General features: G+C 44.5%; 3 protein-coding genes and 1 long non-coding RNA gene across 4 annotated transcripts; 2 read left to right on the top strand and 2 right to left on the bottom strand.

Moving 5' to 3' along the window:
• Positions 1-18,044: 18,044 nt before the first annotated feature.
• LOC123413032 (glycine-rich cell wall structural protein 2-like) lies at positions 18,045-18,945 on the bottom strand. The gene has a single exon (XM_045105980.1). It carries the CDS (start codon positions 18,925-18,927, stop codon positions 18,325-18,327), a length of 603 nt encoding a protein of 200 aa, XP_044961915.1. The 5' UTR covers positions 18,928-18,945; the 3' UTR covers positions 18,045-18,324.
• A 9,295-nt stretch (positions 18,946-28,240) lies between these two features.
• LOC123412642 lies at positions 28,241-35,034 on the top strand. The gene is made up of 4 exons (XM_045105591.1): positions 28,241-28,465; positions 29,636-29,927; positions 30,193-30,312; positions 30,386-35,034. Exons 2-4 carry the CDS (start codon positions 29,643-29,645, stop codon positions 34,910-34,912), a joined length of 4,932 nt encoding a protein of 1,643 aa, XP_044961526.1. The 5' UTR covers positions 28,241-28,465; positions 29,636-29,642; the 3' UTR covers positions 34,913-35,034.
• A 580-nt stretch (positions 35,035-35,614) lies between these two features.
• Positions 35,615-36,012, top strand: LOC123412643. The gene is made up of 2 exons (XR_006613558.1): positions 35,615-35,765; positions 35,796-36,012. It is a non-coding gene; the product is annotated as an uncharacterized LOC123412643 (long non-coding RNA).
• An 8,753-nt stretch (positions 36,013-44,765) lies between these two features.
• Positions 44,766-47,771, bottom strand: LOC123410156 (vesicle-associated membrane protein 711-like). The gene is made up of 4 exons (XM_045103051.1): positions 47,403-47,771; positions 46,254-46,444; positions 45,796-45,959; positions 44,766-45,091 (listed from the first exon to the last, which is right to left on the bottom strand). Exons 1-4 carry the CDS (start codon positions 47,620-47,622, stop codon positions 45,001-45,003), a joined length of 666 nt encoding a protein of 221 aa, XP_044958986.1. The 5' UTR covers positions 47,623-47,771; the 3' UTR covers positions 44,766-45,000.
• Positions 47,772-72,089: the final 24,318 nt, after the last annotated feature.

A 72,089-nucleotide genomic window follows, 5' to 3' on the forward strand; every position in this document is an offset into this window, starting at 1 on the left:
GAGAAGGTCCTTTGAATTTAGAGATTACCAAAAGTCTGAGCTTAGATGACATTACCACCACTTTAATTAATGGTAGTAATCTTTGATTTTGACAATTGTAGTATTTCCGAAGTTATCACCTTTTTGAAAGAATGGCTAAAGACCCCCACACTAGTACACTTAATATTGCCTTCACCGAGCATATTACCAATTCTCTTATCAAAGCTAGGGAGGAGAAGCTCAAGCTAGAGACTTCTATCCCTAGGAAACTACAAGATGGTTGGGATCCTATGGTCAAAATTAAATTGAGTAATATCTCTTGCTTTGCTTTATGTGATGTTAGAGCTAGTGCTTCTGTTATACCCAAAAGAATGTATGATATGCTTGATTGGAAACCTTATGATCCATGTTCTTTTGGTGTTTGTCTTGTTGATTCTTCCATAAAGAAACCTTTAGGGAGAATTGATGATGTGCTTATTGTCATTGATAATTACGTGCCCGTTGAGTTTCTTATTATGGAGATTGGGTGTGATCTCTGATGTCCAATTATTTTGGGACGTCCTTTTCTCTGCACCATTGGTGCTATCATTGACATGAAAGAAGGGACCATTAGATTACAATTTCCCCTTAAAAAGGGAATGGAACACTTCCCTAGAAAGAAGATTAAGTTACCTTATGAGTCCGTTACTCGGGCAAGCTATTCTTATGGAGTTGATAACACTTGATCTTTTTGCACTATGCCTAGCTCAAAGACATAAAAGAAAGCGCTTGTTGGGAGCAAACCCAATTTTTGTACTTTCCATTTTAGTGGTCTTGGTGTGTGTTACTACTGTAGCAGCATCATTGTATCTCTATTTTTAAGCTTTGTGCCAAGTTTTAGCCTCCGATTGCAAGAAAGTCAAAAATTGTGACATGCTGTCCAGAAACAGATTCTGCCTACCTAACGGAAAAAATCACAAAAAATCACCAGATCATCTTTTTGATCTGAACTTTTTTGACAGCATGCTCTATATAATTTCCTTGCTGGCATATGTTATGAGTTTTTTATTTGAGTTTCAGAAGTACCCCGAAAAAATTTATTTCCTACCTGTTGTTCTGTTTTTCACAGATTCTGCCATGTTTTGCGTTTTCATCATTTTGCAAATCTTAAGCTTTCTTTTACTTTGCAAAAACCTTTTTGCAATCATGATAAACAGTAGATTTTCATGAAAATCATTATTTCCAGTAGGTAATGAATTATTTTATTAAGGGTACTAACCACTCTAATGAGCTTATGATGAGTTTCGTATGAAGGGAGTTTTCAAGTATGCGATGGGAGATGATGAAATAAGATATAGGTGTGTCAAGTGCTCAAGCTTTGGGATGCCCCCATGCACCCCCAAGAAATATTCATGGAGACTCAAGAGTCTAAGCTTGGGGATGCCCCCGTGCATCCCCTTCTCTATCAACAATCATCAGTTCTTCCATCTCCATGCTATATTATACGCTATGCTATATTATCACTTCATATGTTATATGCTATGCTTGGAGTGTCCCGCTCGTTACTCTTTAGTTTGTTCTAGTTTTGCTTGCTATTCATAACAAGTCGGAACCTAGCCTACCTTGTTTGGGAGAAAAACACGCTCCATTCCACTCTAGAACACAACATAGGTTTTCATGCTTATTCTTTTTGTGTGTTCTTTATCTTTCCATAGCTACTGTCATGCTTAGCTCTTATTTTTCATGCTTATATTTTTAAGAGATTTTATTTAGGTTGCTTTTGGAACTCTCTTGAGTTATCATGCTTATCTTGTTTAGAGAGTTGGCTTGTTGCACTGAGTTGTGTGTATTGCATGAGTAGGTAATTGAGGTTGCTATTTAAGTATAGTAGTAACTTGCAATAGTTTTGAGGTATTGATTTGAGTAATGTTTGGACTATTTGTGCCAAGATCTTAAGAATATTAGTGATAGGTGTCGTATTTTGGGAAATCCGTGTGTTTCTCAAAAACTAAAAAATAGTTGAGAACTCTAGCTAGTAAATTGATTGCTAACCTCTGGAGGGGTTGGAATATATAGAGTACCCTCACGTTACCATGGGTCGAGGATGCGCAAGGATAACTAAAACCCCCAAACACTCCTCCTCGGGGTACTTTTCTCTTTGCGAATTTCCTAACTAGATAGAGAGTTACCGATAATAAGTTTATGAGTTCTTCGGACTAATGTGAGTATTCGATTGTTGGCACTTCCACCATCCATATTTTGCTAGCCTCTTCGGTACCGTGCATTGCCCTTTCTCTTCTTGAGAGTTGGTGCAAACTTCTCCGGTGCATCCAAAGCCATGACATGATACGCTTTGTCATACATAAGCCTCATTATATCTTTCCTCAAAACAGCCACCATACCTACCTATTAAGGCATTTCCATAGCCTTTCCGAGATACATTGCCATGCAACATCCACCATATCATGACTTGATCTTCATGTCATACATGATTTTGCTTGATCGTAGAGTTGCATGATAGTTGGGCCTTGCCCTTATTAGTGCTACATAACGCGCTAGTATCATTGCATATCCTGCTGCACTGGCATAGGCATACATTTGCATACATCATGATAGTTTTCACTTTTCTTTATGTTGAGTACATATTATAAAGTGTGATGATCTTCTTTTTATTATTGTAAAACATAGGGTGTTGCCCTTAAGTGAGGAAAAGATCCCAAAGAGGACAAAACAAAAGATCCCAAAGAAGACAAATGAGAGATAAATAGAAAGAGCCAAATAGGCCACACAAAAAAAGGAAAAATAAAATAAAAAAGAAATAAAAAGAGAGAAGGGGGCAACACTACTCTTCCTTTTGAAATATCCACACTTGTACTCCATTGTTATATTTGTACTACATAGAGATTATCTTTCATGCATAACTATGTGGGGACCCTTACACTATAGAACTTGGTTTGCATATTGCAATGATGGCCCTCCTCAAATGGGCTCTAGGTCTTCATGAGAAAACAAGTTGTATGCACCCCTACTAGTTCCATTGGAGAGCTTACCTTAGCTCATATGTGCATCCGTTACATGGCAATCCTGCTACTTCAAAAAGATCCCCGACAACGGCGCCAGAAATACTTCTGATTGTTTTGCTGTGTATCCCTTGCAACGGCGCCAGGAAGTAGTTGGGTCGACGGCACCAAGAATCCTTCAGCAGCGGCTACACCTTAAGGGACTTCCTAGGCAAGTATGCAAAGGATTCCCCCCGTGGACTTGGAGCCTTGCGTTGGTGTTCCCTCGAAGCGGAAAGGGTGATGTAGCATAGCGACGTTAAGTATTTCCCTCAGTTTGAGAACCAAGGTATCAATTCGGTGGAAGAGTATCTCAAGATCCTGCACAAACACAAAAGCTTGCACCCAACGCTATGAAGGGGTTGTCAATCCCTTATAGATTGTTTGCCAAGTGAGAACTGAAAGCAACAAAGTAACAAAGCGAAGTAAAAGCGGAGATGTAAACGATGGATGTGAATAGATCCGGGGGTCGTAGTGTTTACTAGTGGCTTCTCTCATGAAAGTAAGTAGACGGTGGGTGAACAAATTACTGTCGAGCAATTGACAGAACTGTGCAGAGTCGTGACGATATCTATGCAATGATTATTTCTATAGGCATCACCTCCGAAACAAGTAGACCGATACTTTTTGCATCTACTACTATTACTCCACACGTCGACCGCTATCCAGCATGCATCTGGTGTATTAAGTCCATAAGAACAGAGTAACACCTTAAGCAAGATGACATGATGTAGAGGGATAATCTCAAACCAATGATAAAAACCCCATCTTTTTGCCCTTGATGGCAACTGCTTGATGTGTGCCTTGATGCCCCTACTGTCACTGGGAAAGGTCACCACATAGCAGAACCCAAAACCAAGCACTTCTCCCATTTCAAGAATCATAGATCTAGTTGGCCAAACAAAACCCAAGACTCGGGGAGATTTACAAGGATATCAAATCATGCATATAAGAAATCAGCAAAGACTCAAATATATATCATAGATAATCTGATCACAAGTCCACAATTCATCGGATCTCGACAAACACACCGCCAAAGAAGATTACATCGGATAGATCTCCATGAAGATCATGGAGAACTTTGTATTGAAGATCCAAGAGAGAGAGAAGAAGCCATCTAGCTACTAACTATGGACCCGTAGGTCTGAAGTGAACTACTCACGAGTCATTGGAGGGGCGATGATGATGAAGAAGACGCCCTCCAACTCCAAAGTCCCCTCCGGCAGGGTGCCGGGAAGGGTCTCCAGATGAGATCTCGCGGAAACGGAAGCTTGCGGCGGCGGAAAAGTATTTTCGAGGCTCCCCTGATTTTTTGCGAACTATTTGGGAATATATAGGCGCAAGACCTAGGTCAGGGGGCGGCCAGGGAGGCCACAAGCCTGCCCACCGCCGCCTCCCCCTTGGTGGCGGAGTAGGGGCTTGTGGGCTCCCTGGAGCCCACCTGGCTTGGCCCAAAAGCCCCCTGGACTTCTTCCATTCGGGAAAAATCATTTCGGGGTTTTTCTTCCGTTTGGACTCCGTTCCAAAATCAGATATGAAAAGAGTCAAAAACACGGAAAAAACAGGAACTGGCACTTGGCACTGTAGTCCCAAAAAGATATAAAAAGGTACATAAAACATACAAATAAGGTAAGATAACAGCGTGAAACCATCAAAAATTATAGATACGTTTGACACGTATCAAGCATCCCCAAGCTTAACTCCTGCTCGTCCTCGAGTAGGGAAGTGATAAGAATGAATTTTTGATGTTTTCATGCTACCTAGCATAGGTGTCCTTTGTAATTCCTCTTATGTGACGTGAATGTTCAGATCCATTAGATTCAAAACAATAGTTTTCTATTGACGTGGAAACAATAATAATTCAAGCAAACTAGCAAAGTAATCATGGACTTTCAAAATAACAAGGCCAAAAGAAAGTTATCCCTACAAAAGCATATAGTCTGGCTATGCTCTATCATCATTTCACAACGAATTTAAATTATGCACAACCCCGGTATTGGCCAAGTAATTGTTTCACACCTTTACTTTCTCAAACATTTTCAACTCTCACGCAATACATGAGCGTGAACCATGGTTATAGCACTATAGATGGTGTGGAATATGGTGGAGGTTGCAAGACAAAAAGGAGAAGATAGTCACATTAACTAGGCATATCAATGAGCTGTGGAGATGCTCATCAATAGATATCAATGTGAATGAGTAGGGATTGCCATACAAATGATGCACTAGAGCTACAAGTATGTGAAAGCTCTTAAAGAAAACTAGCGGGTGTGCATCCAACTTGCTTGCTCACAAAGACCTAAGGCAATTTTGAGGAAGCCTATCATTGGAATATACAAGCCAAGTTACATAATGAGAATTTCCCACTAGCTATATGGTGGCGACAAAACGAGAGACTCTCAATCATGAAGATCATGGTGCTCAAAATGCACAAGTGTGGAAAAAGTGGTAGCATTGTCCCTTCTCTCTTTTTCTCTCAATTTTTTTTTTATTTTGGTGGGATCTTTGGCTTCTTTTTTTTATGGGCTTCTTTGGCCTCTTTTTTTATGGGCTTCTTTGGCCTCTTTTATTTCCTCACATGGGACAATGCTCCAATAATGATGATCATCACTCTTTCAACTCAAAACTTAGAGCAACTATGACTATATGGAATGCCTTCGGTAGTGTACCGTGGCAATGATCTAGCATGGCATAGACATCAATGGAAACATCATGCTAGCTATCTTACGATTGTGCAAAGGCAATGTAGACGTGGTGGCACATACATGGTGGTAGTTGCATGGCAATATATCTCGGAATGACTTTGAAAAAGCCATAGTAGGTAGGTATGGTGGTTGTTTTGAGGAAGGCTAATGGTGTGTTTTGTGCACCAGCGAAAGTTGCGCAGCACTAAGAAGATAGTGATGGTGGAAGGTGAAAGTGCATCTAAACCATGGACTCAACATTAGTCATGAAGAACTCATATACTTGTTGCAAAAGTTTTATTAGTAATCGAAACAAAGCATTCAACGCATACTCCTAGGGGAAGGGTTGGTAGCTATAAACCATCGCGCGATCCCGACCGCCACGCAAAGGATGACAATCAATAGACTAACCATGCTCAGATTTCATCACATAGCGGTTCACCATATGTGCATGCTACGGGAATCACTAACTTCAACACAAGTATTTATAGATCCACAACACCTTACTAGCATGACTTCAATATTACCATAATCACAACTCAAAACTAATTGAGATGAATCAAACTTCTCTAACTATTCAATGCACATGAAGGTGGAAATTTTCATATCCCTTTGGATAACTACCCCTTTTGAGACTACTTTCAAAGCATAGATCAACTACCAAGCCACGCACCGCTGTGCTCTAAAAGATATAAGTGAAGCACATAGAGCAAAAGTATCTAGCTCAAAAGATATAAGTGAAGCACATGTGAGCTGAATTGTCTACCAAAAGATATAAGTGAAGCTCGACAAAATCACGGTGTGTGCATGTATCTCTCTCTAGGTGTGCAGCAAGGATTATTGTGAAACAAAAAAAATAAAAGACTCCTACGATACAAGATGCTCCAAGCAAAAACACATAACATGTGGTGAATAAAAATATAGCCCCAAGTAACGTTACCGATGGATTGAAGACGAGAGAGGGGATGCCTTCCCGGGGCATCCCCAAGCTTAGGCTTTTATGGCATCCTTGAATCTCTTGGGGTGCCTTGGGCATCCCCAAGCTTGAGCTCTTGCCACTCTTTATCTTTTTGTCCATAAGAACTTCACCCAAAACTTGAAAACTTCACAACACGAAACTGAAACTGAAACTCGTGATTACATTAATACAAGAAAGCAAACCACCACTTCCTTAGGTACTGTAGCAAACTTAAATTCTACTTGTGATGATGTTGGGTTACTGTACTTTCAATCTTACATGGCTAATACCCCCTGATAATATCCATAGTTTCATCAAAATAAGCAACCAACACAACAAAAACAGAATCTGTTAACAGCAGACCAGTCTGTAGAAATCTGTATGTTTCGTATACCTCTGCTACTTCACAAACTCTGAAAAATTACGACAGTCTGAAGAATTTGTGTAGAAATCAGCAGCAAAAAGAATCAACTCAAAAGCTCTTACAGAAACAAAATGAAAATTCTTTTCGTGAGCAGGAAGTTTATGTCTTTTCCAGCATGACCAAACGATCATCCCCAAGACTAATCATAACGGTTTTGCTTGGCACAAACACAAAAATAAACACAAAAAACACAATCATAACAGAATTATTAAAGTGTGGGAAACACAAAACAGAAAGAAAAAGGATAGATTTGTTGGGTTGTCTCCGAAAAAGCGCTATTGTTTAACGCCCTTAGCTAGGCATTCAATGATGCTCTCACAAAAGACAAGAATTGAAGCACAACGAGAGCATCCTAAGGCATGTGAAAATCACATCTAAGTCTAACATACTTCCTATGCATAGGAATTTTATAGGAAAACAAACTGTCAAGACAACCAATAGCTGCCATATGCAAGGAAGAAGAAAGAGACAATAGCAATCTCAACATAACGAGAGGTAATTTGGTAACATGAAAGTTTCTACCACAATATTTTCCTCTCTCATAGCAATTACATGTGGGATCATATTCGAATTCAACAATGTAACTATCACATAGGATATTCTTTTCATGATCCACAGGCATGCAAAATTGACGCTCTTCAAAAATAGTGGGATTATCATCAAATAAAGTCATGACTTCTCCAATCCCACTTTCAGTGTTGTTGCAAATATCATATTCATCATGTGGTTTGAACAAATTTTCAAGATCATAAGAAAGATCATCACCCCAATCATGATTATTGCAACAAGTAGAGGACATAGCAAAACTAGCATCCCCAAGCTTAGGGTTTTGCATACTTTTAGCATGATTGTCACTAATAGGATTTATAGTGAAATCATTGCAATCATGCTTTTCATCCAAGGAGCCCTCGTGAATCACTTCATGAATTTCTTCCTCACAATTTTCAGATTCACGTATCTTACGCAAAACTCCAAAGAAATAGTCAATTGCCCTCAACTCACTAGCAATTTTTTCCACACAAGTGGGTCTCTTAAAGAAATTAGCTAGTGGATGATGATCCATATCAATGGATTTTTAGCGAGAAAAGATGCAAGCTAAAAGAAGGCACATGGTAACACAAGCAAACAGAAAGCGAGCGGAAGAAGGGCGAACGGAAAAAGGCAAATGAAAACAGCAAATGTGAAGTGGGGGAGAGGAAAACGAGAGGCAACTAGCAACAAAAGTAAATGCAAGAGAAGAGTTTGTGAGACCTACTTGGATAGATCTTGATTTCTCCTCCCCGGCAACGGCGCCAGAAATTCTTCTGCTACTTCAAAAAGATCCCCGGCAACGGCGCCAGAAATACTTCTGATTGTTTTGCTGTGTATCCCTTGCAACGGCGCCAGGAAGTAGTTGTGTCGACGGCACTAGGAATCCTTCAGCAACGGTACGCCTTAAGGGACTTCCTAGGAAAGTATGCAAAGGATTCCCCCCGTGGCCTTGGAGCCTTGCGTTGGTGTTCCCTCGAAGCGGAAAGGGTGATGTAGCACAGCGACGATAAGTATTTCCCTTAGTTTGAGAATCAAGGTATCAATCCGGCGGAAGAGTATCTCAAGATCCTGCACAAACACAAAAGCTTGCACCCAACGCTATGAAGGGTTGTCAATCCCTTATAGATTGTTTCCCAAGTGAGAACTAAAAGCAACAAAGTAACAAAGCGAAGTAAAAGCGGAGATGTAAACGATGGATGTGAATAGACCCGGGGGGCGTAGTGTTTACCGTGGCTTCTCTCATGAAAACAAGTAGACGGTGGGTGAACAAATTACTGTCGAGCAATTGACAGAACTGTGCAGAGTCGTGACGATATCTATGCAATGATTATTTCTATAGGCATCACGTCCGAAACAAGTAGACCGATACTTTCTGCATCTGCTACTATTACTCCACACGTCGACCGCTATCGAGCTTGCATCTGGTGTATTAAGTCCATAAGAACAGAGTAACGCCTTAAGCAAGATGACATGATGTAGAGGGATAATATCAAACCAATGATAAAAAAAAACCCATCTTTTTACCCTTGATGGCAACTGCTTGATGTGTGCCTTGCTGCCCCTACTATCACTGGGAAAGGTCACCACATGGCAGAACCCAAAACCAAGCACTTCTCCCATTGCAAGAATCATAGATCTAGTTGGCCAAACAAAACCCAAGACTCGGAGAGACTTACAAGGATATCAAATCATGCATATAAGAAATCAGCAAAGACTCAAATATATATCATAGATAATCTGATCACAAGTCCACAATTCATCGGATCTCGACAAACACACCGCCAAAGAAGATTACATCGGATAGATCTCCATGAAGATCATGGAGAACTTTGTATTGAAGATCCAAGAGAGAGAAGAAGTCATCTAGCTACTAACTACGGACCCGTAGGTCTGAAGTGAACTACTCACGAGTCATTGGAGGGGCAATGATGATGATGAAGAAGCCCTCCAGCTCCAAAGTCCCCTCCGGCAGGGTGCCGGGAAGGGTCTCCAGATGAGATCTCGCGGAAACGGAAGCTTGCGGCGACGGAAAAGTATTTTCGAGGCTCCCCTGATTTTTTGCGGAATATTTGGGAATATATATGCGCAAGACCTAGGTCAGGGGGCGGCCAGGGAGGCCACAAGCCTGCCCACCGCCGCCTCCCCCCTGGTGGCAGAGTGGGGGCTTGTGGGCTCGCTGGAGCCCACCTGGCTTGGCCCAAAAGCCCCCTGGACTTCTTCCGTTCCGGAAAAAATCATTTCGGGGTTTTTCTTCCGTTTGGACTCCGTTCCAAAATCAGATCTGAAAAGAGTTAAAAACACGGAAAAAACAGGAACTGGCACTTGGCACTGAATTAATAAGTTAGTCCCAAAAAGATATAAAAAGGTACATAAACATACAAAGAAGGTAAGATAACAGCGTGAAACCATCAAAAATTATAGATACGTTTGAGACGTATCAAATCCCTACTCCTCACATCATATCTATCATTTGGCTTTCTCTCGCCTATGGTTGTCCTCATTGATGTGAGCCTTCCACACCTTTTTGTCTTCCTTCCCCATCATTATTCTATTTGCAATCCTAAGTGCCAACATATCTTTCTTATGCTCATCCATTGCATGAGTGCTCAAAGTCGAAAGGGAGAGGACCATTTTGACTTGTGCCTGACTAGTGGTCTAGGGATGAGTCAAAATAAGATTCCGAAGGAGACCAAGTGTGAGGTTTAGTAGATTAAGTTATCAACTAAAAAATATATTTTATGCTCAAAACCCATCTCCCACTTCTTCCACGCAAACACCATTTGGAGACATTCGAGTCACGGATAGTGAGAGCTCTTACACCTTTATGTTCTTACTTTGCTAAATTCAATACTACATATAGACTCTTGCTTGTTATTGTCTTGACTTGAATTGCATATCTTACTTGCTTTACTTTGAAGTTATTATATGTGTGTTAGCATGTCACCACAGAAATTATTGTGTTATCATTTATCTACTCGAGGACGAGCAGAAATTAAGCTTGGGGATGTTGATGCGTTCCAAAAGTATCTATAGCTTCTGCTTGTTCCATGATCTTTTGGGTGACATTGTTATATGTTTTGCTACACTTTTATAACTTTTACACATATTTTGACTAACCTACTAACTCAGTGCACCCAGTGCCAGTTTCTGTCTGCTGATGTCTATTTTGCAGGGGCTTTTACCCAATTTTCCGGAGTCCCAAAAATCACGAGAAAAATATATAAAAAGTCAGCATACTGAAATCTTCCAGATCATCGAAGATGGGCCACAGGGGGGCCAGGGGCCGCCCAGGCAACATGTGGGCGCAGCCCACCCCCAGGCCATGCCAAGAGGCCGCCTGGGTGAGACCCACGCCCTCTGGTGCCCTCCGTTCGCCTATATTTACCCCTTGACAAGGAAAACCCTATACGGGATCCAGAATCGCAAATTTCTCCATCGTTCTGCCGCCGCAGCGCTTCCAAGATCGGGAGCGTCAGGAGACCTCTTCCCGGCACCCTGCCGGAGGGAGGATTGACCTCCGGGAGCTTCTCCACCGCCATGGACGCTTCCTGGACGTGCCGTGAGTAGTCCTCCTTGGACCATGAGTCCATGACCATTAGCTATGTGATGTCTTCTCTCCAATCTTGTGCTTCAATGGTTAGTCCTTGTGAGTTGACCTACATGATCAAGGCATCTATGTAATTCTCTTTCTATTGTTATGCTCGGTTTGTTGGGATCCGATGGATTATGAGATTATGTTCAGATGGTTATGAGTTATATATTTGATTATCCTTTTATATTAGGTTCCTTAGTGATTCATGCATGTTCTCCGTTGCTATTTATTGATTTGGCCGAGTAGTAGATTGTAACTCCAAGAGGGAGCGTTATGCATGATTGTGGGTTTATGCCCTTGATGTCTAGCTTGAGTGATAGAAACATGAGACTAGGGGATGTGTTGTTGCCACCAAAGAGAAAACAACGGTGCTTATGACCATGGTTGCAAGGATTGTTTACCTTACACATAGTTCGTTAATGGAGTTGTCCGTTACTTTGAGTTTACACTTTGGGTGGGGCTCGCAACTTAATACCAGCGAGATGTTCTGGATAGATATCTCAAGGTGGATGATTAGTAAATAGATGCTGATGAATAAATAGTCTACTTGTCTTGGCGTACTACCCATTACTATTGAGCCTCTAACTATCAAGTAGCATAATTAGCATTGCGGTGCGTTCATAATTCTGTCAATTGCCCATCTGTAATTTGTTCACCCAAGCATAGTTGTTTATCGTCTTTTGGGAGAGAGACATCACTAGTGAACATCATGTGACTCCGGTCCATATCACCACCATTGCTTACACCTCCATCATTTACTGCTTTCATTTACTTTTCCGTTGCAATCACTATCACTTTTCCCGCTTGTGTTTTGATCCTTTGCAAACTACAAGGCCCGAGAGATTGACAACCTCTTTGTACTCGTTGGAAGCAAAGTTATTTGTGTGTGTGCAGGTCCACATCTTCTGCTAGCGCTAGGGTGGGAGACACCTACTTATTGATCCTCGGAGTCCTCCTAGTTCGATAAACCTTAAGTCTTCGTGTAAGGGAAAACTTGATGCTGACCACATATCAACCTTCCACTTGGGGTAACCAATGAGGAGCGAGAAGTATATACATCATCTCGTCATCACCCTCCCGGAGGGAAGTTTCCCCGACATAATAGCTCTGCCGGAGAGAAAAAGGGCCTCTACACAGGTTTCCACCTCGAGATGGCGACGCTTTGTCCCAAAAGTATCTTCTTGAAAAAAAAATCTAGGTCAATACACACCTTATAGGAGAAGTGGGGGGGCACGACACCTTCTTGGGCCCCACAAGCTAACAGGACACGCCCAAGGGGGTGGGTGCGCTCTGTTGGCTTGTGGATAATAGGTGGCCCCCTCTGGTAAATTTTTGTCCCAACAATTCAGATATATCCATAAAAAATTCGTGAAGTTTCGGGTCATTTGGAGTCCGTTGATTTTTCAGCCTTTTCTTGGTTTTCAGGTTCGGAATTCGAGTTTCCAGCAATTTTCCTCTTTGTGATGTACCTTGCAAATTCAGAGAGAAAAGGCATAAGAATTTATCATAATGAGGAATAATGGACAATAACAACATAAATATTAATAAGAATTCATGATGCAAAATGGACGTATCATACCCCATGGTTTGTATCGGAGAAAGTAGGACAAAACATGTATCAACCCCTATGCATAGATTTCCCCATTGTCATCATGGGAATCCTCAAGTTAAGTACCAAGACATGCATCAAGTGATCTCAAATCCAATATTCAATCCAACATAAGAAAATCTCAAAGGGAAAGGTTCAATTCATCACATCAAGATAGTGAGGGACAAAAACACCATGTGATCCAACTATATTAAGAAAGCCCGTGATACATCAAGATCATGACATCTCAAGAACAGGAGAGAGATATCAAACACATAGCTACTAGTACATACCCTCAGCCTTGAGGGTGAAATACTCCATCCTCGGCATGGACACCGCCGGAATGATGAAAATGGCCACACATGATGATTTCCCCCTCCGATAGGGTACTCAAAAGGCTCTAGATGGGGTTTCTTCGATACAGAGAGTTGCGGCGATGGAGAAAAAGTTCTAAGTTAACTTTCGGGGGTTTCTGGATATATAGGATTTTTAGCGTTGGAATCACGTCAACCGGAGCCACGTGGGCCCCACAAGCTAACAGGGCACGTCCAGGGGGTGGGCGCACCCTATTGGCTTGTGGCCCCAAGTGGCCCCCCTCTGGTGGTTCTTCGCTCCGGTATTTCTCATATTGTTCAGAAAAATCGTCAAAAAGTTTCAAGCGATTCCGAGAACTTCTATTTTCTCCATATAAACAACACCATGGTAATTCTGTTGAAAACAACGTTAGTCGAGGTTAGTTTTAAATAAATCATATAAAATGCATAAAAATCATATAAAAGTATTGTAAATATAGGTGAATATGTCATTAATACTTCATAAATTACTAATACGTTGGAGACGTATCAAAGAATCACGCAAACAATGGCCTATAGTTCCTACATACATAAGAGCAAATACTTTCACCAAACTCGGGCAAAAAGGTTGACAATCCCCATGTAGCCGTTAATTACAAGGATCAAATCAGATAGTAGTAGATAGATAAATTTCAAAGTAAAATAAAAGTAACTAAATTGCATCAAGGTATTTAGGGTTTTAGTAAATATGTTGAATAGACCCAGAGCCATAGTTTTCACTAGAGGCATCTCTCTCAAGAACATAGCATACGTTGGGTAGACAGTGTTGGGCAATTAATAGAAAAGCACATAATTATAATGTTATTCAGGACATGATCATGTATATAGGCATTACATCCGTGACATGTAGACCGACTACTGCATGCATCTACTACTATTACTCCACCAATCGACCGCTATCCAGCATGCATCTATGATATCATTGTTGATAAATGATTGAATTGTCAGATATATCGAAACGATAATATGCAAGAATGCTAGAAAGTAATAATTGTGTTTCAAAATAAAGAATGCTAAATTATGTCATTCCAAAATATTTAATCATGTAAATATGGCATAGCTCGGTCTTCCTAACATAAAGTAGAAATCATGAACACACTCTGGTGCCAAATCAAGCAATTTTATCATACTTTTTCTCGCTTCATCTTTTTCAACTTCAATCAATACATGAGCATGATCGATGAACTTAGCACTTTGGATGGCGAAGATAATGATGATTGGGGTTTATAAAAAGATAAAAATATAAAAAGTCTCACATCAACACAGATGATAGTTAAGCAATGAAGAGGCCTTATTATTGATGTCAAAAAAGAGAGGAGTAGGAATTGCCATGCAACAGATGCGATAGAACTATAAGTGTATGAAAACTCTTCTAATGCAACTAAGTGGGTGTGCATCCAACTTTCTTGCTCATGAAGACCTCGAGCATTTGAGGAAGCTCGTCGTAGATATATACAAGCCACATTATATAATATCAAAACACCATTATCATAATCATTAAGTATATGAAAACTCTCTATATGAAGAACATGGTGATACTTTGAAGCACAAGTGTGGAAAAAGGATAGTAGTAGTGCCCCCCTATCTATGTCTCTCCGTTTTTATTTACGTGTTCTTTTTTTGGCGGGCTCTTTTTGGCCTCTTTTTTATCCTCGCGGGTAGGGACACACCCTAATAATGCATCAAACCTTATTTAGTTACAACTCTGATATATCAACAATACGATGACTACACATGGATGCCTCTGCCGGTGTACCGGGGTGTGCAATGATCTATTATAGCATGTATAACAATGTTGAATGGTGGCTTTGACACAAAATATCGTACCAACTCTATATGATCATGCAAAGAAAAATGACAATGAATGCTCAAGTCATGTAATAAATAGTAAAAATGGAAGTTGCATGCAATATATTTCGGAAATGGCTATGAAAATGCGATGATAGGTAGGTATGGTGGATGTTTTGAGGAGGGATATAATAAGACTTATGTGTGAAACAGTGTATCATTTCACGGGGTTTGCGTGCACTAGCGACATTATCCCCACGTCTCAAGGTGAGAACGGGTAATGTATGGTACAAAAGAGGCCAGCAAAATATGAAAAGATGGCACTGCTTATAGTCCACAAATTCACACGAGTCATAAAAAACTTAAGTATTTATTGTGAAAGCCTAGTAGCCCCGAAGCAAAGTACTACTCACATGCTTCTAAGAGGGAGGTTGGGATGAGTTAATCATCGCGCGCCCCCGATTCGTACAACACAAGGGACATCAATCAAGGATACAATATTCTCCAACTTCCTCGACATGCCATGACCGACACTTTAATGATTATTACATTACAAACCTTAACTCGACATTTTCACTAAACCAAGATTCTTAAATAGTATAAGCCCTCATATTATAACCTCTCTATCATTTATCACATGCAACTTATTCAATGATCCACATGCTAGTATTTACTATACCACCCTAGCCCCAATTGTTGTAGGTTTATACTATTTACTCCCCAAGGATTTGCATTGGTGACCCCCTCACCTTAGTATGAGAAACCAAGACCTATTATTATAGAAGGGTGAGACACTAGACATAGTCGGCGCCTCCAAAAAATATAGGTTCCTCCGCCTTCCTCCCATCGGCGCCGTCGTCGGTCAACCTCGTCTCTAGCGGCCTTAGGGCCATGGAGGCGCGGTGGACCTTTGCCCTTGTCAGCGGGAGGGATCTTGCTTTGTGTTTAGGTGTTTTTGTGAGTTTGTTTAGGTTTTGTGTCCTGCTCATGAAGACAAGGTGATGGCGACTCTGTGAAGATGCAATATGCTTCTCCCAGTTTAGCCTTTGTCTCGATGATGCGTCTAGCATCGTCGGACGGCATGTGGAGATGTATCTCTGACGGATCTCATGGGATTCAATCGATGTTGGTCTTTGGTGGATCTACGTGGATCCAGTCTTTATTCTTCTTCGCTCGTTTGTCTAAAGGTTGGATCCTCATGACCTACATGTCTCTTCATCGACGTCGGTTGTTGATCTGGTGGTCATGTGAAGCCTTAACACGACGGCTTTTCGATTGTCTATTACAATAAGTTTTGTCCAAAGTTTTCTCAAGAAAATAGATGGGCGAAAAACACGGTTGAATATTCACACCGGTGGGGGGATGAACCTGGTTGGCCCGGAAACCAAGACAAGGTCCCTACCACTGAGCTAGCGTTAGTTCTCACCTCACTTTACGACCATCGGCGTGCTTTGAGACTACCCACAGTGGGAGTAACATATATGCCACCTAAGCAAGAAATATGATGTGGCACCTAATTAATGAGAAGAGAGAGAAATTGAGTAACTTAGATAGTTACTCATACTAGTAGTAACATAATGCATACCAAGACAGGATGAGTCTATAAGGTAATAAATGCAAGGCTCAATGTTACCACCTCTATGTTACTATCCACTATAAAGGTGGTAACATAGACTAGTAATATATGCATGCTACTGCTCTATGTTACTCTCCATTATGAGTAGCTTGAGTATAATCTTGTGTGCCTCCTTCCAACCAGATTTGCGGATCCACTGTTGTGTTGTAGGGTGTACCATGTGGCACCTTGGATGGCAGTGTCGTTGGCTCGGTTGGTGCGCAGTCTCTAGGCCGGCGTGTGCGTGTGTCATAAATGTATCAGGTCTCGATTGATTTTTCTTATCCACCAATCAATTTGTTCTTCTTAACGAAAAGGCAAAGCTTCCGCATGTTGCTCAAAAAAAAAATTAAACAACAGTCCATGCAAACCTGACGATGTTGTGCGGAATGCCGCCGTGGACATGGGCAACAAGTAACAATATCCGTGAAGGTAAACATCATACCATTTGAGTACAATCAACAGGGCCGGTCCTGAGATCTCGAGGGTCCTGGGCAAAGTTGAAACCCGGTGCCTCTAAATATAAGAAAAATGATACATTTCTAACTTTGTAAAGCTTTTTTTAACATAAAATTTGTGCAAGTTTGAAGAATTTTGCTTGTACAACTACAGACAACATATATAGTAGGAATCACAGTCATTTTTCTATATATATATCGTTTGGTACTAGTCCATTTGATCCATCGCTCCATTCGTTTGCGACATTAGCATTGGCCTCTTTTCTTTTCTAACTTTACCACAGTCCTAGTTAATCTATCAAAATGAACAAATCAATTCTTGCCTAAGACTTAATTATATGGCGTATTTGACTATGTTTTGTTATTGTGTTAATGATGTCCCCAAAACATTGAAAGTAATTCCACATTTCTAGAACTCATCAAACAATTTGTTCGGCAAAGAGGAAAAACTAAAATCCTATGGAACTTTGCTTGTATCTAGAATTTTACAATTGTATCTGTATACATGTATGCGGCAGATTTATGTAGTATGCGTTCTCATACCCAGCTCCGAGGATTGAAGGCAACGATTTCATCCAGTCCTGTTCCGGCTCGCCCGAGGGTGCTTTGGAGTTGGCGTACGCATGTACCCACATATTTCGATCACGCCGGGGTGATATTTGATCTGTGCAGCAACAACCGACGGAGAATCTGGGAGGCGACACCACACACAGGAGATAATGAAATCAACCTCGCAGTCATAGGAGGAAATCGTGTGCTACGCCTCAATACAGATCGTGAAGTCAACTGTCACTTTGGGCCAGGCCTATTACACAGCGCAGGCCCCTCGGTCGTCGCGGGATGTACGAGTATGCGTTCATGGGTGAGTGTATGCTCGTGTTTGTAAACAACTTGGATAGTACTGTGTAAAAACAGTGCATGCTGCGAGACTGAAAAATGAGTTCTTGTCTTCTCAGATACTCTCTCCATCCATATTCAAAAAACAACTTCTTTTAATACGAACCTAATGGCATTCTTGCGGTATATATCCCATAAAATATGTATTAGTCTGGTCTTAATAGGTGTGTATTTTTTGGATGAAGAAAGTACAATACATAGTTCTACCTTCACATAAGTGGCATGCGTACATTCTAGTCGCATTAATTGTATATATGTAACCACACTCAGCAAGGATAGATGGAGCATTATTCTGATTTAGGGAAAATGAGACGCACATTACGTCCCAAACTAATTAAGACAGTCACTCAACAACTAAAAAAAAAGACAAATCACCAGACTACGGGCTCCATATTTAGTTCGCTAATCTATGAAGAAATTTAAGGGAATTCACCGTTGCCAAAACCTGACCCATTCCCTCCACCATTACCATATCCACCACCTTCGCCATGACCTCCACCATCACCATTGCCGACACCCTTAGAATAGCCAGATGCCCCATAATAGCCTTCACTGTCCACCTTACTGGAGCCGCTCCCAAAGCCAGACCCATCGCCATGGCCACTAGATCCTTGGTCACCGTCTCCTCTTCCGGCACCCCCACCACCGCCGGCACCTCCAGCGTCAGTATGCCCACCGCCAATCCATGCTCTTCCGGCACCACGGCTAGTACTTGAGCTAGATCCTGACCCTGACCCAAAGCCATACCCACTGCCACCACTACCGCCGCCACCGCCGCCGCCACCGCCACCACCGGATCTAGCCCGGGTATGATCCGGTAACCCAGACGTACTAACGCTACTGCCAGCTGACCCATCGCCACCCCCAGACCCGGCCCCGGCACCGGTTCCGGTTCCACCGCCTGCTCCCCCTCCCTCACCTTGCCCCTCTGCACTAGACAATCTAGCTACCCGTGCAGCATTGGATAGTCCAACTACTAGCAGGGCAACGAAACCAAGAGCTACAAGTTTGATACCAGCCATTGTTGGTGTGTGTAAACTTGTAAAGTGGACCCTGAGATGAATATGGTACGTGGAAGTTTTGCATGGGTACTTATAATGCCGCGAGCCCAAGCAAGGGGCGCTATAGTTTTAGTTGATCAAGTTGACCGCAACTTCCATAAGATCCCATGCGCTGAACGATGAACTAGCTTGAGTTGACAATGCAGCGACGACCTCGGAGCTTGCGATAGAGCTGCGCATGCGTACGATATGTGCCAAGTAGTACATGGATACCTGAAATCTACTGCGTGTTGTGCTCAGCACTCAACGGTTTGACTCAAGTGGAGCTAGAAGTATTTCCATTGGTCGTCATGCATATTAGTTGAAGGCCTGTCCAACCTCGGTACATTTTCTTGATTAGATGAAAATTGGAGTTGAAGGCCTGTGTTTTAGTTGAGGCGTCCAGCTCAGATAAGGAGTATTATTCCTTTTCCTTGTACTCTTTTAGTCTACCCCTTCGGTAGCTGCCACCATTTCTTGTTTATTTTAAGTACAAGGTCGGTTGTAGTCACCTTAACTTTGTATTCATTTTTTTCCCGATAAATTATTTAATCAAAATAAAGCAGCAAAGGGACAAACACAATGTGCTCATATCCGGCTTCTACATAACTAGGATACACGCAGTCAACATCAATACCACACACAAGGAAACACATCGAGAAAAAGCAAAGTCATACAAGACTAAAACTATGCCTATGTGGAGGGAGAAAAAACAAATTAGAAGAGATCAAAATAGGGATTGACAAACTATAGCAACGAACATATCGACACCAACAATCTGTTGACATCATAAGAACAACGAACAACATTCACCAATAGCAACGGCTTGAGGAAGGGAATGATGCTCAAGCGTCGTCGTTGCTGGATCCAGCCACCGAAGGTCGGGTCCTAGGTTTTCACCCTCAAGATCAACTCAGAACAATGGCGTCAACAAGGTATGACACAAAAACATTGGTATAGCCGGGTATAACTAACTAGGGTCAGACTTACGGGTTTCATCCAGGAGTTTGACACCAGCAGCCTCCAACTCCTCCCCACTCCCTCCCCTCCCTCCCCCTCCTAACCCTAGCCGCCCCACTCCCTCCCCCTCCCTTCCTCGCCGCCGCGTGAGGCAGCCGCCGGGCAAACCCGAGGCGCCAAGGATCGTGGCGGCAGGGCCTTGGTTGCCCTGCCTCTGCGTGGGGAACTCCGGATCTGGAGCGGCGGCTTCATGGACGAGGCACGACAAGCTAGCAGCCGTGTGGGCGATGGATCTGGCGTCCGGGCCGCGCGGGCGGCGGGATCCAGTGGTCGTTGGCGGCCGGCGGCGTCTTCTGCGGTGGTCGGTGCGCGCGATCTGGCGCATCCCCTCCTCCCATGTTCAACGTGCGGGCTAGCCTGGTCGGGCCGCGCTTCCTTGGGTTGTCGGTTCTGTATAGGAGGCGCTGCTTGTGACGGGGATCTAGTTCAGGCGAAATCCCTGGCAGACCATGGCCGGCGTGTCGACGGTGACGCCTGAGGGCATCGTTCCCCTCCTTGGAAGCGTCGGTATGGACTGATCCCCTCACTTCCCCTTCCCCTAGGTCTCCCGGGCAAAAGCCCTAACTTTGTTGGGCGGCGGCGGCGCTCACGGCGTCGTTCCCTTCTTGAAGGCGCCGCTTTGGGAACCTTGGGGCTGGGTGGCGCTTGTGGGTGGTGGGCGACGGCGGTGCTGCGGCCCTATCCTAGCATGGATCTACGTCCGCTGCTTGGAGATGGACTCGCTTAGGTGGAGGTCGTCGTTTGGCGTCATGGTGGCGTCGATGGCGGAGGCACCTGCCAAGACTGGCACCGCAATCTGCTCTGAAGATGAACCAGTGGAAGATGATGGCGGCGACACATGTGAGTGTGTCAGACCAGTTTGTGCCCCTGACCCGGTATGTGGCTCGGTCGGGGCCTCCGGCTTTAGTTGTTAGGCTTAGGTGAGAGGTCTGGGTATTTGGCTAAGCTTGCACCCCTTCATCATATGGATAGGAGTAGTGGCAAATGTTGTCAAGATGGTGGATTTAGGCATATTGTTGTGCTACTTTGTAAGGTCTTCGAGAATAATCAATAAAATAGTCGCATGCATCTTCCAGGTGCAGAAACCGGGGATCATCCTCCTTTTCTTAAAAAAAACCACGAGTTTGAGACCGGCTACTCGAGAAGCACCACCAAATTAAAGTCATCATGTGTGGTCGACATCACTTTTTGCAATCCCAACAGCTATATGTGTATCACGGTCTTGACATGAGATTCCACACAAGTGAAGACCATGCACGTACAAGTAGGCAGTCGAGCCGCGACAATAGGTAGTCACACAGATGATGGAGATTGATGAGGGAAGAAGCTCACTGGCATCGCCAGAATCTCAATTAGGACGTTTCGGCAATCCCACATAGTCTGCATGCTTTGTCATCCTTGCATGTGGCGCAAAAACTAGTCCACAAAATGTACTCATTGTTGCCGCCAGATTCGAAGATCCAAGACCCTCTGTCCAGTCGCAATAATCGATGCGTAGTGTGGGACCATGGCACCACCGTGCGTCCAAGCAAAGAACCACTGTCTCACCATTAGTGATTGCCGAATCGGTTTGAAATGTCACCGCCGCCGTTGCACAACCCTGCACATCTTCTTGAAGCTACCTTTCATAGATTTACATCTCATAGTTGAAGGTTACAGGAGCGAAGACCTCCCCGCCGCCACCTTCATAGACCACTATGAGAGCTTAGCCCAGCCACTAGTCTCTAACATTGGCGAGGGGAGAGAGGACGGAAAGGTAGGACGTGACGACGGCTAGGAAGGGAGATCAATGTGGGGGTTGCGGCGTGTTTTCGGTTTCAGCCTCGATGGCGCATCAACTTTGTGTTCTTTTACCCGTCTTAATGAGTGAAAACAATGTTTTCATCTTTCACAAAAAATAACACAACTCTCTCAAGCACGGATTAAATCTAAGTTTATTTATTTGATAAGAAGAAATATAGCTATGACTTATGCTCACAATGAAATTATACTTAAAATACTGGAAATGTGTTGTGTTGGACTATTTACATTTTATTGGTTTGTGGTGGCTTTCTTTATATGTAAAACGGGCGAAAGACCTTTTGGGATAATACTCGGAATGTATTTGTTTATTGTAAGACCCTTTCCTGACGAAGGAGCAGACTGCTAGAGGTCCTTGTGAATACAAGAGGTAGGTAGGAACGCTAGCTCTACATTTCGTTTTGGGATCAATCTTTCTCTTGACGATCTCACTCACGAATCCATTCAATCGTGTCAACTGTGTGTGCTACTGTGCTCTCGGGCTTCATGACACGCAAACTTATATATTTCCTATTTGACGAGGTATGGGCTGGGACACAAGCCAAGGTGCACCCGCCGCTCCCCCGCGCACCTTTTTGGGCCAGTCCAAGTGCAGGGTAGGAAGCCCCCCTTTTTTCATTTGTTTTTTCTCTTAAAATTTTATTCTGTTCTTTTTCCTTGTTCAAAATTATTTGGCATAAAAAAGTTCAAGACAATCATAAAATGTTCATGCATTTGAAAAATGTCATGATTTTGAAAATGTCTAAGAAATCATAAAATATTCATGAATTCAAAAAATGATCGTGATCTTGGAATAAATGTTCACATGTTCAAAATATGTTAACCTATTCAAAAAAATCACAGTTTTGAAAAAACAAGTTTCAGGAAATTCTAGACCACGAGGAATCCCAAGCGAGCCATGTTGGGTTTGACGACGGCGATGCACATGGGGTCGCTCACCTTCCTAGAGGCGCCTGCCAGGCTTTTTCCTGCATCCCCTGTCCCTTTGCCTTCCGGGTGAAAACCTTAACTTTGTTGAGTGGCGACGACGTCATGGTATCATACGCGGGTGTAGGATCCTAAATATGTCTAGAAGGGGGGTGATTAGACTACTTGACCAAGTAAAAACTTAGTCTTTTCCGAAATTTAGTTGTGGGCAAGTTTTAGCAATTATAGCAAGTCAAGCACACCCTACACATGCAAGTCTAAGAGTATAGCAGCGGAAAGTAAAGACATGCACATGTAAATAGAGGGTAGGGATAGGAATATCAAACGCAAAGATTGACACGACGATTTTTGACGTGGTTCAAATAGGTGGTGCTATCGTACGTCCACGTTGATAGAGACTTCAATCCACGGAGGGAACCCATGAAGGGTCCACGGAGAAGCAACCTTGTCTATTCCATCACGGCTTACGTCCACGAAGGACTAGCCTCACTCGGGGTAGATCTTGACGAAGTAGGCGATCTCCTTGCCCTTACAAACTTCTTTGTTCAACTCCATAACACGAAGTAAGAGGCTCCCAAACGACACCTAACCAATCTAGGAGACACCACTCTCCAAAAAGTAATAGATGCGGTAGTATGATGAACTCCTTGCTCTTGTGCTTCAAAATATAGTCTCATAAACACTCAATCACTCTCTCACAGATTTGGCTTGGGTAGAAGAGATTGATTGGGTGGAAAGCAACTTGGGAGGCTAGAAATCAAGATTCATATGGTAGGAATGGAATATCTTGATCTCAACACATGAATGGTGTCTCTCTCTTAGAAAAATGAATATGACAAGTGTTGGGTCGTTCTGAGTGCTTCCTTTGCGAATGAGAGGTGGTGGAGGGGTATATATAGGCATCTCCAAAAACCCAACTGTTACAACATTATTGCCCAACTCGGAGATACCGAAGTGAAACTCGGTGGCATCGACTAGTGCAAAATGTGGCAACTTTTTTCTTTTCGGTGAGACGGATATATGAATCTCTGTGGTACCAGTTTTGTCTGGCCTAGTCAGTTTCCACAACTCGGTGAGACCGATTCTCAAAATTCGGGAGTTTTGATTTTAAGAAGTTGGTTAGCAGAGTCGGGCGCACTGATTTCGGTGGCACCGAAATGGAACTTGGTGGTACCGAGACTCTAGGGTTTGGCATAGAATGTGTGTGATGTAAAACTCGGTAGGGCCGAATGGATAGAGTTGGTGGCACCGAATTTTGGATATTTAGGAATTGGATAGAATATTTGTTGGATAATTTCATGAGTATTTTTGGTGGCTAACTCTAAGCACTTGAGCAACTAGATCAACATAGTCACCTCATCCCCTTTTAATAGTATTGGCTTTCCTATGAAGACAAATGTGATTTCTCACAAAATATAAAGTGTAGAGTCTTCAAGCTTGTTGCCAATAGATGTTCCTTGCATCTAGGGGTTCTCCCCACAATCCTTATCCAATGAATCATTGAACTTTTCCTGAAATATACTAGATGTAATCATTAGATCAATGACACATATGTTGTTATTAACTACCAAAACCGCCTTAGGGAGAAGTTGTGATTTCAATCTCCCCCTTTTTGGTAATTGATGACAACATATAGATCAAAGCTTCAACATAACATATAATCAATGAATAGCATCGTTGCTTTGAGAAGTATGTGATAAGCAAGAGCTCCCCCTAAATTTCTGCATTATTTTAAATTTATGTTTGAATGCGAATGCACAATCTATTAGGAGCATGGGTCAATCTTCCATCTCAGATACATCTTGGTGGTGCAAATAAATGATATGAATGAATAGTAATGCACATAACACCAAACAAATGAGTGAATGATCATCATATGGATACCTCAAGGGTATGAAATCGTAGCATCAACAATCAAAGCGTATGATCAAACACAATAAAGTTTTAGACATCCAAAAGAACCGAATGTTTTAGAAAACCAAAGAGAGCAACAAAAACAACACACTCTCTCGAAGCCCTATTGGTCTATACACTTCCCCCCTTTGTCAATAAGTTACCAAAAAGTTCAAAGTTCTAGAACTATGCATCGCTCTGGGCTCGATCTCCTCCAGTGGCAGTTGATGGAGTCGACAGGAGAGCATCTCGAAGGCTTCAATAGATGTCCTATGAGGTGGTGGTGTAGAAACTGGAGGTGCAGGAGCTGGTGGAGCTTATGGAGCTAATCGTTGGGATGATGAAGATGGTTTGGACTCCAGAACTGTCACAGCTCCAGATCTGGCATGGGTCTTGAACTGAGTGGTAGTTGGAAGAGACGTATCATCATGATCACCACTGCTGGAGATGGGATTGTGCACTGCATCCACTTCATGCTTTAATTGATTGACAGTGGTTACAACTCAGTCACCTTGATATCTAGGTCATGGAATTTGGTTTCCACAATCCACTCGAGACTCTTCTGATTCAACAAGATATATGTGATGTTCTTCTCCATCCCTTGGATGGTGCTCTTAAGAAATGCCATTTGATCCTCTATGGATCTCATTTGTGGAGCACTAGCTTATCTGGCTGCCTCTGCATGTGCCTCAGCATGTATCTCTGCATGTGTTGTAGCTGGAGTAGGATGACTGGGATCCATCACCACTTCATTATCTTCAAAATCTGGCTTGAGTGGCAGGTGTTGACGATCAAGGAGATACACATTCTTCCATATCTTGGAGTTGATCAACATTTCAATGTATGGTGTGTATCCGCAAGACCTCTTCTGGTCAGCAGCAATCCTTATGATTGTCTCTATAATCAGGTCTATCACTCTAATCGTGATGCGCGTGTCTACATGGTGCAGCATGTTTATGGAGTAATCATCTTATCATCACCTGGTTTAGGCACCAAGGTGTACCTCATTATGGTGTTGGTGGTGGGTAGTCCTGCTTGGAGGAAGTAGACAGAGCCAAGCTTGTGGGTCTTCAGTTATTGGTTAGGCATTGGGTTATACATGTTGGCCAAAGAGTTGTGGTTCATCTTAGCCTTAGTATAAACATACATGTCTCTCTCTTGTACCTCTCGGGCTCCTAAGATGGTAACCCACTTTTCCATTGTGGATTGGTACCTGTTGCCTTCTGCCATCCATATAATTCTACCATCAGGATAAAAGTGAGCTGTGGACTATAATTGCATGATCATTTCGTCATTCCATGTTGTCATCTTTCTGCCAACAAAATCTTCAATGTCGATGGCTCTGAAGTTTTCTTGCACATGAGAAAAGTAGTCTTTGTTCTGCTTGATGTAGTCCCAATCTACATACCTCATATCGCTGACAGCTAGACTCTTGTCTAAAGGCACAAACTCATAGAAATCTTCTTGCTCCTTTGTATGGAAGCGAGCATCGACGAGAGTCCTTCTCCTGATAGCATACGGATCAGCTGTTCTCCACTTTTTGAGCCCTTGATCCTTCCTTTCCTTCATGTTCTCTGTAACGGGGTGTTCATCATTGTGTTCAGGCAGGTGAGGTCTCAGCATCCTCGAAACGAAAAGTTCTTCCTCCTTTGCAGCAGCATCCCTTGATGCAGAACAATTGTTCTTTTCAGCTGCAGGTATGTCTCTCGTAGTCCTCTTAGGTTCAGGAGCTACATGCTTCTTAGCTTTGGGAGCAGATGTCTTGGCCTTAGTTGCAGGCTTGCTGGGCATAACATCTCCCAATAACTTCTTCTTCTTCTTGGAAGGAGGTGGATTGGGAGGTTCCTCTGCAGTTAGATGGAAGTTGGCCTTCCAACAACATGCACAATCCTCTTCCTGGCTCTCTTCTGTCCTGGCTTCTTGGCTAGCTTGGAGGTAGTAGCAGCCACTAGAGTTTTAGCTCCTCTAGATGTCTTAGGAGCTCTCACTCCATCTGGATTGGCATACTCTTTTCTCATAGTCTTCTTGATGTCAATGCAAGATCCGGGTATTCCGAAAAAAGCAAGCCAAATCCAAGTCTCGTGATTGGCCACCGTTTCAAAATTATAGTGGAACCCTTTTTTGGAAGTGGAATTGTTCATGCCATGCAGCAAGACAGTTCTTCCAACTTCAATACATGCAATCTACTGAGCCAAGCATACTTGGGAATCCGCGAGGTTTGTTGAGCTCCAGAAGCCATGCATTGTCTTTAGCATTGCGAGCTCTCAGATATTCCAGACCAAACACTTGCATAATTCGAACTGCAAAGCGCTTGACACACATGATGACTTGATTCTCACCCATGGCCAAGTGGTCATCAACTAGGTCCACCGGAATACCGTATGCCACTATACACAAAATGACGGTCACCTTTTGAAAGGTGTTATGCCCGAGTTCTCCCGCGACATTCCTCATTTGCTGAAAAACCGATCATGCCTCGCTAGTTTCTCCACGGTGTGTTTGAACAACTCGATGCTCATTCTAAAATGGCGTCGAAAGTAGGATGTGAGGTATATGGGATTCTCCACAAAGTAGCTCCTCATTTATCTGTTGTGGGCATCAATTCTCTTCCTCTATAATTTCTGACGACCGAAAATCGAACCATCATGCTTCGGCTTTTTATTGACATGGATAGCCAGGATCATTACGATTTCCTCCTCATCTTGAAAATCAAATTCTTCATCAGACGAACCTATCTACAAACTTGAATTAAAACTAATTTAATATTATAAACAACATGCATCAAATTCATCTACAAATATAAAATTAAGCAATATATAGCTTGCAAGTATTTTATCAGACACGTTGTGGGCGCTGAGCTGCAAACGGCCGTCGGACTCTGTTCGTCGGAGGAACGGAGCGCTCGAGGGACGACAACGGGGAGAGCAAGTAGAGGAAGCACTGACGGCCACCGGGAGCAACAGGGGAGCGGCCGCGTGCTAGGAGAGGCGGGAAAAGTGCCGACGACAGGAGCGGGCGCTCGCGGTAGGAGGTTTCGGATCCAGGGGTTGATGATTCGTGCTCGAGCGGACGCATCAAATAAGCCGCGCACGATGTAGTTTTTCTTAGCACGTTGGGGTCTGTTTATTACGCATGAGCGCTACTTTTAGCAACGTGTGTCGTATGATCGTTTTTTTCAATAGGACGTTTATTTAGTGCGTGTGTTGGAGATGCTATTACATACTGTACTGGAGTAGCAATAGCAAGGTGACGCGACTCTAGGAATCCAGACATCCCGAAGCTGTGGAGTAAAATCTTGTTGAGTCCCGCCGATGCAGCAACTTCAACCAAATGTGACGATCCATCACATTCCCGTTACCAAATCAGAGGCGCAAAATGTCCGTGTGCCCGTTGTCTCGTCCAAGACTAGCAACAAGTTAGGGGAGCACGGCACGGCACGGCAGTATATATACTGCATACGTGATTAACCGACGATCATCCGTCCCGGACAGCACCACGCACGGCACACGGGCAAACAGGACCGCCCGCGGCAGCTTCGTGGAAGCTTCGCGCCGGAGCACGCCATCAGGCCTCAGCCCGCAACAGAAAAGAAACCCCCCGAAACAGAGGCAAAAAGCAGAGCCTGCAATGAAGAGAAGAGACGATCCTGCCATCCATCCATCCTCTGATCGTCTCACCAACCCGTCCAGAGAGCCAAAAAGTAAAAGCGAGCGAGGGAGGGAGAGAAACCCCCACCGGTAGGAACCCCGGAAGCATTCACCCCTCCTCCTCCTGCTCCTCCCCCAGTCCCGTCCGCGAGCGAGGGAGGGAGAGAAACCCCGCCACCCGGCCCAGTCCGCCTCGCCGAGCCGCCACCGCACTCCTCCTGCATTGGCCTCCGGTACCTTGCTTCCCGCTCCGTCCCTCCTCTTCTTTTCCCGTTTCTTGCTTTACCCCGCAGTCCAATCCATGCTTAGGCAGGTCCACGGTTCCCACGCTCCGCCCCCCGTGGCCTCGCCCCGCGTTTGTCGCGGCGTGCCGGCGTCGTTCCTGTAGGGTCTCGAGCCGTTCCTGGCAGGCAAGGTAGAAAAATTGGGGTTTCTGCTGTTTGTTTTTCAGCGCTAAAACCCTCCCAAGAACCGATGAGCAGGGGATCCGAACCGCCCGCCCGCCCGTACGTCCAACAACACGGCGTTTCGGTGCTAACGATCTTGCCTCCGCAGCGTAGCCATGGGTGGGGTTCTCGTTCTTGCCAAGGGTTTCACAACGGTGGCCAGGCCAACATCCGTGGGGTGCCTTCTCTAGCGGCGCCGCCATGGATGTGGCTCTGCTCGTCGGATGTGTACTTCGTAGCGAAAACCCCTGTGTCCAAATCGTCTAATTGGAGATGCTCTTTGCTGGCATTACACTTGTTGGATTGGAGTAAGAAACTGGGAAAAGGATGGGGGATCTTCAGGGGTTTTCAGGCAGGCGTGATTGATTGTTAACCAATCTGCAAGTTTCCAATGCTCAGTATAACATTATGTCGTGGGAGAACCTCTGAATCTCATGTTCCAGTTGCAAAAAGTACATGTAGATGGTTCGGTCGAGAGCCGTGTTTCATTGCAAAATCAGGCAGTGTAGACCCACAAGCTGGGAAATGGAAATGGATAGCATATGGGGCCACATTGCTGGTTAGTGAAAGTGAAAAAGTGCTAAGTCATATTTGTGCTGTCATTAGATGTCCCTGTTTGTTCCTCTTTTGGCAGTTGGTTATTGTCTTTATTACTTCAGCGTGTTACTTTGTACATACATATGAACTTCTACAGGTAGGAACTGGGAACCAATATGTTGAGCTGTATTCTCATTTCATCGATGAGATTAGGGACTCCCCTGCTGATTTCGCATCATGGTTGATGATTGGCTTCATACCATCGCATTCTTGTCTTATCTTACAGTTTTGTACAATATATAACTGCACCTGCCTGAAGGCATGTTCTTACAAAGCATGTTCTAGATTCTTCCCTTTGAATTTGAGTTAATTTTGAATCCCCTGACCCTTTTTCCTTCTGATTGTTTCATGGTATCGAAGAAAACCAATGAATTTTTGGATGGGGAAGGTACAGAGTAAGAATGTTCCAGCCTATGATGGAGCAATTTTTCTGTGCAACCACCTGACCAGGAAGGAGTGCTTCCACAGAAAGCTTTTTGGCCTTTCGTCTAAGTGTATTGATTTTATACATAAAGTTAAATCTGGCACGACACTATTCCTGTATGACGTTGAGCAGCGTAAGCTTCATGGGGTGTTTGAAGCAACTTCAGATGGAGCCATGAATATCATTCCTGATGCATATGCCTCATCAGGGTTTCAGTATCCTTGTCAGGTATGAATATGTTTTAGACGCACCAAAGCATAGCCATCTATTCCATTTATTCCAGGGTTTCTATCAAATTCCTCAGTGGCATGTCTTTGATAACCCACTTGGAGCATCTGTCCTCCACTTATTCCATATTTGACACTAATTTGTATCTTTCAGATGGTAAAAGGAAACTGTCAGCAATATTCTGTAATGCTTTGAAATTTCCCCTTTCTGGCATATTATGGGAGACAGGCTCTCATACTTTTCCTGCTGTGTTCACTAAATACAGATACGCTTTAAGAGGATTTGGTTTTGCAAGCCTTTGATGGAAGGTGAATTTGAAGATGCAGTACAGGATAATTATTACTTCGCAAGAAACAAGTTTAGTTACAGTTTGACACATCAACAGGTCTGTTTTACAGTCTTCTGGTGTTATGTTAATCTACGTTAGCTACTGATCCCAGGGTGTTTCTTTGATACAGGTTGTAAAGCTTCTTCACTTGTTTTCTTCAAGGAACAGATTACAACCTCGTCAGAATCTAAGGTTACAGGATGAACCTCCAAGGGAGTCTGGCATTTCTTCTGTGGTTAACCAAACTGATAACCAGTCTGGTTCAAATAGCACTTCACATGGTTCATTGAAAAGCCCCTGTCAAACATGTACCTCCTCCAGTGTTCGGGAACATGCAGCATCGCCGACTCACAAGTTATCTGAGCCTATGTCATTAAAGCACAGAGAGTTACAACTAGACATCTCTGATATGGCCAAGTCCAACAGCTCAAGATCTTCCTTGCACACTGCAGCAAATACAGACGTTGTCACTGAACCTGGCACCCAAGAAGCCGTGGATGACAAGTTTACTGATGATTATATACCACTACAGCTGGAGGATGATACTTCAGACGGTGTTGATACTCTATTCGATTTGCTTGGAGGTGAGAGCCACTCTTCAGAATCTAAAGGCAGTAGTGACTCTGAAGAGAACACTGCTTTACACCAACCATTTGTCAGGAAGAAAGATGATTGCCATCAGCCCATAGCAGATTCAAAGCTCCGTGCTGACATTGAAGAGCGGAGAAGCGTGTTTGCTCGGCTAATGGGAAGACCTGAATCTTTTGTTCAAAGGCAGAAGTTCAAGACCAAACCATTCCCATCAAAGAAAGCTATGTCTTTCACTTCCCCTACTCAGAGGAGAAAAAAGCGGAGGGCACAGCAGAACAAGTCCTTTCCTTGTGATAATCGTGCAACGTTGGGTATGCCTTCAGCTGATAAGATGATAAAAGGTCCAGCATTGGACTATTCATTTGTCTGGGATGATGACAGAAGATCCAACAAGTTCTCTGGTGGAAAACCAAGCAACATTCAGAGAGTCCTACATCCATATCATCATGAAGGCGTGAAACAATGGGATATATCTACTAAAGAACCTGATCGATATGGTGCATGCAAAAGGCTGTTTGTTCCTGAAGGTAGCAAAAATTTGATCGAGTCCTGTGGCAGAGTGTCAAATAAACCTCCAATATTTTCTGAAGTACAGGAGAGCCGCCACGCCAATGTTGAAGAGAAAAACAGGGCCCCTTTCTTGGATTTTAAGCGGCGTGCTAAGGATCTAAATGTTGAAGGAGAAGATCCGGATTATACGGCCGATGTTGAGGAAGCAGCAACGAAGAAGACACGGTTAGCAAGTGCATGTTACCTTGGTGTGAAGCATGAAAACGAAGCTGCATTGGTTCCAAGAGACACCAGACCTGTGGACATGCTGACAGTATCAGATGAGAATTGCAAACTCAATGTCCTCAGTTTATCATCTGATGACACCAGTAGTCAGATGGCTGGAGCTTATCTTGAAACCGAAGTGCAACTGCAAGGTGAACATCAAAGGATCCAAGGCTGCTGTGAAAATGTTACTGGTGATACTGAAAACACGCTGACAGTATCAGATGAGAACTGTAAACTCAATAGCATCAGTTTGTTATCCAATGGCGCCTGTACTAAGATGGATGGAGCTTATCTCGAAACTGAAGTGCAACCACAAGATGCACAGCAAAGAATCCAAGGCTGCTCTGAAGATGTAACAGGTGATAAATCATCGGTTCTTGGAAATTCTGGAAATGCACACCTGTTTCGCAAGCTCAGTTTTGGTGACATTCAGACCATTATTGAAACTGGCAGTGAGGTGGGTTTTGACCATGTGGAAACTGAAACTTCCCTTCAACAGAAACAAAACCAAAGTGCCACTGCCGGGAGCTGCCATGGAGTGGTTGATACAGATAAAACACCGATCCTCGAAAATCCTGAAACCATGGAATCCTCCTCCAACCATGATGAGGATGGAACTTTGGAAATGGTGGCTACTAATCACCAGGACACCAGTACCCTCCCTAAGGGCAAAGATGGTGAAGCTACAAACCCACCGACAGGCTCTGAAGATGATGAAGATAGTACCAACACCCTGTCTCCGAACAGATGCCGAAGCAGTTCACCTCCTCATGACCTTGAGTTGACCAAAGCAGAGGAGACGCAGCAAAGTTACGAAACCAAACATGTAGCAGCCCATGAAATCTCAGACTCAACGGACTCATTTGCGATCTGCGCCGAGGGTTATGGAAGCAAGATTGGGATGTCAACTGACAGCACCTCTATTCATCTGGTCATCAATGCACTTGGAACAAACTCGGAGTCCAGGACAAGTTTCTTCGACGGCCCCTGTGACAGAGAATCAAATAAACCCCCATTGTTTGCTGAAGAACATGAGAACTGTAAAGTCACTGTTGAAGAAGAAATCAGGACCCCTTTCTTAGACTTTAAGCAGCGTGCTAAGGATCCAAATGTTGAAGGAGGATATACGGTTTATGCTGCTGATGTTGAGGAAGCAGCAAGGAAGAAGATGCGGTTAGCAAGTGCATCTTACCATGGAGAGGAATATGGAGGTGAAACTGCCTTGGTTCCAAAAGACGCCAAACCTATGGAGATGCTCACAGTATCTGATGAGAACTGTAAACTCAAGAGCATCAGTTTGTCATCTAATGACACATGTACTCAGATGGCTGGAGCTCATCTCGAAACAGAAGTGCAACTGCAAGATGAACATCAAAGGATCCAAGGCTGCTGTGAAGATTGTGGAAACGCGGAATTGTTGCCCAACCTCTCTTTCGGTAACATGCAGACAATTGTTGAAACTGGGGGTGAGTTGGGTTTCGGCCACATGGAAACTGAAACATCCCTCCAAGAGAAACAAAACCAAAGTGCTAGGAGCTGCTATGTTCTGGTTGATACAGATAAAACGTTGATCATGGGAAACCCTGAGACCATAGAATTATCTCCCAACCATGATGAGGATGGAACTTTGGAAATGGTGGCTACTGATCATCAGGACACCAGTACCCTCCCTCAGGGCAAAGATGGTCAAGCTACAAACCCACCGACAGGCTCTGAAGATAGTACCAACACCCTGTCGCTGAACAGACGTCAAGGCAGTTCACCTGCTCGTGATCTTGAGTTGAGCAAAGCAGATGAGATGTGGTACCGAAGTTACCGAACCAAACATGTAGCAACCCATGAAATCTCAGACTCCACGGACTCATTTGCGGTCTGTGCTGAGGGTTACAGAAGCAAGATTGGGATGTCAACTGACAGCACCTCTGGTCATCTGGTCATCAACGAACTTGGAACAAACTCGGAGTCCAGGACAGGTTTCTTAGATGGCTCCTGTGGCAGAGAATCAAACAAACCCCTGCTGTTTGCTGAAGTACATGAGAGCCGCAAAGTCACTGTTGAAGAAGAAATCATGATCCCTCTCTTGGACTTTAAGCGGCATGCTAAGAATCCAAATGTTGAAGGAGGAGATCCAGATTATACTGCCGATGTTCAGGAAGCAGCAAGGAAGAAGACGCGGTTAGCACGTGCATCTTACCATGGAGAGGAGTATGAAAGTGAAACGGCATTGGTTCCAAAAGACACAGTATCTATGGACATGCTGCCAGTATGTGATGATAACTGTAAATTCAATAGCATCAGTTTGTCATCCAATGACACCTGTAATGAGATGGCTGGAGGTTATCTCGAAACCGAAGTGCAGCTGCAAGATGAACAGCAAAGGATCCAGGGCTGCTGTGAATATGTTACAGGTGATACTGAGAACATGTTGACAGTATCAGATGAGAACTGTAAGCTCAAGAGCATCAGTTTGTCATCCAATGACACTTGTGCTCAGATGGCTGGAGCTTATCTTGAAAAACGGCTAAATGAACAGCAAAGGATCCAAGGCAGCTGTGAAGATGTTACAGGTGAGAAATCATCGATTCTCGGAGATTCTGGAAATGCACGCCTGTTTCGCAGGTTTGGTTTTGGTGACATGCAGACCATTGTTGAAACTGTCAGTGAGGTGGGTTTCGGCCATGTGGACACTGAAACTTCCCTCCAAGAGAAGCAAAACCAAAGTGTCAGGAGCTGCTCTGGAGGGGTTAATGCAGATAAAATGTTGATCGTCGAAAATCCTGAAACCATGGAATCCTCCTCCAACCATGATGAGGATGGAACTTTGGAAGTGGTGGCAGCTGATCATCAGGACACGAGTCCCTTCATGATCCTTGGAATCCCTCAGGGCAAAGATGGTGAAGCTGCAAACCCACCAACAGGCTCTGAAGACGATGAAGGTACTACCAGCAACACCATGTCGCCGAGCAGACGTCGAAGCAGCTCGCCTCCCCATGATCTTGAGTTGAGCAAAGCAGAGGAGACGCGACGCCAAAGCTACCAAACCAAACATGTAGTAGCTGCTCATGAAATGTCGGACTCCACGGACTCATTTGCGGTCTGCGCCGAAGGCGACAACGGAAGCAAGACTGGGGCATCAACTGACAGCACCTCTGTTCATCTTGTCGCGAACGATCTCCTTGGCACAAACTCGGAGTCCAGGGCGAGCTTCTTCGACGGTTCCTCAAGCAGCAAGCTTGCCGGGATGATCATACTCTCGCATGACCCCGGCGTGGAGGTGGAACCGCAGTGACCTTGCTGCTGCGGCGGCGCGACCTGGGAGGAGGAGATTTACCCGGCTGGAGATCACCGGTGCAACGCCAACAACGAACCGTCTTCATCTTTATTGATTCCTGCAAAGTAACAAGATTTATCTGAACTAACGAAACCTAGAATTGCTGTGACAGAGAATTCACCGTGGTTGCCTCCTCGTGTTTACTTGCGCTGGCTGGGGTTATGACTTGTGAGGATATGGCCTGTGATCTGCGCTGGTTATGGGGATATGGCTGCGCTGCCATTGCCGAGAAGGCGAGAACACATCGATGAACAAGATACAAGTTTTTTCTTGTTTGACGTGAAACAAGGATACAGGTTGGCACCGAAACGAGGACGAATTCAGATAGTACCAAACTTGAAGATCCGATGGAAAATTCACGGGGATCGAGCGTTTCGGTTACGTCTGCCGTCGCGGCAAATGACGGTGAACAGGGGAGGCATCGGCCCATCTGGTCCGTCTATCTTCGCCCATGGGGGCGCATCGTAGCCGCCCGTCTCCCGCTCGGCGTCGATTTCTTCGGGCTTCGTCAGTTTCGTCAGGTGCGCAGAAGCCCCCGCGGAGCCGTCCGAGGGCTCCAACAGCCGGAAGAGAGCCGCCGTCAAGAGCAAGAGCCGCGAGGACGACGGCGAACGGCGGCGTTGTGGTCGGCTATCTGGATCGGAGTGAAGTCGTTGGCCGGCGAGGCGGCGTGGCCTCAGACGGTGGGGTGGTCGCTGGGCGATTGGGGCGGCGCTGTGCACGGAGCTGTAGCCGGTGATCGCGGCGGCGGCGCTGCAGCGGTGCATGGGCTGCTACGTGACGGAGTTGCTGCTGTTCGGATTGGAGTTTGGTTGAGTGCGAGTGGACGGGAGGAGCAGAGGTGACAGGTGAGGGTGAGCAACCCCAGTTCCAGTGATTTCCATTCCAAAATTCCAATTAGCTTCCACTTATGGTTCCCTTTGTCACGCTCTTCCCAAGTAGGAGTACGTAGCTAGTTTGATGTTCTTGTAAGAGCTATCGCTTTTGTTAAAGCAGGGATCGAGCCTTTTGTCAAAAAAGGTTATCTACATTTTACATTGAAGATTATGGTTGCTTAACATATTTAATGCTCTTAGCACCTCACTTAGCATCTTTGCATTGGGGGAAGCCTTAGCGCGGTTTCATAGGTATTTTACTGACGTGACATACTAATTAATGAAGAAAGAGAATGTGGTTGTATGTTAGCTAACATACAAGGGAAAATATATCAGGCAGCGTGCGTACGAAGGTCGTCCGGTGCGGCGGCATAGCATACGTCTTCTCGTAGGTAACCGACTAGCAAAAGAGTCCGTGCGTTGCAACGGAAGAGAAAATAACACACCCTCTGAACGCAATATATTTTCACATGGCATCACATTTGTGTTGCCGACGATGGCCTTAGTGCTCACACAATGAAAATGTGTTTGAATGTACGGTCACTCGGAATAAGATGAGAAATATGTTGTTTCTCCCCACGAGGTTTTCCAAAGATGTGCATGTGTGGTTAACGATGTTTTCTTTTCTCTCAATTTGGTTTTAATTTAATGAATGTTTATTGCAATTCGTATCGTCGTCGGAAATAGAGAAAAAAGGATCGTGCACTACGGATTAAGTTTGCTCCAAAAATAATATTTAAGAAGTATTCAACAACTAAAAATAACATCCTATTTAGATTCTACACATTTTTTTAATCAAATTTCATATATAACATGTTAAAATCGAAGTTATGGTTTAAAAGATATGGATAATTTTGTTTTAGATAAAATGTGGATTGATTAACTGAAAAGTTAGGTTTTTTTTGTTAAAACGAAAAAAAGTTCCGGCTGACTTAAATCCGGACTGCGGGTTGATTACCTGAAACATCAGGTTTTTTTTTAAAAAATACAAAAAAAGATTCATTTTCTGACTTAAATCCGAACTGCGGGTTGATTACCTGAAACATCAGGGGGTTTTCTGAAAAATGCAAAAAAGATTCATTTTCTGACTTAAATCTGGACTGTGGGTTGATTTCATGAAACGCCAGGGGCTTTTCTGTAAAACGACCACGGCGAACACAGAATCGGTGGACGCTTTATTATTAGGAAGAAATGAGGCAAGTGAACATAGTAGTAGGGATTTTTTTTTTCATGTCTTAGTCGATCCTACACAAGCATACTAGTCGCATGCATGCATGCATTGTCTATCTTTTCTAAGTTCTAACTGACACAACCTGTTTCATGCATATATGATCTACATTTTTACTACTAGTACTTCTAGTAATTAAATAGTAGGGATGTAGGACGTTGCAGGATGCTAGCATGCATGCATGCTTGATTTGCGTTTTTACTACTCCACGTAATCAGGTAGTAGGGGTGCAGGACGTTGGGCAACCATTATCTGTTAACCTCTCACATAAGCTTTTTTTATTCGTAGATTGTGTACTAATACATATGAAATAACTGACCCTTAGATATAATTAAATGACAAACAAGGCAAAATAACGAGACAACTGTATTTATAATAATTGACAAGCTTACATAAGACAACTGAGTATAGTTTTATCTATATATAATGTACTAGTACATATAAAATAACTGGCCACTAGGTATTATTTAAATGGCAAGCGCTGTAAAATAATGCGACAATTAGTATTTCTTATGACTGATGACTGACAAGCTTATATAGACAATTTGAGTTGAATTAATTTGATAAGAAAAACAAACACCATGACAACTTGTCTTAGAACAATCGAATGACATTTTATGACACAACACAACAATCAGGTAGAATTAAACTAATAAGTATAGAAAAACACTGTGAAAACTATTTTCCACAATAGCTGATAAATTGCATGAGACTGTATGACAACTAGGTAGAAAGGAAGTGACAAGAACACCAAAAAAACTGTGACAAATAGGATTTCATAAGCACCGACAATCTTTATGAGACAATATGACAACTAGGTAGGATTAGCATGACAAGAACATCAAAACATTCTGGGAATTGCATTTTATAAACACCGAATCTTTGTATGAAATGACATAAAAAATATGGCAATTAAGTTTATTTTATCCGGCAGGTAAGTGCTTAATAATATGGTAAGTGGGTGAAAAAATGTGGCAATTACGGATGGAAAGAAAAAGTTGTCGGAACATGTCGACATTGGATCTAGTTTCGAAGATCTTGTCGCATAAAGTCAACGGTGAAAACAGATCATCGATTGAATTAACGGTTTTAAAGATAAAATATTTTAAATTTCAAACATTAAAGAGAATTTTAACAATGTCACAACATGCATGCATGATGAAGAGAGAGAAAAGTATGATATACTTTATACTATAGCTAGGGATTAGATGCATGGCTTTTCGCTAGCTCTATAGCATTTGAACACCAGCCGCCGCACCGCAACACCAGGATGCGGCGCCGCTGGGTAGTTGAGTCCAACATACAACCCTTTCACATGGTCATAGGCAAATAATGATTCTAACCCAATCATATGCATGTTTATCCTAAATTATTAAATATAGATACAACTCATTGACATGGTTGTATCTTAAATTATTAAGATTTCTATGATAACGTAATAAGAGACGATGCATTGACACAGGCCTTAAGACTTTGATCCTAACATCAATAGTCCTGGAAAAAGAGGCTGCATAGCCCATGCCATGCTAGGGGATGAGAGTGTCGGCAGAGGCCGCACCACGTTCAAGGGAAGAGGAGGAGGTGGCTGTTAGGTTGATCTCTTTCCCCAATGGGCCCAACGACCCATTGGACCTTGACTCACGCACTGATCGGGGGCGTCCAGCTCAAGTAAGGCTGGTGGGCCCCTGTCGCGCAGTGCTATAAAGAGGAGGTGGGGACCATGGCACAAGTTACGAGGTTCCCGCCGCCACTGGTTTCCCACTCTTCAACCCTAATCCGATCTAGAGGGATGCACTGAAGCGACAGGAAGTCCACCGCCGCCACTACCGGATCTCTCTCTCCCTCCCCACCGTCGTCCCCATCTCACGACGGTTGCCGGAGGGAACTCATCGAGTACTCCATAAGGTAACATACCTCTACTCTCACTGAACACATCTAGCCTTGTCGATCCATGGGATCTATCAATGGTATCAGAGCCATGAGGCTTTAGATGTTGTTACGGTTGCAACAAGATAACGAAAGCGAAAAAAGTTCCCCCTCTCCGATATGAACCCTAGAAGGGCAAAGTTCAAAGCAAAAAGAAAGCTTCACCGGAGTTCTCTCCGGCAAAGAAGCGCCGCCTCGGCCGCGCCTGTTCCTCTCGATCCCCACACGCATCGGCAAGCCGAGGTGTGGGGAAGAAGAACCTACCTCCCAAGGCCGCACGACCAAGAAAGCTCCCTCTCGGCCGAGAAGGCTTCCCAACACACCTCTTGACGGCGGCGCACTCTCCCTCGGGAGAGAGCGCGCACCAACAAGGGGAGTGAAGGGGGCCACCGCGCGCGAGAGGCAGGGTGACGGCTCGCTGCACACGAGGCAGACCAACGGAGCGCGGGGCATACAAGGCGGGCAAAGCCCGCGGCGGCCGCCGCTGCCGCTGTCAGAGAGGCACACATCTCGGCGGGGCATGGTGGCCGCCGCGCGAGAAGTGGCCGGCTCGCGAGAGGTGCGACGGGCACAAGAGGCTACCTTGGCGGGACTTGAGAGCCTCCGCGCGAGGGAAGGACACGGGCTCCTGTCGGCCAACCCCGATGCAAGGAAGGGCCGAAGGCGGCGCATGGCGCGGTGGCCGGTCGCTGCCAAGACGCACCACCGCCGCGGGGCTCCAGGAAACCTGCTCGGCGGGACAGAAGAGCCGCCACGCGAGCAAGGAGTCCCAGCCGCCGCGGGCGAGCGAGGAAAAGGGAGCAGAGGCGATAGGAGGAGCCGCTCGGGCGCGAGAGAGCGGCGGACTGAGGGGGCAAATGGCTAGGGTTTCCCCCTCACAGCCGGCTCGGACCCTTTTTGATGCTCCGAGGCGCACAGGCAGCCGTCGGATTCAATCCGACGGCCCCCCTCGTTCCGCTGCTAACCCTAGGCTCGGGCGGGCCTTCGGGCCGCAAGAGCCTGGCCGCCAGCCGCCCCAGGCCAGCGGGAGGCAGCTCGGCCCAGTTAGGCAAAAAAAAGGGGCGTCAGCGCTGGCTACCAGAAAGACTGGGGGCGCCAAAGGCTCCCACGCCCAGAGGAAAAAGGCCATAGGCCGGCCCATGCTGGCCATTTTTTCTATTAAAGGGTTTTCTAAGTTTCTGCCTATTTAGGCAGGTTTAAAAGTTTTTTCTAGGCGTTTTTTCCTACGAAAATATGTTTAGAAAATAGCAAAGAAAAATGTTCAAAGTTTCTGTAAAAGCAAACATGATTTTTTTGAAAAGAAAAATAAAAGATTCTGAAAATAAAAGAAAGATTTTCAGAAAAAGAAAAGTTCATGAATTTTATAAAAAGGATTATAAAGTTCATGAATTTTTAATTATGACAGAATATTTTTCTGTAATAGTAACATGTTTTTTCTGCAAAGAAAAATAAAAGGTTTTGAAAATAAAAGAAATATTTTTAGAAAGAGAAAAGTTCATGGATTTTATAAAAGGAAAATAAAGTTCATGAATTTTTATTTTTAACAGAATATTTTTCTATAAAGGTGCATGAATTTTATATTCACGCTTTTCCGCTGCAAAGTAAAAATATTTTATCCTCCAATTAAATTGGAACCAACGGGAAAATTTAATTGGAAGAATTGTTCTTAGCAATGATTTTTCCCGTGGGTGAAATAAGATTCAAACAGATTCCGCTATGACAATAGAATGATGTTTGTTTTAAAGTTAAATATGGTATTTTTATTTTCTGACCAACGTTGATGATAACAATACTATAATTGTATGAGTCATCTTATGTTTAAAGCTTAAATCTCTGATAAATTTTGTATCAAAGTGATCAATTTTCGGAGCATAGATAAAGAAATGCATATGGTTAATGATGATGATGATTATTTCTTAGCAAAGTTGTTCAATAGAAATACTATCATCACATTGTTCATGAGTTATATGCATTATTCCCATTTCTGCCCAACGGTGATATGGAATTAATGCAGAAGAATGATGTTTTATTCTAATTCTGTCACAACGGTGTTTTAGAATATTTCAGAAAGTTTTAAAAGGTTTAATGTGCATGGTTTTAATCAGACCAACGTAGGGTTATTTTTATGCTCATTACCGTTGTTTATTGGCTAAGTTTTCTTAGACTAAATGTTATTCAAGCTTTCACTCATGAAAGCGAATGTTTGGGTACTAGTGACCCGAAAGATGGAAAAGAAAGGTCATACCTTGAGGGAATAAATTCTCTCTAAAGAATGGCTTCAAAAGAAAAGAACTCTTGGATATTAATTCAAGAAAAGAAAAGAGATAGATCATTGAGAGTCTTGGTTGACGAATGTCTTTCATGTACTCTCTATGATGGAGTCTCCTTTTTTCAGTCAACATGATTGAAATGAAACAAGCAACATGCATGCTTAATTTGACCAACGTCGGATCAAACATGTGTGTCAAAGATAATTCAGATTTATTTCTGAATTTGATGCAGTCAAAAGAGCCAATTATGGCATTTATGATGTCCCTTAAAGGGAATTACCCGCATGGCGGGAAAAGTCTGGGAAGAATGCCTGCGTAACCGGGTAAAGTTGACATTGTATTATGTCAACAATCCGTGTATGCGGGAGAAATTTTGGCAAAAGCCTTATGCTGTATGACAGGAGAAAGTTATGATGACTCATGTGCGGTTAATGTGTCCCACTATGGGAGAAAAGTATGGAGTAGCTATTAAGCTTTCCTATCATCGACCGTACACCTTATGTGTAACGGTCATTATGCAATCACTAAATCGAGAAAGGATAAAAGTAACAGACAAATCTAAAAACAAGAATGATATGCAAGTGTGACTTGCAAAAGAAACAATGATAAAGAACTCTGTTGAGTTTCTGAAATGAAAAGAGGAAAAAGTACTCCCATACTAGTTAACTTATAACTTCATTTTACATGAAGTGATAAGATGAATGAGCTAAATAATCGAAGTTTCCTCATTTCACAAGAGCTATGAATGGGTTTCGAAATTGTGGCAGAAAAGTTCTTGCCACATTTCGAGGGGGGGAAAGAGACATGAAATACATTGTAATGTATTTCATGACTCCTCTGTATTTTAGATGATGTGATGCACATTATGCATCTAAAGTGATCCATTAATGAAGAATATGATTATCAAGGGGAGTATGACAGTCATCTGAATACCGTCATTATGATACCCCTAAAGAAAAGAAACAGTTGTATTTTCGGATCTTTTATAGTTCCGAAAGCAGACTAAGGAATACAACAGTGGTGCTTAAAGTGCCATAAAGAAGAAAGTTTAAAGATACGCCATTTCTTCAGTGAAGATGGAGTAATCTGGGGGAGCATGTTGTATGACCTATACAACACCTGTTGTTAGCTCTACAAGGGATCTTGTGATACAGGTCCCTGTAAAACCTATTGCCTTTTGGAAATGGGTGACTATAGAATGAATTTGCCTCTTGGCAATGACAAAGCAACGACAACCCCATATGAAATAAGTGCCAGTACCTGAGATTTTGATGGTCTCTAGGCATGTGAAAATCAGATACTTGTGACTACTATAAAGTCTATGTTAGTGGAATTCCATCATTTGAATTTCACTAACATAGACTTTATGAAGGGTCTACAAGGCAAATGTGACTCCAAAGGAAATATGTAAAGGTGTAAAACATGACTTAAATCGAAAGATTTTGTGCAAAGAAAATGAGAGGACAATTGCATTCATGCAAAGTCATAGAATGGGAAATTCGTTTCCCAATTCCTATGCATGTGGATGATGTCCTACTTGCTAGTGGTGATGTCAATCTACTGTAGGAGGAGAAAAGAAGTTCTTGTCCTCAAAGTTCAAAAGAATAAAAGGGGGTATTAGGAATGTCGCATGGACATGCTAAGAAAGATCTCTAAAGCATGCATACGAGAAAACCTACGCCTGTTCTTATAATCAAGGGTAATGGAAGTGGAAACTATGGTGTTCCAAAAGTTAATAAGAAAAGATTGTAAACGGATATGGTACCATATGCTTCAGTTGTTGGAAGCTCAAGATATTACCCTGACACAGTTCACGTATATATCCGGGTTGTTTTGGCAATGTCCAGTCCATAGATGAATCAATGGAATGGATTCAAAGATATCGGCCTCATGCTGAAAGAAATAAGTGCTCTCAAAACATTGTGAGTACAAAGGAGGACTTGTGAAATGTATAGCGAAATCCACAATTGTCGCTAACTTTCATACTCGGAGTTTTGTGTGGAAAATCTCCAAATGAGTAAAACGATTGTCATCAATGTGATGCAATGATATGTTATAGCTTGATATGAGGCTGAGGGACGGGCAACATGGTTAAGGCTACCTGTACCCGGAGTGGATAATGGTTGACAACGACGATTACCATTTTAAGTTCTTTCGCTCCTGTCACAACGAGTCAAGTGTTGATGCCAAACACACTGACAAAGAGTTACGCGTTGTGAAGGAGAAAGTCCGGAATTATGGAAAAATGCTTGAAGCATAAAAGCAACAAACAAGTGTTTGCAGATCTGCATATCAAAGGCTTACCGCCCAGTGTGTTCGGAGAACACATAGTCGACACGGGTTTTATGGTATAGTCTAATATTTCCGGACAACAAAGGGCCCAAGGTTAAAGAATCTGTCTCAAAATAGAGGGGTACATTGTGGCTGTCTGATTCCATCGGCAATTGAGCCGTGACGATGAACCATGCCCTATGTATTGATTTGTTACGAAACGGGTAAAGTTAAAAGTATATGATGAGATCAAGGGGGAGAATGTTAGGTTGATCTCTTTCCCCAATAGGCCCAATGACCCATTGGACCTTGACTCAGGCCCTGATGGGGGCGTCCAGCCCAAGTAAGGCTGGTGGGCCCCTGTCGCGCAGTGCTATAAAGAGGAGGTGGGGACCATGGCACAAGTTACGAGGTTCGCCGCCGCCACTAGTTCCCCACTCTCCAACCCTAATCCGATCTAGAGGGATGCACTGAAACGACGGGAAGTCCACCGCCGCCACTACCGGATCTCTCTCTCCTTCCCCACCGTCGTCCCCATCTCACGACGGTTGCCGGAGGGAACTCATCGAGTACTCCATAAGGTAACATACCTCTACTCTCACCGAACACATTTAGCCTTGTCGATCCACGGGATCTATCAGTGGCCACACCTGCGCTCATGGACCCAAGCACGGATTTGGGCTAAAGGGAAAAGTGGTCAATGCTATGATCGTATTTGACCTCCGAAACTCTGTTCATCATGCAGACGCATGTGTTTCTTATGCGGGTGCGACGGTGGCATTGCGCCTAACTGAACCTGTTAGGTTTTCGTCAAAAAGAAAAAGGAAAATTTGTTAGGTTGGTAAGAATCGTATCAAATTTCTCTGCCTCTCATACTGCAGCTCCATGTAAGTCAACTTTTGTCGGGGCGCAGCGAAGCCCGCAAAACGCTTTAGTAGTCTGTTTGCACGGGCGCTCAAAACCGCATGGTACAGGATCCGTGTCAAGCGTCTCCAAGATACGAATATGGCAAAAGTCCTCCTCGATCCACCCGGCGTCACGATCCCATGGTTACATAGACGCAAATGAAGAGGACGGAGTGCCGTCCAAAACAAAATAGTTGCAACCTGGACAGACTATACTTATTGGATTGGAACCCTTGTCAGCATCCAAGCTGCTGAAACCATGCAGCACACCCACCCACAGCAACGGACAACGGTGGCCACACAACACAAGCACAGCACAACGGTCCCACTCCAGCGTTGAATGAGCAAGGCACTCGATTACGTTCCAAACGGAGTCTTCACAATCCAAGGCGTCACAATTACAGAATAAATAGCAGGCCCGTCTCCTTTCTCTTTCTACACACACAAAAAATACTTTTTGCAATGCGACCGGTTGCGCTGGCGCTGCAACGGTCGCTCTCCTGGGCTGGGAGACAGACAAGCCATGGGCACAGGCACACCACGAGACGAAATCGTATGACCCTGGGCCCTCTCACCGGATGCAAGTCGGCAACGTGAAGCCGTGGCACACGAAGAAGAGGGCGATGTATACTACTATAAGGAGGAGGAGTATCAACGCGGCCCTGCAGGAAAAAAAGGAGGAAATATATGAGATGTTTATTTTAGTTTTGCCGACAAGAGGTTGGAAAGGCAGCCGACTGAAGGGAACATCTTGATGGTTTAGGTAGCCACCCTTGGCATATAAAATGCAAGTCGTTGTTAGGTCGTGTAAAGTGCATAAGCAAGCTGCTTGACACGGGAAAAACAGAGGAGGTTCAGACTAAACCTACGCCCTAAGTTCATATAGTACATGGCTGCGTATAAGATCATCCAGAGATGTTTTCTGAAAACAGTCAAGAACACATTTCAGATAGCAGAATCATCTTTTTTTTTTTTGCCAATCAGAATCATCTATTTACATGAAACAGTCTCCAATCTTTGAATAAACCATAAGATAATTCATGTCCGGATATATATTGCTCGCTTTACCATTGATAGAACTAACAAGTACTGCATACAGGGGCCAGTCTATGTTGCACTCAAAATGCTACCACAAAGTTGCCTATACTAATCCTGAATAAAAACATGTCAGAAAGTGCTTACAACACAAATGATGGCCATGAAAATTGCAGCTGTCAATTCATATAGGTTGAAGTGAATATCGGGACAATTGAGGAAAAGTTTATGGTGGGTGTACAAGATTGGGGCAAAGAAGTTCATGAACCAAACATAGTAACTAATGGAATGAAAAACGAATGAGAAAAATTAATAGGAGAGGACAACATACGTGAGTTTGACATTTCTCCACCAAGTTGTGCTTCTGTAGCGGCGAGCTTGTCTTTTGAATCGAACTGTATTTCCTTGCATAGTTGTAGTCTTGTCCACCAATAGGTCTAAACGGTCACCTCTTTCAAGGACTTTATCAATATTATCAATCATAACACTCCTAACCTGCAAGAGAATAATGAAGAGTAGGTATCATTCTGAACTGCCAAATTTACTGGGTAATATCCAACTGACACAGAAGCAATGCAAATCTGTGACAAACTAGCAATTTAACCAAAATGCCAGTTCAAGTACTCCACAGACCACAGCATGTTTACTAGTAGATTTTAAAATGACAGCATGAGCTTAATTAACTTCTACAACATATGCTTTTCAATATTATACTCCAGAAAATACCTGCATATTGGCCAAAAAAGTCTACCGTGTTCACAAATTAACAACTGGAAAAGAAGGGTGTACCTGACTGATTTCGCCTCTCATACGGTTGATTTGATCTGCACTAGGGTCATTTGAATAGTAGTCCATTTGCTGACTGAGAACCCTTGAGAATTCGTCATTCATTGCATAAGCAAGAGCTGTCAGTGCAGCGCGGCCATATGTCTTAACAAACTTTCCATGGATATCCTCGAGGAAAGCAAATGGGATACGTCCTGCAACAAAAAGAAGCTCATAAGGAGATCGCTAGCTAGGTGATACATATTACAATTCACAAGAGGGAGATAGTAAGCTGCAGAAACAAAATCTACAGGTATGAACCTTTAGACGTCAGTCAATGCTTAATGTGATAGATTTGGTTAGCACATAACAGACTCAATTTGCTACAGAGGTTTTGACAAATTGCTGTTAGCAAAGAGCTCTTATGAGTTTCACCTCTAGCCTACCCCAACTTGTTTGGGACTAAAGGCTTTGTTGTTGTTGTTGCTGTTAGCAAAGAGCTCGATTGTAAACCAGGCGGGGGAAGTGAGATAACGTAGCTGAAACACCTCTGGTTGAACATCAAACAATCATCACCATCCCCACCAAACTCCATATACAAGGAGTAGATGACGAATTGCAGCAGAGTTTTGCCAAAATTGCACAGTTTTCCAGACTAGAATGCTTAGGCGCGATAATAATGTCCAATTCGAGTTGACCGAGATTTTAAAAAGAACAGACAGCTAGAGTTAGCTAAGCGATAAACACCAGTAGCACTTTTACAGCATCTGATGCGTTTGACCTCAGGTTCAAAATCCAGAGTGGGGGCAGCCTGGACTCCATGTGTGCTCGAACGGACGGCAATTGGCGAGCCCTGAATCAGTCTGAACAATTTGCCCCGTTTGACCCGATCTAGCAATCCCCCAAAACAGCCCTGCAGCTCGGGCAGCAGCAGATAGAGAGCGGAGACGCGCGTACGGACAAACCCCAGCCCAGCACAGCGCATTAATTCCCCCGGATCTCCGATATTCCCCCGCTGACGAAACCAAAACCCCAGCAGAGAGATTCGAAACTCCCACCGCCCCGGACGCTTCGGTTAATTATTAAAAAAAAAATTACGGGGTCTCGCCGCGGCGCGACGGACCAGCAGAGCAGATTGGGGGGAGGGAGAGGAGGGGCTGGCGGCGCGCTTACGTCCGGCGGCGTCGTCGGCCATGCAGAGGGCGGTGATGCCGTCGGTGCGCTTGGCGTGGAAGACGTAGCGGTCCTGGGTGTAGGAGACGTGGCTGTCGGCGCCGCCGTCGGGGAGGCGCTCGAGGACCTGGCGCGCGACGGCGCCCGCGTTGGTCGCTGCCGCGCTGTGCTCCGCCAGCACCGTCGCGCCCCGCGCCACCACCCCGTACAGGATCGGCATCCCGCCTCTGGCCTCTGCCGTGTGGACTCTGCTCTTCCTTCCTTCCTTCCTTCCTTCTTTACTCGGGGCAGGGCGCGGGGGGAGGAGAAAGGGGAGGGGAGGGAGACGGGGTATGTAGGTAGGAGTAGGAGTAGGAGGATGATCTGGCGAGGGACAGCTCGGGTTGGGTGGAGCCGTTGTTTAATTGGCGGCGGGGCCGGGGATGAGCTGACGTGAGCTGTTGCGGTTGGGCCGCGGCCTCGCCTCGGCTCGCTGGCTGCTCCGGGTTCGCTGGGTTTGGGGAACGGAGTCGCGCTCGGGCCCGTTCCTGTCCTCGGGAATTCACCGACGTGCTCTGCACGCGGCATACACCCGCCAATTTCAGCGTACGACCCCCATCCCGTACCGTCCTGTTCGTTTAAGCAAAACAAACAAACCCCACGACCCAACATGTAACGGTCTATATTCATCTTGTCTGTTTTGTATCCAGCCTGATCCATTTCAAACGTAAACATGCGTTCGGTTCCGGTCCACGCGGACAACGAACGGACGCGTCTCTCGTCCGCATCGGGACCGCGTAGCAGGCGACCACCTACCTCCCGCCGTCCAAATTAACTGCGCACACGCGGCCGATCCCACATGTCATCCGCCCAAGCGGGCGGTCGCCGTCCTTCTTAAATTAGAAGTTGTGGACTGGTCGAAGTCCACGCTTCCACTCCAGCCATGCTGCCTCCAGGGCCGGCCCTGAGGGTGGGGGGGGGGGGGGGTGGGGGCGGGAGGGGCGGCCGCCCCGGGCCCCTGAAATCAAGGGGGGCCCGCCCAAGTATGCGTGCACTTCTACCATCGGCAACGGCTTGCGCGAGGCGTCATGAAAGCTTAGAAGTCGTTCGATCGATCTCCAGGAAGAAGAAAGTTGAAACGTTATGTTTCTTTAGCGGCTGGGCCTTGGGCCTTTTTGTTTAGGTAGTCTTTTGGTTTAGCACTAAACAAAGCTTTGAAAACATTGTGATGGGCCACACCAGGCTAGCAATCCCCTTTCGTTTTAGTAGTTAGAAAATGGCTGTGGGTCACCTGGTCAGGCCCAATTCCAAAATGACGGTGGGACACAAAGTGATCTCCATTTCAAAATACCGGTTCAGCAGAATTAGCAATCTCCCTTTTTTAGTTGGAGAAAATCCCCTTTTCTTGAAGATGAAATTAGCGATCAATTGATCCTAAAAAGATTTAAACTAATTCCTATAATTTTAATAGTTGAAGCTAATTTGGCTTATAAGATGACATCCACAATTTGGCTTGATTTGATGTGTGACATCCAACGACCAACGATCGATCTAGTATGGCTAATACCCGATCTCCTGACACCCCATCATCAGCCTCACATGATCGAGTCGAGAGGATGAGTCACTAAAAGGAGACCACATTGCGCCGACTGGTCATCGTGACCGCCAAAATTTTACATACAATATGTCTCTTATTCTCTTTCCACGGATAACGACAATATTAATGACTTTGCATCTAAGAAAGTTAGATTTTCCCGAGAGAATATTTATAAACTACTTGACATGATTATCATTTTTACGCATTTAATTGTTTATTCATAACATTTTATATAGATATGTACTCCATCTGTTCTTAAATATAAGGTGTGTTAGTTTTTCAAAAAGTTAAACGTCATCTATGCTTGAGCAACCTTACTGCAAGATATATAAATATTTATAATACTAAATATTAAAATATATTTCATGTTGAATCCAATGATAATTGTATTCTAGATATTGATATTTTTGTCTATAAAATTGATCAAAGTTAAGGTTTTTGATTTTTTTTAAATAATACATCTTATATTTAAAAAGGAAGGAAGTATTAATTGTTGTAATGATTATATTAAAGGGCCCATGTTTTAGTGTTGCCCCGGGCCCCCAAAATCTCAGGACCGGGCCTGGCTGCCTCCTCGAAACCCAACACCCAAACCCTAGTTCTCCCCTGTTTCCTCGAGCTCTCCGGTTGCCGGCAGCCATGGTGTGGTGGAGCACCGGTCGCAAGGGGGCGCACGACCACGAGCTTGGTACGTCCTCCAGCCACCGTCGCGCCGCCAGCTCAGAGCCTGCACCACCCTCACGGAGGGCCCTCACACCCCCCGCATTCGCCATCGCCCCTCTAGCCGTCCCGACGCGCGACCGGCAGTACATCCATGAGGATGTTTGACGGCGTTATTGGAAAACAAGCATCTGTCCGCAGATTGGTGCCGGTCCTGCCGAACCCGATGAGCAGTCGTGCCCGCCGCGAGGAGATCAACCGCCGTTGTCGCCGCCGCCTGCCTAAAGACCTATACTATGACCCCACGTACGCCGTCAAATCCCCATTGTGGGACCATTGGTTTCGGGACGAGCACGACGTCCCCCGGTGCGCGAGCGTACGCTGTCACCACCACCACCAGCTCCCATTAAATAGGAGGAGGAGGCCTGACTCATTCAACGTGTCTTGGAAGACTCCAAGAACACGCACGATGAGCGCCAATGGGTGGGTCTGGACACCATGCTGACCCTCTCTGCGGCCGGCGACATGGTCGTACTGGAGCTGGAGATGACAGACGTGAAGGAGGAGGTGGTGGAGGAGCAGCCCGTTGCCGCGTTCCACCCGGGCCTGGTGGGCCAGCGATGAAGTTGGTCGTGCACGGTGATGGACATGCCCGACGCCGTGGGGGTCCTGCCTTGGTGCCCCACACCGCTGTGATCACCAGAGCGCGAGCCGTCGTCGTGGCGGGAGGTGGTGCAGGCGCGTTCCTCCTATCAGGGACCACCATTCCACCTATGGACGCCGCCGCCCTACATTGACCTCACTGGTGACGAGGACGACAACGGTGACCGGCACGACAAAACCGCACGGTCGGCGCTTATCTTTTTTTTTAGTTTTTATGTTAATTATGTTCTAAGCATTGTGGAGGTCGTGAAGACTAATATTTAATTATTTTTTAATCATTATGTTTGCGTATTATTTGATTTTTTGGCATTTTTTGAGTTTCGTGTTTTTTTATATCATGTCCACCCCGAACATGATTTGGGGTGCGGCCGCGCGTTGGACGCACCGACCTCGCAACGGCCCTATCCGGACATGAGCTACCCCACTGCCGCCCCCAAACGGATAAAAGCAGGCCGAAGCGGACGTCCGTTCGGGGTCGTGCGCTGGAGTTGGCCTTAGTATATTCAACGTCATGCATAACTAAGGGCATTTTCAAGGCCGGCCTGCATAACTCCCGCAACCGTTTCAATCATGCTTACCAGACCGCGAAAACATTCAAAGTGGTCATGTATTGGTCCGTGATGTTGTCACGCGTGTTTTCTTTTGCAAACCAGAGACAAACATGGGGGAGGGAGAGGGCGCTTTGTGGGGTCCAGACACACGACCACATACGCTTCTGACCACCTTGACCCACCCAAACTACTCACCCTTCCCTCCCGCTTCTGATGCACGCCAGCTTACTATGCTGCATTCATGCCCATCGAGAGCACATAACTGTCGGCATTGATGTTGTGATCTAATTAGAGGGAGGGAGGGCAACGATGACCGACGCAACCTCTCGAGCGGATGTAGATTTCCAAGGAACCAACGCCGACAGATGTGCCGCATTGAAGCGGCTAACCCACCCTTCGCATGGCCTGGCCGCAGATATATAAGCCATGCTCCGGCACCGTCCACATCGCATCCTTCTCCTCCTCCTCCCTCTCCACGCCTCCATATCTTCAGCGTCGAAAGCGGTGGTTCTGGGCCGGGATCATGGTGACGCCAACCTCGAACTTTGGGGTCATCTTACTCATAGGTGGGTGGCTCCTCGACGAAGGTGGGGATCATCATCTCCTCCTCCGACGAGGAGGACCAGCCGTCGCAGTCCTCGGGCCAGGTTTACGCCGCCATCGATGCAAAGTACGAGGAGCAGATGGAGCCAATGCTCCATCGCTCCGTGCTCCACCTCAATGGCCCAGCTACACCACGGGGAAGCTCCTTCTCGTGAAGCGGGATCCAGCATCATGTTCGCGCCCTTCGTCGTGCAACAACGGCGTCCAAATCGGAAGTCACGTGAAGGAAGAGCGCATCTCGTGCCGCCAATGGGCATGGAAGAGGAGCGGCTCCCGCCGCTGCCCGACGTGAGAAGGAGGAGCGATTCTCCGCCTCCCTGGCACATGAAGGAGTAGTGGATATCTCAGCCCACGCACATCAAGGCGGAGCGTGGTTCACCGCCGCCCGTGCCCAATGCGACCGCGAGAGCACGCGGTCGCCTTCGACACTATCTCAATGGCCGTGGCGGCTCTTGATCATCACGGAGTGCCATAATGGTGCATGACTATGACCATAGGGAGTGGAGCGGCATCGGCGGCACATGTGCAATGCGGCGTGCCGGTCAGAGTTCACTGACTCCGATGTCCCGCCGCCACACATCGCAACGGATCTAGAGCTGGCGTTAGAGTGAGTTGTCGACTGCTCCGTGACGATGGCAGAGACGAGCAAGGGACGCCTTCGCTACCTCAACAGGGAAATAGCCAAGTATGGTGAGGAGTGGTTTCACGTCGATATCCCCGCCTTAAACGCCCAGTCCTCCGAAATCCACCGGCCTCACCCCCATCCACATCATTGGTGGCCGCGGTCGCCCTAAGCACGACACATGAAGAAGCGAAGAGGATCATTTGCGAGCTGCAGGCTGCTGTCAGGAAGCCCTACCGTGATGCCGCAACTTCCACCGCCCGAAGCCCGACGACTCCAACTTAGATGATGGAGTGGGCAACGATGACGGAGGAAGAGCCACCGGCCAGCTAGGCATGGCGTGCAAGGTCACCATCAAGTATAGGGTAGTTTATGGGGTTCTAGTTCACGGAACGAAATACCGTCAAGTTTTATGTACAAATTTTCCATTTCAAATGAAATTTGTTGTGTTTATGTCAAAAATCGCTCAGTTTGTTTGTATTTCGTCCGTTTGATTCTAAAAAGACAAAATGAGATGTAAACAGTGTGATTTTCAAAAGTTTCTGACACATCCATAATTTGTCTTTGTTGTCACGAGCTCCTCGAATGTCCAAAGTTCACAAAATTTTGCACGAAGTTCATGGACGGGAGCATCTTGCACCACAAACAAAATTTGAAACTTTTTCAATTTTTTTCTTTTTCAAATCAAGGTATAATTCTTTCCCCGGCTCCCATGAGTCCAGGAGCCAAATCGTTGCATCTCATAACTATGCCATTTTCTATCAATTGCCCAACAATAATTTGTCTACCCACAGTGTTCTTTGGTTTCGGGAGAGAAGACTCTAGTGAAAATTATGTCCACCGGGTCTACTTAATCAATTTGCTAAAAAAAATAGAAACCTTACTGCATTTTATTAATTTGTTTTTTTACTTTTACTTATATATATATATATATATAGAAACTCTATTCATCACCCAGCGTGCAGAATAGTTTATTCTTCACCTGAGATAATATTACGATCAATTTACAAATAAATTACATTTGAAATACAAATATTTACATTTATATTGAATCACTACGTAAAATTTGACAAAAGAAAAACAAAAATATAGGTCACAAGACCAAAAGAAATTAAGTTTATTGTATTTTTTGCACTCTTTTTGTATGGTCGTAATTTTACGTGACATAAAATATTTTTACATTGATTATATTTTTTTACGGTCTCTTTTTACATATAAAATAAGAAAAAATTTATGAAACATAAAATTATGGTGCATTGATGTTAAGATAGAGGGGGGGGGGAGAATAACTATTCCTCACACAGGGTGACGAATAGCGCGACCCTATATATATATATATCAGAATTGATACTTGCAAGTAACGAGTTCAATGGGATTGACGACCCTCTTGCCCACGTTGGGTGCAAGCATTTGGTTTTGTCTTGATTCTCATATTGGTTCGATAAACCTTGGTCCTCACCGAGGGAAATACTTACACTACTATATTGCTTCACCCTTCCTCTTCGGGGGAAAACCCAATGCCGCTCACAAGTAGCAACTAGCCTAATGAATAACCTAACAGAGGAGGATGGAGGGTGGGTTCGTATGCTCCTTACCAGCTTGGGGGGCATGGTTGAGATGAAGATGGCCATACATAGTCAAAGAAGAAGGCAATAAGAAGTTGATGCTACCGAAGAGTGTTGCTCCTACTTTTGCCGTTGCCGTCGGTGCGAACATCGGAAGAAGGGCTTGTCCTAGAGTTAGGGGTGAGCGAGTAAATGGCGGCGACCGGGGGGGGGGGGGGGTTGAGGGAGTTCCGGATTATCTGACGTCTACGTAATCAAGATGGAAAGCTCCAAAGACTGGGCATGCACTCCAAGGCAGGAGGACCAGTTTGGCCCATCTACCCCCGATCTATATCGGTAACATGTAACCCTACGGGCAGTGGTGTCTATATAAACCAGGGGCTCTTATGCGTAAAGGGAGCTTATCTCATGTAGGGTTTAGCTCGTACGATCTCGAGATGAATCAACTATGTAACCACCGTTCCCCATCAATATAATCAAGCAGGACATGGGGTTTTACCTCATCAAGAGGGCCCGAACCTGGGTAAGCATTGTCTCCCCCTCTTTCCTGCAACCCATCGATCTAAGATCCACAACTCGGGACCCCCTACCCAAGATCTACCGGTTTTGATGCCAACATTGGTGCTTTCATTGATAATTCCGTCGTTGGATCACCCAAAGGATCGATGACCCGCTTGATCATCAATGATTGAGTCCCCAACGAGGGAATCTTCGACCCGGAACACGTCTCCGCGCTCGGTGGCTTCATGCCGAGCACGGACCTAACCGACCATCCTGGCCAGATCGGTGGTTTTGTCCCCGGTCACCGGATAAGGTTCGGAGAATTCGATGTCTCCATCAACTCACGTGGCAATCTGTTCCCTGTTAACTTAACGGCCTCGGCCGATGATGTGCAAAATCCCGAAGCCTTGTCTCCGGGTCCCCTGTCCGACCATGGCCTTGGTCCTCTCTTCCTCGGAGAGGAGGCTTCGAGGTTGGAACTGACAACAGTGTCCGGACAGTGGGGAAGGGCTACTGGCGAATTGCTTGCTTTCCGAAAGTTGCAGAGATTAACTCCGAAAACATACAAAGGATTGGTCAGGTCACCATCCCGATGTTAAGCAAGATGCTCTACCAGATCCAATCACTTCAAATCTCGCTTTCCCGAAGTCCGACTTGTTCAAAGGTCGGCTCTGAGGTGGATTATGGGGACTTTTACGACCCACCCAACACCCACTTGATCGCCACAGTCGAAGATCTAACCGACGCATTGGACTACGCCTCCGAAAAGCTCGAGGATATGGACGATGAGGCCTACTACCCCACTCCCATAAACACCGGGAAGTGGACCACAACATCTACCTATGATGTCTACATGGTAGACATGCCTCACGATGCAGATAACGTCACAACCAAGCAAAACGGCTATAAGCCCACAGAAGATCCCTCAAAACGCCGGAAGTCATGTAAGCGCTCCAAGGCAAACAAGGGAAGGGGCTCCACACAAGCCACAGGGCAAAACGCGACCCCTGAGGGCCACGACAACCCCGAGGCTCCCGAGCACCAACCAGAGGAACCGGCTAATGATGATCCTGATGGCCGCAACAATTCAGACGATGACGACGATTACCTCCCTCCCGTCAACGACCTCAATAGCCTCAAAGCCGAAGAGTTCATAATTCCCGAAGACCTTGAAGGCCAGGAGCAATTTCGGTAGCGGCTTATAGCCACTGCCCAAAGCTTAGAAGCAAAGCAACAACAGCTCTAGGATGAACAGGATACCATCAATAACAGGTGGACCAAAATCCTAGCGGGCGAAGAAGGATAGAACACAGAATGGCTAGACCAGAAGAAAACATACCCGCGCCAACGACTGCTCCCACAGTTCGACGACGAGGCCCCAGAATACGTGCCCCCCGGCGCAACGACTATGACTAGCCTGGTCGCGCACCTAGAGGGCGCGACAGAACGACCGGAGAGAACTGGTATAGACCCGAACCTCCGTGCCGAAAAGGTAAAGAGCATATGCACCATGGGGACAGACCCGACCCACGATACATCAAATCAGGTCACATCAGGCCCATCTATGGATCCAGGAGGTACTCTCCCACTCGATGGGATGACCAACCGCCTCTAGTCGCTTACAAGAGCAGAGGTCGACAAACGTACCGGGCAAAACCCGAAGCCGATCTACGACACATCATTGACCAGATCAGAGGCATCGCTCACCCACTATGTTTCACAGATGAGGTCATGCACCACCAGTTTTCGGAAGGGTTTAAACATGTAAACATCGAACAGTATGACGGGATAACAGATCCCGCCGTATGGATAGAGCATTTCCTTCTCCACATTCATATGGACAGAGGAGATGATCTCCACGCAATAAAATATTTACCACTATAACTCAAAGGACCAACACGACATTGGCTAAACATCCTACATGAAGATTGTATTGGATGCTGGGAAGACCTCGAGGAGGCTTTCCTATCCAACTTTCATGTAACATATGTTCGGCCACCGGATTCATCCGATCTTAGCAACGTCGTCCAGAAGACGGGGGAATAAGCTAGAGAATTCTGAAACCGGTTCCTCACCAAGAAGAATCAAATCGCCGAGTGTTCGCATGACGAAGCAATAGCTTCTTTTCAGCACAACATCCGGGACGAATGGTTGGACACACAGCTCGGCCAGGATAGACCGAGAGCTATGTACGCCCTTACCTCCCTCATGACCTGCTTTTGCACGGGTGAGGATAATTGGCTAGCCCGGCGCAGCCATAACGCGGACGACCCAGAACATCTAAAGTTCGGGACGGAAACGACAAGCCAAGGAAAAACAAGAGCAAACGCCGCCACTGTAATGGTGATACCAACGACACATCAGTCAATGCTGGATTCTGCAGTACAAAACCCACATAACGGAAGAAACCCTTCAAAGGGAACATGGATGGACCAACTCCATGGGATAAAACCATGGAACGGCCCTGCCAGACTCATGGCACCCAAGACAAGCCTGCCACCCACACAAACTGTAATTGTTGGGTGTTCAAACAGGCAGACAAGCTTGCCATTGATGAGCAAAACAGGGGCCCATGGAGTGAAGACGACGAGGAGCCCCGTGCCCAAAAAATGGAGGCCACAAGCAGTTCCCTCCTGAGGTCAAGACCGTGAGCATGATCTATGTCACCCATATACCCAAAAAGGAGAGGAAACGTGCATTACAGGTGGTATACATCGTAGAGCCCGTAGCACCTAAATACAACCCGTGGTCAGCTTGTTCGATCACCTTCGACCATAGGGATCATCTGACCAGTATCCGTCATGGAGGGTCGGCCGTCCTAGTCCTCGACCCCATCGTCGATGGTTTCCACCTCACTCGTCTCCTCATGGCGGAGGAAGTAGACTTAATCTGATATATTTGGATACAGTGAAAAATATAGGCATAGACCCATCACTCATCAAGCCAAGGCATACTACCTTTAAAGGAGTGATTCCAGGTGTTAGAGCATATATCTCCATATGTGGTTTTGGTAATTAATGACAATTCCTATGGACTAATGGTTGCCTTAAGTTATATTTATAGGTTTTGTCCATAGGCACTTCTTGAAGTCCATCTGTTGGGTTCAAGGAGTTTATATGATGACCAAGATGGTATTCAAGGTATTATCCAAAGAATGGTCATAGAGACACAAGGTTGATCAAGATCTCAGACAAATAGTAAATCAAGATGATCAACACACAAAGCGTACAAGATGTACCGAGAGGGATCAAGTGATCCCATGGTATGGTAAGCACTGTCCATTACATGTTTGTGTACTAACCCATGGTCTTCGTGAGAGTTCTATGTGGGGGTTAGGTGTGTTTCCATGGGCTTGCGTCAAAAGGAAGATCTCATACAACCCATGAAGGATGACGTCAAAGTGGTGATCGTCATCAAGATTGCGGTGTGCAAGTTCAAGTGGATCAGCATGAATATATCATGCTTGAAGCTTGCCGTCCATTGTGGTGGCAATGGACTTGTGAAGATATGCTGAAGAATGACTCACCCATAGTGAGTATGGGGGAGCAATCAACTAGTCTTCATCAAGCCAACACAATCAAGAAAGATGGTCCATCTTGAGGAAGCCAAGATCATCATCATCTAGCTCAATAGGACGAGGTGCAAGGTATAGGTTTGCCCTTGATAGGTTTTCTGTTTTAGGATAGAATGATGTACTGTCAAGGGGGGCTCTCAAGTGAGTAGCTTGATCGTATCGTTCGTTGAGAGCTCAAACCATTTGCACCCTTGCATCATACTTCTTGGTTCTTATTTGGTGTTTCTCTTTGTGAGTTTTAGAGCTTATGGTCATCTTCATGACAAGCTCGAGTTCATAAAAAATGGAGTCCATATGCATCTACTATGATGTTTTCGATGTTGGAGTTTTTGCCGGTTCTTCATTCATAGAGGACTCACATCTCTATATCATTGGCATTTTCATATCTGCATTGGATAGGTCTTGTCGTCCTAAATCCAACAAGCTTGGGTTTGCTTGATTCGGAGCTCATATGCGAAAGTTATGGCTGTTTCAGTGGCGAGCGGTAGTATCGCTGGACCTAGCGGTAGTACCGCTGGCCCTAGCGGTAGTACCGCTAGAGTTGGCGGTAGTACCGCAAGCCCTAGCTGTAGTATTTCTAGAGCTGGCGGTAGTACCGCTGGCCCAGCGGTAGTACAGCCCCTGGTCAGCAGTAGTACCGCTCTAGGACTTTAGTACCGTCATCTTTGCGGCTGTACTACATCGGACTTTTTGCGAAGAATTTCTTTGCGGTGGTTGGCCCGGTAGTATCTTTGCGCTATCATGGGCTCAGCGGTAGTACCGCTGTAGCCAGCGGTAGTACCACTGGAGGTTCGGCAGTAGTACCGCTGCAGCCAACGGTAGTACCGCTGGAGGGTTGATACGTCTCCAACGTATCTATATTTTTTTATGGTTTCATGCTATTATCTTGTCAAACTTTGGATGTTTTGCATGCCTTATATATATTTTTTGGGACTAACTTATTAACTCAGTGCCAAGTGCCAGTTCCTATTTTTTCCATGTTTTTGTCCACTTTCAGAGGAGATTTTGAAACAGAGTCCAAACGGAAGAAAATCCCCGAAAAGATTTTTTCTGGAACGGAAGAAGATCGGGGAGGTTGGGAGCCAAGGCATGGGAGCCTCAGGGGCCCCACAAGCCACCACCCCGCGGCCAGGGGGGTAGGCCGCGGCCCACAGGCTTGTGGACCCCCTGAGTGCCCCCTGACCTAGGGGTTGCGCCTATAAATTCCCTAAAAATCCCAAAAAAATCAGGAGATCATCGAAAGTACTTTTTCGTCGCCCCAAGCTTCTGTCTCCGCAAGATCCCATCCGGGGCACGTTCTGTTGCCCTGTCAAAGGGGGATTCAGACACGGAGGGCTTCTTCATCAACACCATGACCTCTCCGATGATGCGTGAGTAGTTCACCATAGACCTACGGGTCCATAGCTAGTAACTAGATGGCTTCTTCTCTCTCTTGGATCTCCAATACAAAGTTCTCCATGATCTTCATGGAGATCTATCCGATGTAATCTTCTTCTGCGGTGTGTTTGTCGAGATCCGATGAATTGTGGATTTATGTTTAGATTATCTATGAATCTTATTTGAGTTTCTTATGATCTCTCTTATGCATGATTTCATATCCTTGTAATTCTCTTCGAGTTGTGGGTTTTGTCTGGCCAACTAGATCTATGATTCTTGCAATGGGAGAAGTGCTTGGTTTTGGGTTCATACCATGTCGTGACCTCACCCAGTGACAGAAGGGGTAGCGAGGCACGCATCGTGTTGTTGTCGTCAAGGGTAAAAAGATGGGGTTTCCATCATTGGTTTGAGATTATCCCTCTACATCATGTCATCTTGCTTAAAGCGTTACTCTGTTCGTCATGAACTCAATACACTAGATGCATGTTGGATAGCGGTCTATGTGTGGAGTAATAGTTGTAGATGCAGAAAGTATCGGTCTACTTGTCTTGGACGTGATGCCTATATGTATGATCATTGCCTTAGATATCGTCATGACTTTGCGCGGTTCTATCAATTGCTCGACAGTTATTTGTTCACCCACCGTGATATTTGCTATTATGAGAGAAGCCTCTAGTGAACACTATGGCCCCCAGGGTCTACTCCACACCATATTTTCAGCCTTACACTTTTTACTTCGTTGCACTTCCCGCCTTCAGATCTCACTTAGCAAACAATCTTGAAGGGATTGACAACCCCTTTGAAGCGTTGGGTGCAAGCTTGTTTGTGTTTGCGCAGGTACTCTGGACTTGACAAGGCCCTCCTTCTGGATCGATACCTTGGTTCTCAAACTGAGGGAAATACTTACTTCTCCTCTGCTGCATCACCCTTTCCTCTTCAAGGGAAAAACCGACGCAAACCAGAGAAGTAACAAGAAGAATTCCTAGCGCCAAGGAAGGACTTTTGTTGCCGTAGCCAAAGAATTTCTGGTGTCGTTGCCAGGGAGGAAGATCAAGTCAAGGACTCATCCAAGTAGGTGTCGCAAACTCATCTCTTGCATTTACTTTATTTGCCAGTTGCCTCTCATTTTCCTCTCCCCCACTTCACCAATTTGCCTTTTTTCATTTGCCTTCTTTCGTTTGCCTTTTTCGTTCGCCCTTTTCTCTCGCTTATTCTCTGTTCGTCTATGTGGGATAGTCTACCTGTTCTCATGGCTAGATCTACCACTTCGAATGATACTCCCGAGAGCGAAGTTCTCAATTTCAAACAAACTGACGAAGAGAACTTAAAGGACACTTGGTATAGGATTTGCAATGCTCACAGTAGATCTACTCATAAGCAATCCACTACCGTCTTGCTTCGTAGTTTTTATGTGGGTGTTTCTCCTTGGAATAGGTATATTCTTGACACCATCATAGGTGGAAATTTCTTGGGTAGCCATACCGTTGATTCTTACGGAGCTGTGATAAATTTGGTAGGCTCACCCCCACTCATGGTTAATGGAACTACCTTAACTCTGGAACATGTGATGCGTAGGCTGGACGTTATTGAAAATAAAGTTGCTATGATTGAACGCATTGAGAATTTGGATAAAAAGATCCACAATAAAATCACTCAGTACGGATCCAAGGTGGGAATGATTTTGAAAAATTTAAAGGAGAAGGAACCCACAGTTAACGAAAAGCTAGGTCATGATTCCGCTAGGATTGGCAAACTAGATGATGTTATAACCAACTTGGGTTCCGCTTTTGCCGCTGTGCAGAATACTCCAAATTTTGCCCACAATAAAATCACCAAGTCTGTTTTTGTTCCTAAAAGTAGTGGTGAATCTTCTAGCAAGAAAGATGAAAACCTTAAGATGATGAGTGGTCACGCTACTTATGGTTTGAGCACCAAAGACGACGATACGTTATTCTATCACTTTTATGCCTAGCTAAGGGCGTTAAACAATAGCGCTTGTTGGGAGGCAACCCAATGAATTTATCTTTTTCTTTCTGTTTTGTTGCGTCCACACTTTCATAATTCTGTTGTGATTGTGTTTTTTGTGTTTCTTTTTGTGTTTGAGCCAAGCAAAGCCTTTATGACTAGTCTTGGTAATGGTTGTTTGATCCTGCTGGAAAAAGATAGAAACTTTTCGCTCACGAGATGATTTTTCATTTTTATTCAGCAAGATCTTTTGAGTTGATTCTTTTTGCTGCTGGTTGATATGCGTTTTTCCCAGGCCTTCATAATTTTTAAGAGTTTTTGAGATAACAGAAGTATACGAAGTATACAGATTGCTACAGACTGGTCTGTTTTTGACAGATTTTGTTTTTGTTGAGTTGGTTGCTTGTTTTGATGAAACTATGGTTAGTATCGGGGGGTACTAGCCATGGAAAAGCGAGAATACAGTAGCCCAACATCAATATAGATAGAATTCAAGTTTGCTACGGTACCAAAAGAAGTGGTAGTTTGTTTTCTTGTGCTAATGTTATCACGAGTTTCTGTTTAAGTTTTGTGTTGTGAAGTTTTCAAGTTTTGGGTGATGTTCTCATGGACAAAGAGATAAGGAGTGTAAAGCACTCAAGCTTGGGGATGCCCAAGGCATACCAAGCCAAATTCAAGGACACCAAAAAGCCTAAGCTTGGGGATGCCCCGGGAAGGCATCCCCTCTTTCGTCTTCAATCCATCGGTAACATTACTTGGAGCTATATTTTTATTCACCACATGATATGTGTTTTGCTTGGAGCATCTTTTATCTTAGGAGTATTTTATTTTTGTTGTGTCACAATCATCCTTGCTACAACCTTTTTGAGAGAGAGAAACATGCACTCATCGTGATTTTGCTCGAATGCTCATAGTGCTTCACTTATATCTTTTGAGCTAGATACTTTTGCTCATAGTGCTTCACTTATATCTTTTGAGCTAGATACTTTTGCTATATGTGCTTCACTTATATCTTTTAGAGCACGGCGGTGCGTGATTTGGTAGTAGGCTTATGCTATGAAAGTAGTCCCAAAAGTGATAGATACCCAAAGAGGATGCAAAAACCTCCATCTTCATGTGCATTGAATAGAAAGAGAAGTTTTGATTCCTCTAAAATAATTTTGATTCATGGATTTGGTAATATTAAGAGTTATGTTAGTAGGGTGTTGTGAATATAGAAATACTTGTGTTGAAGTTAGTGATTCCCGTAGCATGCACATATGGTGAACCGCTATGTTAGGAAGTCGGAGAATAATTGATCTATTGATTGTCATCCTTTGTGTTGAGGTCGGGATCGCGTGATGGTTTACACCTACCAACCCTTCCCCTCGGAGTTTGCGTTTAGCACTTTGTTTCGATTTCTAATAAAAACTTTCACAACAATTATGTGAGTTCTTCAGGACTAATGTGAGCCCATGGTATAGATGCACTTTCACCTTCCACCATTGCTAGCCTCTCTAGTGCCGCGCAATTCTCGCCGGTACACAAACCCACCAAATTCCTTCCTTAAAACAGCCACCATATCTACCTACTATGGCATTTTCATAGCCATTCCGAGATATATTGCCATGCAACTCCCACCGTTCCGTCTCATGACTTGTGCCGTCACTCTCATATTGTCATTGCATGATCGTAAGATAGCTAGAGAGATGTTTCAACGTCATACGCCATGCTAGATCGTTGCACATCCCGGTACACTGCCGGAGGCATTTCCTATGGAGTCATCATCATTGTGATCTTTGAGCTGTGAGTAAATAAAAGTGTGATGATCATCATTATTAGAGCATTGTCCCATGTGAGGAAATAATAATAAAAAAGAGGCCAAAGATCCCAAAAACAAAATAAAAAGTGAAAAAAGAGAGGCCTAAGAGCCCAAATGAAAAAAGAGAAAAAGAGAGAAGGGACAATGCTACTATCTTTTTCCACACTTGTGCTTCATGATAGCACCATGTTCTTCATGATTGAGAGCTTCTTTCTTTGTCACTACCATATGGTAGTGGGAATCTTCATTATATAACTTGGCTTCTATATTCCAATGACGGGCTTCCTCAAAATTGCCCTAGGTCTTCGTGAGCAAGCAAGTTGGATGCACACCCACTAGTTCTCCTTTTGAGCTTTCACATACTTATAGCTCTAGCGCATCTCTTGTATGGAAATCCCTACTCATTCACATTGATATCTATTAATGGGCATCTCCATAGCCTATTGATACGCCGAGTCAATGTGACTATCTCCTCCCTTTTTGTCTCACAACTACCACCACACTCTATTCCACCTATAGTGCTATATCCATGGCTCACGCTCATGTATTGCGTGATAGTTATAAAAAGTTTGAGAAAGTAAGAGTGTGAAAGTAATTACTTGGCCAATACCGGGGTTGTGCATGATTTACATTAGTTGTGTGGGGATGATGGAGCATAGCCAGACTATATGATTTTGTAGGGATAACTTTCTTTGGCCTTGTTATTTTGAAAGTTCATGATTACTTTGCTAGTTTGCTTGAAGTATTACTGTTTTCATGTCAATACAAAACTATTATTTGGAATCTTACGGATCTGAACATTCATGTCACGTGAAAGAAGTTGCAAAGGACAACTATGCTAGGTAGCATTCCACATCAAAAATTCGTTCTTTATCACTTCCCTACTCGAGGACGAGCAGCAGTTAAGCTTGGGGATGCTTGATACGTATCCAACGTATCTATAATTTTTTGATGGTTTCATGCTATTATCTTGTCAAACTTTGGATGTTTTGCATGCCTTTTATATATTTTTTGGGACTAACTTATTAACTCAGTGCCAAGTGCGAGTTCCTGTTTTTTCCATGTTTTTGACCCATTTCAGAGGAGATTTTGAAACGGAGTCCAAACGGAAGAAAATCCCCGAAAAGATTTTTTCTAGAACGGAAGAAGATCGGGGAGCTTGGGAGCCAAGGCAAGGGAGCCTCAGGGGCCCCACAAGCCCCCACCCCCGCGGCCAGGGGGTAGGCCGCGGCCCACTGGCTTGTAGCCCCCCTGAGCACCCCCTGACCTAGGGGTTGCGCCTATAAATTCCCTAAAAATCCCAAAAAATCAGGAGATCATCGAAAGTACTTTTCCGCCGCCGCAAGCTTCTGTCTCCGCAAGATCCCATCTCGGCACGTTCTGGTGCCCTGTCGGAGGGGGATTCGGACACAGAGGGCTTCTTCGTCAACACCATGACCTCTCTGATGATGCGTGAGTAGTTCACCATAGACCTACGGGTCCATAGCTAGTAACTAGATGGCTTCTTCTCTCTCTTGGATTTTCAATACAAAGTTGTCCATGATCTACATGGAGATCTATCCGATGTAATCTTCTTTTGTGGTGTGTTTGTCGAGATCCGATGAATTGTGGATTTATGATCAGATTATCTATTAATCTTATTTGAGTTTCTTCTGATCTCTCTTATGCATGATTTCATATCCTTGTAATTCTCTTCGAGTTGTGGGTTTTGTCTGGCCAACTAGATCTATGATTCTTGCAATGGGGGATGTGCTTGGTTTTGGGTTCATACCGTGTGGTGACCTCACCCAGTGACAGAAGGGGTAGCGAGGCACGCATCATGTTCTTGCCATCAAGGGTAAAAAGATGGGGTTTTCATCATTGGTTTGAGATTATCCCTCTACATCATGTCATCTTGCTTAAAGCGTTACTCTGTTCGTCATGAACTCAATACACTAGATGCATGCTGGATAGCGGTCGATGTGTGGAGTAATAGTAGTAGATGCGGAAAGTATCAGTCTACTTGCCTCGGACGTGATGCCTATATGTATGATCATTGCCTTAGATATCGTCATGACTTTGCGCGGTTCTATCAATTGCTCGACAGTTATTTGTTCACCCACCGTGATATTTGCTATTATGAGAGAAGCCTCTAGTGAACACTATGGCCCCCAGGGTCTACTCCACACCATATTTTCAGCCTTACACTTTTTACTTCCTTGCACTTTCCGCCTTCAGATCTCACTTAGCAAACAATCTTGAAGGGATTGACAACCCCTTTGAAGCGTTGGGTGCAAGCTTGTTTGTGTTTGCGCAGGTACTCTGGACTTGACCAGGCCCTCCTTCTGGATCGATACCTTGGTTCTCAAACTGAGGGAAATACTTACTTCTCCTCTGCTGCATCACCCTTTCCTCTTCAAGGGAAAAACCGACGCAAACCAGAGAAGTAACAAGAAGAATTCCTAGCGCCAAGGAAGGACTTTTGTTGCCGTAGCCAAAGAATTTCTGGTGTCGTTGCCAGGGAGGAAGATCAAGTCAAGGACTCATCCAAGTAGGTGTCGCAAACTCATCTCTTGCATTTACTTTATTTGCCAGTTGCCTCTCATTTTCCTCTCCCCCACTTCACCAATTTGCCTTTTTTCATTTGCCTTCTTTCGTTTGCCTTTTTTGTTCGCCCTTTTCTCTCGCTTATTCTCTGTTCGTCTGTGTGGGATAGTCTATCCGTTCTCATTGCTAGATCCACCACTTCGAACGATACTCCCGAGAGCGAAGTTCTCAATTTCAAACAAATTGAGGAAGAGAACTTAAACGACGCTTGGTATAGGATTTGCAATGCTCACAGTAGATCTACTCATAAGCAATCCACTACCGTCTTGCTTCGCAATTTTTATGTGGGTGTTTCTCCTTGGAATAGGTATATTATTGACACCATCCTAGGTGGAAATTTCTTGGGTAGCCATACCGTTGATTCTTACGGAGCTGTGATAAATTTGGTAGGCTCACCCCACTCATGGTTATTGGAACTACCTTAACTCTGGAACATGTGATGCGTAGGCTGGACGTTATTAAAAATAAAGTTGCTAAGATTGAACTCATTGAGAATTTGGATAAAAATATCCACAATCAAATCACTCAGTACGGATCCAAGGTGGGAGTGGTTTTGAAAAATTTAAAGGAGAAGGAATCCACAGTTAACGAAAAGCTAGGTCATGATTCCGCTAGGATTGGCAAACTAGAGGATGTTATAACCAACTTGGGTTCCTCTTTTGCCGCTGTGCAGAATACTCCAAATTTTGCCCACAATAAAATCACCTAGTCTGTTTTTGTTCCTAAAAGTAGTGGTGAATCTTCTAGCAAGAAAGATGAAAACCTTAAGATGATGAGTGATCACACTATTTGTGGATTGAGCACCAAAGACGACGATACGTGATTCTATCACTTTTATGCCTAGCTAAGGGCATTAAATAATAGCGCTTGTTGGGAGGAAACCCAATGAATTTATCTTTTTCTTTCTGTTTTGTTGCGTCCACACTTTCATAATTCTGTTGTGATTGTGTTTTTTGTGTTTCTTTTTGTGTTTGAGCCAAGCAAAGCCTTTATGACTAGTCTTGGTAATGGTTGTTTGATCCTGCTGGAAAAAGACAGAAACTTTTCGCTCACGAGATGATTTTTCATTTTTATTCAGAAAGAGGTTTTGAGTTGATTCTTTTTTCTGCTGTTTGATATGCGTTTTCCAGGCCGTCGTAATTTTTCAAAGTTTTTGAGATACCAGAAGTATACGAAGTATACAGATTTCTACAGACTGGTCTGTTTTTGATAGATTCTGTTTTTTGTTGAATTGGTTCTTGTTTTGATGAAACTATGGTTAGTGTCGGGGGGTACTAGCCATGGAAAAGTGAGAATACAGTAGCCCAACATCAATATAGATAGAATTCAAGTTTGCTACAGTACCAAAAGAAGTGGTAGTTTGTTTTCTTGTGCTAATGTTATCACGAGTTTCTATTTAAGTTTTGTGTTGTGAAGTTTTCAAGTTTTGGGTGATGTTCTCATGGACAAAGAGATAGGGAGTGGAAAGAGCTTAAGCTTGGGGATGCCCAAGGCATCCCAAGCCAAATTCAAGGACACCAAAAAGCCTAAGCTTGGGGATGCCCCGGGAAGGCATCCCCTCTTTCGTCTTCAATCCATCGGTAACATTACTTGGAGCTATATTTTAATTCACCACATGATATGTGTTTTGCTTGGAGTGTCTTGTATCTTAGGAGTCTTTTCTTTTTGTTGTGTCAAAATCATCCTTTCTGCACACCTTTTTGAGCGAGAGAGACATGCACTCATCATATTTGCTAGAATGCTCATAGTGCTTCACTTATATCTTTTGAGCTAGATACTTTTGCTCATAGTGCTTCACTTATATCTTTTGAGCTAGATACTTTTGCTATATGTGCTAAACTTATATCTTTTAGAGCACGACGGTGCGTGATTTGGTAGTAGGCTTATGCTATGAAAGTAGTCCCAAAAGTGATAGATACCCAAAGAGGATGCAAAAACTTCCATCTTCATGTGCATGGAATAGAAAGAGAAGTTTTGATTCCTCTCAAATAGTTTTGAGACATGGATTTGGTAATATTAAGAGTTATGCCAGTAGGGTGTTGTGAATCTATAAATACTTGTGTTGAAGTTAGTGATTCCCGTAGCATGCACTTATGGTGAACCGCTATGTTAGCAAGTCGGAGCATAATTGATCTATTGATTGTCATCCTTTGTGTTGAGGTCGGGATCACGCGATGGTTTACACCTACCAACCCTTCCCCTCGGAGTATGCTTTTAGCACTTTGTTTCGATTTTTAATAAAAACTTCCGCCACAAGTATGTGAGTTCTTCATGACTAATGTGAGCCCATGGTATAGATGCACTTTCACCTTCCACCATTGCTAGCCTCTCTAGTGCCGCGCAATTCTCGCCGGTACACAAACCCACCAAATCCCTTCCTCAAAACAGCCACCATATCTACCTACTATGGCATTTTCATAGCCATTCCAAGATATATTGCCATGCAACTCCCATCGTTCCATCTCATGACTTGTGCCATCACTCTCATATTGCCATTGCATGATCGTAAGATAGCTAGCGAGATGTTTGAACGTCATACGCCATGCTAGATCGTTGCACATCCCGGTACACTGCCGGAGGCATTTCCTATGGAGTCATCATCATTGTGATCTTTGAGCTATGAGTAAATAAAAGTCTGATGATCATCATTATTAGAGCATTGTCCCATGTGAGGAAAAAATAGGCCAAAGAGCCCAAAAACAAAAAAAGAGAAAAAAAGGAGAGGCCTAAGAGCCCAAATGAAAAAGGAGAAAAAGAGAGAAGGGACAATGCTACTATCTTTTTCCACACTTGTGCTTCATGATAGCACCATGTTCTTCATGATTGAGAGGTTCTTGCTTTGTCACTACCATATGCTAGTGGGAATCTTCATTATATAACTTGGCTTGTATATTCCAATGATGGGCTTCCTCAAAATTGCCCTAGGTCTTCGTGAGCAAGCAAGTTGGATGCACACCCACTAGTTTCCTTTTGAGCTTTCACATACTTGTAGCTCTAGCGCATCTCTTGTATGGCTATCGCTACTCATTCACATTGATATCTATTAATGTGCATCTCCATAGCCTATTGATACGCTGAGTCAATGTGACTATCTCCTCCCTTTTTGTCTCACAACTACCACCACACTCTATTCCACCTATAGTGCTATATCCATGGCTCACGCTCATGTATTGCGTGATAGTTATAAAAAGTTTGAGAAAGTAAGAGTGCGAAAGCAATTACTTGGCCAATACTCGGGTTGTGCATGATTTACATTAGTTGTGTGGGGATGACGGAACATATCTAGACTATATGATTTTGTAGGGATAATTTTCTTTGGCCTTGTTATTTTGAAAGTTCATGATTACTTTGCTAGTTTGCTTGAAGTATTACTGTTGTCATGTCAATAGCAAACTATTGTTTTGAATCTTATGGATCTGAACATACATGTCACGTGAAAGAAGTTGCAAAGGACAACTATGCTAGGTAGCATTCCACATCAAAAATTCGTTCTTTATCACTTCCCTACTCAAGGACGAACATGAGTTATGGTTGGGGATGCTTAATACATCTCCAACGTATCTATAATTTTTTATGGTTCCATGCTATTATCTTGTCAAACTTTGGATGTTTTGCATGCCTTTTATATATTTTTTGGGACTAACTTATTAACTCAGTTCCAAGTGTGAGTTCCCGTTTTTTCCTTGTTTTTGACCCCTTTCAGAGGAGATTTTGAAACGGAGTCCAAACGGAAGAAAATCCCCAAAAAGATTTTTTCTGGAACGGAAGAAGATCGGGTAGCTTGGGAGCCTAGGCAGGGGAGCCTCAGGGGCCCCACAAGCCCCACCCTACGGCCAGGGGGTAGGCCACGGCCCACAGGCTTGTGGCCCCCCTGAGCGCACTCTGACCTAGGGGTTGCGCCTATAAATTCCCTAAAAATCCCAAAAAAACCAGGAGATCATCGAAAGTACTTTTCCGCCGCCGCAAGCTTCTGTCTCTGCAAGATCCCATCTGGGGCATGTTCCGGTGCCCTGTCGGAGGGGGATTCGGACACGGAAGGCTTCTTCATCAACATCATGACCTCTCCGATGATGCGTGAGTAGTTCACCATAGACCTACGGGTCCATAGCTAGTAAGTAGATGGCTTATTCTCTCTCTTGGATCTGGAATACAAAGTTCTCCATGATCTTCATGGAGATCTATCCGATGTAATCTTCTTTTGCGGTGTGTTTGTCGAGATCCGATGAATTGTGGATTTATGATTAGATTATCTATGAATCTTCTTTGAGTTTCTTCTGATCTCTCTTATGCATGATTTCATATCCTTGTAATTCTCTTCGAGTTGTGGGTTTTGTCTGGCCAACTAGATCTATGATTCTTGCAATGGGAGAAGTGCTTGGTTTTGGGTTCATACCGTGCGGTGACCTCACTCAGTGACAGAAGGGGTAGCGAGGCACGCATCATGTTGTTGCCATCAAGGGTAAAAAGATGGGGTTTTCATCATTGGTTTGAGATTATCCCTCTACATCATGTCATCTTGCTTAAAGCGTTACTCTGTTCGTCATGAACTCAATACACTAGATGCATGCTGGATAGCGGTCGATGTGTGGAGTAATAGTAGTAGATGCGGAAAGTATCGGTCTACTTGCCTCGGACGTGATGCCTATATGTATGATCATTGCCTTAGATATCGTCATGACTTTGCGCGGTTCTATCAATTGCTCGACAATAATTTGTTCACCCACCGTGATATTTGCTATTATGAGAGAAGCCTCTAGTGAACACTATGGCCCCCAGGGTCTACTCCACACCATATTTTCAGCCTTACACTTTTTACTTCATTGCACTTTCCGCCTTCAGATCTCAATTTGCAAACAATCTTGAAGGGATTGACAACCCCTTTGAAGCGTTGGGTGCAAGCTTGTTTGTGTTCGCGCAGGTACTCTGGACTTGACGAGGCCCTCCTTCTGAATCGATACCTTGGTTCTCAAACTGAGGGAAATACTTACTGCTCCTCTACTTCATCACCCTTTCCTCTTCAAGGGAAACACCGACGCAAACCAGAGAAGTAACAAGAAGAATTCCTAGCGCCAAGGAAGGACTTTTGTTGCCGCAGCAAGGGTCAGCGGTTGTACCGCTGCAGCCAGCGGTAGTACCGCTGGGCTCGAGCTGTAAGTGGGGGTAATGGTCTGATTCCTTCCCCCCACTATATAAAGGGGGTCTTCTTCCCCCTTGGACTTACTCATCGGTTGAGCTCATGTTCTACCTCCATTGTTGACCTTCTTAGAGCTTGCTTACTCTCAATCCCTCCAATGATTCTTGCTTGTTCTTGAGGGAAAAGAGAGAGGAGATCTAGATCCACATCTCCACCAATCACTTTCTCCTCTATGTGAGGGGAACCCCTTGGATCTAGATCTTGGAGTTCTTTGTGAGCTCCTTGTTCTTCCTCTCATATTTCTCCATAGCTTTTGTTGTTGTGGAGGGATTTGAGTGTGAGGGACTTGACCACTTCGTGTGTTCTTGCCATTGCATTAGTTGCATCGGTTTGAGTTCTCCACGGTGATACGTGGAAGTGAGAAGTTGAGAAGCTTATTACTCTTTGGTACTTAGTACCCTAGAGATTGTTCTTCGTGGATTCTTTGGCGTTCTAGAAGCTTGGTGGTGTCTTGGAGCTCAATCATTGTGGTGTAAAGCTCCGGGAAAGCGTCGGGGTCTCCAATTGGATTGTGGAGATTGCCACAAGCAATTTGTACGGGTACCGGTAACCGCCCCCAAGGGTTGCTATTTTTACGGGTTCGGTGACCGCCCTCAAGGGTCCCTTAGTGGAATCACGGCATCTTGCATTGTGCAAGGGCCTGAGGATATTACGGTGGCCTTAGTGGCATCTTGGGGAGCATTGTGCCTCCACACCGCTCCAACGGAGATTAGCATCCATAAGGGTGTGAACTTCGGGATACATCATCGTCTCCGCGTGCCTCGGTTATCTCTTACCCGAACCCTTTACTTATGCACTTTACTTTGTGATAGCCATATTGTTTATTGTCATATATCTTGCTATCACTTAGTTGTTTATCTTGCTTAGCATAAGTTGTTGGTGAACATAGGTGAGCCTAGTTGTTTGTAGGTTTTGTGCTTGACAAATTAAACGTTAGTTTTATTACGCATTTGTTCAAGTCTAAACCGTAATTATTTTAAAGCGCCTATTCACCCCCCCTCTAGGCGACATCCACGTCCTTTCACTAGGCATGGAAGCCCGCTGCTCGGGCATGATAACACTAGAAGTCGTGTTTGGTTCTCCCGGAAACTTTCGTAGTACGGACGTAATCTTCAACATCATCCCCTTTCGAAGTGGATACCATGCACTGCTCGGCCTCACAGCTTTCGCCTGCTTTAACACCGTACCCCGCTATGCCTACATGAAGCTCAAAATGCGTGGACCCAAGGGAGTCATCATGGTAAATGGAAACCGAGAGTGTTCTCTCCGGACCGAGGAGCACACGGCCGCAATAGCAGTTGAATGTCAACACGACAACGACACTTCAAGCCACATGCCGACAACAAAGGTGCGGAGGACAGGCAAACGGCCCCGAGCTCAATTAGACAAGCCGGATACTTCTACGGCTGAGAGCACATAGGGATACGACCCCCACAGTGCGGCCCAAAC

This window comes from Hordeum vulgare, chromosome 7H (genome assembly GCF_904849725.1).
Source record: "Hordeum vulgare subsp. vulgare chromosome 7H, MorexV3_pseudomolecules_assembly, whole genome shotgun sequence".
NCBI lineage: Eukaryota > Viridiplantae > Streptophyta > Magnoliopsida > Poales > Poaceae > Hordeum > Hordeum vulgare.

Bases quoted from the DNA above. Each gene is read 5' to 3' on its own strand.
- LOC123410156 (XM_045103051.1), bottom strand. From the start codon at position 47,622: ATGCCGATCCTGTACGGGGTGGTGGCGCGGGGCGCGACGGTGCTGGCG. The intron at 45,960-46,253 runs GTACACCCTTCT...ATTCTCTTGCAG, and splicing joins TGAGAGGCGAAATCAGTCAG to GTTAGGAGTGTTATGATTGA. The intron at 45,092-45,795 runs GTATGTTGTCCT...TTTTTCCTGCAG, and splicing joins TGGAGAAATGTCAAACTCAC to GGCCGCGTTGATACTCCTCC.
- LOC123413032 (XM_045105980.1), bottom strand. From the start codon at position 18,927: ATGGCTGGTATCAAACTTGTAGCTCTTGGTTTCGTTGCCCTGCTAGTA.
- LOC123412642 (XM_045105591.1), top strand. From the start codon at position 29,643: ATGAATTTTTGGATGGGGAAGGTACAGAGTAAGAATGTTCCAGCCTAT. The intron at 29,928-30,192 runs GTATGAATATGT...CACTAAATACAG, and splicing joins GGTTTCAGTATCCTTGTCAG to ATACGCTTTAAGAGGATTTG. The intron at 30,313-30,385 runs GTCTGTTTTACA...TCTTTGATACAG, and splicing joins ACAGTTTGACACATCAACAG to GTTGTAAAGCTTCTTCACTT.